At 36.6% G+C, this 72,089-nt stretch overlaps 6 protein-coding genes across 9 annotated transcripts in view; 4 read left to right on the top strand and 2 right to left on the bottom strand.

The window, feature by feature from the left end:
- Window positions 1-28,009, top strand: part of slc20a2 (solute carrier family 20 member 2) — a 36,190-nt gene extending 8,181 nt beyond the window's left edge. The window contains exons 1-11 of one of the 3 annotated variants that reach the window (XM_065247200.2): window positions 3,050-3,294; window positions 7,475-8,021; window positions 10,245-10,385; window positions 10,745-10,830; window positions 11,462-11,558; window positions 11,807-11,926; window positions 12,806-13,015; window positions 13,139-13,748; window positions 15,547-15,732; window positions 17,880-17,964; window positions 24,532-28,009. In XM_065247200.2, coding sequence (XP_065103272.1) covers window positions 7,727-8,021; window positions 10,245-10,385; window positions 10,745-10,830; window positions 11,462-11,558; window positions 11,807-11,926; window positions 12,806-13,015; window positions 13,139-13,748; window positions 15,547-15,732; window positions 17,880-17,964; window positions 24,532-24,696 — 1,995 coding nt within the window. In that variant the 5' untranslated portion in view covers window positions 3,050-3,294; window positions 7,475-7,726 and the 3' untranslated portion in view covers window positions 24,697-28,009. Of the gene's footprint in view, window positions 1-3,049; window positions 3,295-7,474; window positions 8,022-10,244; window positions 10,386-10,744; window positions 10,831-11,461; window positions 11,559-11,806; window positions 11,927-12,805; window positions 13,016-13,138; window positions 13,749-15,546; window positions 15,733-17,879; window positions 17,965-20,210; window positions 20,296-24,531 lie in introns of those variants that run through there. The other 2 variants (XM_065247201.2, XM_065247199.2) reach the window with 2 other exon arrangements.
- Window positions 28,010-31,084: 3,075 nt separating this feature from the next.
- mapk4 (mitogen-activated protein kinase 4) lies at window positions 31,085-48,323 on the bottom strand. Its single transcript, XM_065247198.1, has 7 exons — window positions 48,091-48,323; window positions 46,119-46,198; window positions 44,875-45,464; window positions 38,177-38,321; window positions 37,618-37,779; window positions 37,072-37,273; window positions 31,085-33,104 (listed from the first exon to the last, which is right to left on the bottom strand). Exons 3-7 carry the CDS (start codon window positions 45,415-45,417, stop codon window positions 32,138-32,140), a joined length of 2,019 nt encoding a protein of 672 aa, XP_065103270.1. The 5' UTR covers window positions 45,418-45,464; window positions 46,119-46,198; window positions 48,091-48,323; the 3' UTR covers window positions 31,085-32,137.
- A 4,102-nt stretch (window positions 48,324-52,425) lies between these two features.
- tspan36 (tetraspanin 36) lies at window positions 52,426-55,572 on the bottom strand. The gene is made up of 7 exons (XM_065247197.1): window positions 55,415-55,572; window positions 54,241-54,432; window positions 53,950-54,024; window positions 53,771-53,866; window positions 53,336-53,485; window positions 53,165-53,248; window positions 52,426-53,080 (listed from the first exon to the last, which is right to left on the bottom strand). The coding sequence occupies exons 1-7, from the start codon at window positions 55,472-55,474 to the stop codon at window positions 53,006-53,008; spliced, it is 732 nt and encodes a 243-aa protein (XP_065103269.1). The 5' UTR covers window positions 55,475-55,572; the 3' UTR covers window positions 52,426-53,005.
- Window positions 55,573-57,053: 1,481 nt separating this feature from the next.
- On the top strand, window positions 57,054-57,819 carry LOC135730049 (histone H1.5). Its single transcript, XM_065247938.2, has one exon. The coding sequence runs from the start codon at window positions 57,091-57,093 to the stop codon at window positions 57,601-57,603; it is 513 nt and encodes a 170-aa protein (XP_065104010.1). The 5' UTR covers window positions 57,054-57,090; the 3' UTR covers window positions 57,604-57,819.
- Window positions 57,820-59,441: 1,622 nt separating this feature from the next.
- Window positions 59,442-62,424, top strand: LOC135729497 (macrophage-expressed gene 1 protein). The gene is made up of 2 exons (XM_065247196.2): window positions 59,442-59,962; window positions 60,144-62,424. The coding sequence occupies exons 1-2, from the start codon at window positions 59,480-59,482 to the stop codon at window positions 61,857-61,859; spliced, it is 2,199 nt and encodes a 732-aa protein (XP_065103268.1). The 5' UTR covers window positions 59,442-59,479; the 3' UTR covers window positions 61,860-62,424.
- A 2,364-nt stretch (window positions 62,425-64,788) lies between these two features.
- Window positions 64,789-68,251, top strand: prf1.5 (perforin 1.5). 2 transcript variants are annotated; one of them, XM_065247194.2, is made up of 3 exons: window positions 64,789-65,530; window positions 65,752-66,280; window positions 66,618-68,251. In XM_065247194.2, exons 1-3 carry the CDS (start codon window positions 65,527-65,529, stop codon window positions 67,639-67,641), a joined length of 1,557 nt encoding a protein of 518 aa, XP_065103266.1. In that variant the 5' UTR covers window positions 64,789-65,526; the 3' UTR covers window positions 67,642-68,251. The 2 variants fall into 2 exon arrangements, with proteins under 2 accessions (XP_065103266.1, XP_065103267.1); XM_065247195.2 differs by having other exon boundaries at window positions 64,790-65,477; window positions 66,618-68,250.
- Window positions 68,252-72,089: the final 3,838 nt, after the last annotated feature.

Genomic DNA, 72,089 nt, shown 5'->3' with positions numbered 1-72,089 from the left:
CTAAATTGATTACTGACAAATGTAGTTGCATATTCATTTTTTAATGGATGTATCAAGGCAACAAATCGTTACATCCCCAGGCATTTTCAGGCTGCCCTTTTGTCTTAAAATCCCTTGAGATGCTGTAAACAAACCGATAATAGAGACAGACAAAACTGTAAAAACACACCTATGATGCGATGTACTCTGTGGTTTTTCAGTTTGTGTGCTACACTGTCTCAACAAAAGAGTCAATGTTAAATTACATGCTGTGCGCATCCTTTGTTTGTTTACAGATTTACCTTCACAAACCGCCCATATATTATCTCCCACGATTCCCGATTCATGAACAGACTTGTTTTTATGACCACCACGGTGCCACAGGACAAGTTAATAAAATTGTTGTAACAACGCATGACGTTCTGCCGGTACCGCGCTCGGTCTGAGTCAAGGCTGTGTACATGTGAGAGAAATGAGTCTCAGAATTGCTTATGACAGTCTGACGGGCTGTCACCCCCTTTTGTCGACTCTCATCATTGGAGATAGAGTTTCCAAAACTGCAGTTTTCACCTATAGCTACAGCTTCAGCAGACGATGACTGATTGGTTCTTGGCTATTTTGAGCTGAAGTGATGCACGACCTGAGGCTGGTTTGATCGGTTTGGGGACTACAGATGTCCCTCAAGTGTCAGTGGCGTGGGACGCTCTGTGATGTGCTAGAGGGGCTTCTTCGCTCTTCGTGTTCTGGCTGTTGTGTTTTGTTTGAAACTGGAGAGGTGGGTTGTGAAATAGGGGCACATGATAATGATATCATCACGCTGAAAGCACTTATTGTTCCAATGAAAGAAAGAAAGGCTATAAGAAAGAAAATGTTTATTACTGTAATGGGATTTTGAAATCAAATGTTATTCCATTGTTCTCTGATCAGGATATTAGCATATTGCTGTCAACATATTTATTCTTTATTACTGATATGGCAAAGTTTTAGTATTTGTACACTATAAACAAATCTGTAGCTTTTCTGTAAAAAATAAGGGAAACATGTAAACAACTTTGCTGGTGAAATTGCAAACAATACAGTGGCATTTTCTTTTTTATTACAGCAAAGTTTTGTACATTTCACATTTTTACCATAAAATATATATGGTAATTCATACATTTTACTTTCAAAAACCGTACTTTTTTATTTTTTACCGTAAAATTAAATGTAATATTTTGTAAAATCTATTACAGTTTCTAACCATAAATGTCAGTTTTTAAAAAAAAAAAAAAAAGTTTTTTAGCGCCACGGGTTTTACCATAGCATTTTCTACAGTGTAATGGGTAGGGCTGTCATGGTTATAAAATTTGTCTGACAGTTAATTGTCTACTAAATTGTGGCGATTATGACGATTGTTTCTTTTATTGCTTTGACATTTAATTCTCATACATTTTTTGGTTTGTTCATGAAATAATTTTTTCACACATTGGTGTGATTATTTAAAGTAAATATTTTGCAAAGTTTAAATTTTGTCATTTACATTTACATTTTGTCATTTAGCAGACGCTTTTCTCCAAAGTTTACCTGGCAGTAAATATTAATACACATAACACATATTTACAAGTAATTCTTTAACTCTTTCCCCGCCAGCATTTTTCATGATTTTCACAAAAGTTTAATGCCTTCCAGAAAATGTTCTTCTTTAAATATATAAACAAACAAGAAAGAACAGAACCTCTGCGTTCAAAAAAAAAAACAAAAAAAAAACACGTTTCATCTTACCTTCATTAGTTCTCTTGTAATCACCTCTCAAACATGGGTAGGTTTCTTCAAAAACACCCAATTTTGAGCAAAAAGCTGAGATAATTCCATATTTGCAAAGGACTTTTGATAGAGATCAAATCCAGAGCGATCTTTAAAACATACACAGAGTTCTTTCTCTTTCACCATCTCGTCAATGGCGGTGAAAGAGTTAATGAATATATCTTTCAAAAACTGAATATTCTTCATAAGAAATAAACATAATAAAGTGTCTAACTGAAAAAAAGCAAATCGAAATAAACTGACTAATACCAGAACAGGCCTTAAATAGTAGCCAATCCTACTAAGGTCAAATTAGTACTGGACCACATGTCTGTAGTGGCTGCAAAAAAATAAATTATTTACAGATTCTTAAGAATAGCATCCTTCACTTCCCTAAATTTGGAATTCCTGTTTTGGAAATTGATGTTTTTCCTGGCGGTTCATACTGCTTATCAAAGTTTTGCAGCATTTTTTTAAATGCGTTTTTTTCCACTGTATTAAAAGGCTTTGCAATGTATCGCATTACACTGTCAGTTAATACGGTCTCGTTAATACAGGCTCTACAGCTCCCCCTTGTGTTTTTAGAGAGATGTGCAATAATTGCGGTGATCTGAAATCATCTTGATGAGGTCAAACAGTCACGGTGAGATGATTATTTAATCATTGTGACGGCCCGAGTAATGGGTAGTATATTGTGATTTTTTTTTTTATAACAGGTGCTCAAGTGATACAAGGATAAAACAAGTTACAAAGGGAAAACACCCATAAATAATTTTTCTTAAATATTAAATACAGTTTGTTTTACTCAATTCATTGCCATTCATTGTCAGGTTTGTTTTGGACCTTCTGTTATCTGTTGTTTAAAAAAATATATTATATTTTCCTCTCCCACACTGAATTTGTTTTTTTCTTTCAAAGGTGCTTTCATGTTAAAATTATATTACTCTCTTGTTTTTGCTTTTATCTTGTACTAAATGCCTTTAGTGAGACATAATGCAGATATAATGGTGCCAGCCCTGTTGTGTATACAATGTTGAATGTCCTTGGTCTGACTCAATGCCTTTTCCTGGCTGTCAGAATGAAATCACCCTCCTCCTAGCCATGTTCTTTCCTCTCATTGGCTCAATCGCATTCGTCACTCCTTCCCCATGCCGTATCAGCCAATCAGACCTTTTGCTGCCATTTAGACTGTGCTTGATTGGCCGACTCTCCTGTGATGCTGCTGGCTCTCCTTAAGAGAGCAGTCTAGACTGCAGTAACAGCTTTTTCAATGAGAATCACGCTGCTGTTATTCTGCAACCCATTTGACTTTCCACCTGACAATCCTTTATGATTTTTTCCCACTATGTTCTTTCTCTGCATTCATTGGCCAGTTTTATCATCTCTCTCACCGTCATAAGTCAACAGATCAGTGCATTTTAACATCATTTATTCATGATCCTTCATGTTTAATCTGTCCATCTCTCATTTTTAATCCATTTCCTTCCCCACCATCCAAAAATTGGATAAATCTAAATGCTGCGTAGCCTGAAGGTGAGTACACTTGATTAGTGTTTAGGATGCTGCATTCAGCATCGTTGCTGTTTATCAACACCCTGAGGTTTTTTCTCGTGTCGTGTCTCTAATGCAACAGGTTGTGTATGTACCTCATATGTAGGACAGGGCATGCCGGTGTCAAGGGGAATACGTTGTAAAAACTAGCAGGTTTTTATGACCGTTTAAATAAAAATACATGCCTTTCTTGCAGCCCTTAACAAACTAAATTGCTAGCTGAATGCTTGTAATTTTCTAGTTGGTTATTATTGTGATCTTTTTCTTCCAAATGCTTGTTGCTTTCTGTAATGTTACACTATAGGAACATCAACATCCCACAGTCTCGTAAACTGAAATTGATGGTATTTTTATAAAAGCTTTGGTGGGTGGTTGTTTGAATGGTCTGCTGTCCTGATTTGTGGAGATGTATGAATGTATATATGTGTTACCTATACTGTAACAAGATAAATAGAAAACTATGACTATTATTAGTGCTTAATTTGTTGGTTTATATAAATACGCAATTAAATGCTAGTACGGCAAGATTTTTGTAACTGATTTGGACATTGACAATAACCTTGGTTGTCTCATGTTATTAGCAGTCTAACCATATTACCTATATGCAGATCTGTAAATGATAATGTTTAACCCTTTGTTAAACTCTCTGAATAGGCAAAGGAGGATTTTGGAATCATTTTGAAAATTGTAGTATGATAAAATGCTTTGACAAGAGCTGTCAGCAAAATAATCATCAACTCAGATTGCAAAAGAGCTAAAGGCCAAAAACTAATAGACCTCAAATTTCAAAGTAGCAGATGCATCTAATTTCATCCAACTTGTGTGACTTATCACCTTGTCCTGATGTCACATGGCGGTATCACTATTTCAGCTTTGCACGGGTTTTTGGAAATATGTTGTAAAGGTTATATTGGTCTGTGCTGTGCATTTCATAAGACAGGGTTCCCACGGGTCCTTGAAATCCTTGAAAGTTTGTGAATCTGGGGGAAATAATTCAAGGCCCTGGGAAGTTTTTGAAAATATACATACATAGATACAGGTCATTGAAAGTGCTTGAATCTATTTTATGAAATGAAAAAATTCATAATCCCTGTGTAATATCATAAAATTCCTAGCCTTTTAAGCTTGTGCTAAACTGTTTCCTTTAAATGCTTATATCTTCTGTATGCGAATGTTGATTCATACCAAAATGCTTTTTTGCATAGTTGTGTTTGACACATAAAAACGTCTCGGGTTACGTATGTAACTGTTGTTCCCTGAGAAGGGAACTCGCGCTGCGTCTCCCTTGACATACTTCCTGTGTCCCTGTAATGCCGTCTTTGGCAATATTTCAGGTAGCGATATACTTCCTGGCTCCCCCGTCACCCTGTCTTTGTCGTTAAGCCTCACCTTTGGTTGAATTTTATATATACATTCGGACGCACTTACCCTTGAAGGCATCCCCAAAGTGTCACCACAGTGACGCAGCGCAAGTTCCCTCGAAAGAGAACTGTAACAATGTATCTTAAAAGGTAATACAATAACCCCATTCACACAGACCTCTGGTCCCAGAAAATACCCGTAAAATTGCCAGACAAGCGTCTGTGTGAACAAAAAATTGTTCCGTTAATCTTCTGGGATCGTTGCCGGAAAGAGGACCTAGTAAGATACGCGGGTAACCCTCTGTGTGAACAAGAAGCCGCAAGAATGCCGTAATGGGCGTGTCGAAGTGAGGACGCGCGCGTCATCATCATCACAACACAAGTTATGGTTCAGCTCGTTACAACGAGAGATAACATGCATATAAACATTCACCACGAGAAATGTTGCAAACTAGATTGAAGCAGTTATCAGGAAATTATATATGAGACGCATAAACAATGACGCACGTGCTGTAGTGAGGACACGCGTGTCATGGCAACATGAAGTTGGTTCAACTCTTTAAAATGAGGGATTTACAACATTCACAACGAGAAATGTCAACAAACTGGACTGAAGCAGATATCAGGTAAGTTAGCTCGTTACTTACTGCGTTGAAACGGAGATCATTCAGCAGCATAAAAGAATATCGCGTCACGTGCTCATTTGAGCTATAATAAACGAAAATACCCGCACGTCATCCCAACAAGATATATCGTTCAGCTCCTCAAAATGCGGGTTTTAAATGCATATAAACAATCACGATAAGAAATGTCTGAAAACTGTATCAAAGCAGAAATCAGGGAGCTTGTCAAATATCCACTCTGAAGCTGAGATCATTCACCAGCATAGAACTGTGCGTTCACGCGCTCCTTTGTAGTCTTATCATAAACAAAAATGCACGCGAGTTGTTTCTGGAGAGAGAAATAATAAATAATATGCAAACTTCAGATGCTGCGTAGAAGAGAGGGCGGGACTTTCAATAGGTCGCGTGTCTTTCCGGGACCGTCACATGCCGGGTAAACTTGGCAGTGTGAATGAAAAAAAATCTAACTATTCCGGAAAATTCCAGGATGCATATCCCGTGTATTTTACGGAATTTCTGTGTGAAAAGGGCTAATGTAACCTTGCTCTCACTTGAAATGTGTCCCCACATTTAGTCTTTGAAATTGATGGTATTGGACCTGGAAAGTCCTTGAAAGGTCCTTGAATTTAAAGTTAACTAAGGTGTGGGAACCCTGATAAGAACATGATCATTATAAAACAGTGTTTCCCAACCAGGGGGCCGGGGCCTACAGGGGGACCTCAAGATGCCTTAAAATTATAAAAAAAATTGGACAAAACAAGCATTAAAATAAGCTTTTGGGGCATTTTAGCAGCGAATATACATCTACTAGTCATTCCAAGCTCCAGTTAATGTTATTTGGGGAAAAAAATTGGGGTGCATTTAAATATTGTTGTGGGCAACGATGCGGCCTTGAAGTGAAAAAGGTTTGGAACGACTGCTGTTTAGTATGCATGATACGTTTATATGTCAAGAACACTACATCTCTGTGATGCTACTGTGAGATCTCTTTTGTGCTCTAATATATTGTTGTCAAACAGGTTTCCAACCTCTTTGCTATTGGTTACACAGTCAATCCTGCCCCACAACGTATGCCACTGGTTCATCCAATGATCTTGATAACATCACAAGGCCACAGTGTTTATGCTGTTAGTACATAATAATCTAAAAGAGTTTCTAATAGAATAAACTAATTTACACCTTTCTGTGACATTTCTCACTTTTCTTTGTTGACACACCTTTAGCTGACTAAGTCTTACAGTACCATTAATTTTTTGTGACAAAGTCAACAACCATGTGATGTTGATACATGAAGTGTTGTTGCTCACATGACACCTGCACAAAGTCAGTAAATACCCGGAGAATGTATTAGTCTGGTTGTTTACATTTAATTCCCTTAAAACAAAAGGGTTAGTGAAGTTGAGGAATGTGCAGTTTCTCCCCTCCGAATGTACTTATACCTTATGCTACTGTATTCTGTGGAGACATAGTTTTGCGGTTGATGCTTTTGACAACGCTTTGGAGGTTGGATGTATATACTTTATCTAGTGCCTACTTCAGTCCATAATTGATTTAAATCCATGCGGTTCTCAGCATTCAACTGATGCTCTAAATACCACACTGTCCTCCCTGCGGTACGAGATCAGTCATTCTGATAAACAGCACTGTTATCAGATTTCACAAAGCATGTAGTGGCCCATTTACAGACTGATTTTCAGTGAATTTGACCCAGTAAGAATCTTAGACTGGGCAAAGCAGGAAGGTATTTAATACTGCGGCTCTGCAGTGTTTCACAGTGAAGCTAGAGCGCGGCTCGGTGGGAGACTCGAACCTGAAACGCAGCCAAGAAGCCGAGAGGAGGTGTGAAGCAGGAACGATTGTTTTCCGATGCTGACCGCACTGCTACAATCTGCTGTGGATGAACACTCTGTTAGTCACATTGTGTCCTTTTCACACCTGTACATGCTGCTTTTGCAGTCGTAGGGTGGTCTGTGTCCGTGTTGTGGTTTATGTAATGCTGTTTGTCTTTTTTAAAGTTATTTTAGAGTTATTGTTCTTATCAATAGTTTTATCTTTCAATTAAATTTTATATTTTAAGTGTCCTCTCACCACCACCTGTCTGTCTTTTTGGCTGCATTATGTAATGTATAAAATAAAATGCGTATGCTGTGTAATCATTCCCTTCTCTCTCTTGTTTAGACAGCTGAAGGCTTCTCGCTGGACAGGACACTAAGAGGGCTAAACAATGGAATGCTCTCTCCTGCCTACACTGCTCAGCACTCCACAAACTGAGGTTAAACGGCTTAGTTAGCAGTGCGCCTCTCCCCCAATAACTCTTTATACCTGGGGAAGTCGAAAGAAAAGCGTGAAAAGGAAAGTTGCTCCTTAATCCAGTTCTTTGTAGTTGTTTGCTTGGGATTCTTTTGGAAGCTTCGGACAAAAAAAGCCAAAATGGATTTGGAGATGGAAGGGTACCTGTGGATGGTCGTGATTGGTTTCATTATCGCTTTCATCCTGGCCTTTTCGGTGGGGGCCAATGACGTCGCGAACTCGTTTGGCACGGCGGTCGGGTCAGGGGTGGTTACGTTGCGTCAGGCCTGCATCCTGGCTTCCATATTTGAGACGCTGGGCTCCATTCTCCTCGGTGCCAAGGTCGGGGAAACCATACGGAAGGGAATTATAGATGTCAGTTTGTACAATGACACTGCGCCAGTTCTGATGGCGGGAGAGGTCAGCGCCATGGTCGGTGAGTAATGAATCATTTAAGGAGAAACCTCAACATATCATTTTAAAGATTAATGATGGTGAAGCTTTCCAAAGGATTTGTTTATCCACTGTGAGGTGGCCAGATTCTGGAAATCATGTTGGCTATGGAGCAAGTTGTAATGAGTGTAAGGTTAAACCTTCTGAATTCAGGCTTTAGTCACTGTTAGGATGTAAAGTTATAATGTAGAAGAGAAGTTGGTAACACTTTGCAATAAGGTTGTATTTGTTAACAATTTGTCAATATGTTAGCTAACATGAACAATGAATAACAATACTTCTACAGCATTTATTAATCTTATTTCATGTTAATTTCATTATTTACTAATACATTTATAAAATCAAGCATTGTAACTGTTAACATGAAATAATGCACCTTGAATTAACATGAATAACTGTATTGACATTAACTAATATTAACAACACTAATACATGCTAAAAGCTTTATTGTCCTTTGTCTGTTTATGTTAGTAAGCATTTACTTATGTTTACTAATAAAACCTTATTGTAAAGTGTTACTGAGAAGTTAAAGGGAAACTTCACCCATTTGCATTAATATTTGTATAGTTAGAACCCCAGTCATGTTTTTGAATGGTTGTGCATCATTTTCTCAGTCGCCACTGAGACAGGAGAAATACAGATTTCAGTGTTGCACTTCCTTCTTTCAATGATGTAAAAAGCATCATTTTGCATCATTGAAAGAAGGAAGTGCTATTATCTTTGTTGAGGGAGTGAGACTACAAACACCTCTTTTCTCGATCAAATAGGCACCAAATTCTAAATGTATGTTACATTTCGACCACAAATATGAAGCACTTTCAATAAAGATTAATGTTTCTACGGGTGAAATGCTCCTTTAAATGATTAGACAAAACCTTACTGAATATGAATTCTAATGATTAATGACAGCAAAAAATGTAAAATTAATCAATGGTCATGTCAGTCAAAAACCAAAAAAAGGTTTCATTAAACTCAAATTGTATTAAAATTTTTTTTATCGTTTACATAACCTTCAAAAAAAAAAAATGGATATGTTATAGGATATGTCTAAATATCGTCTGGTCGACATTATCACAAAGTGAACTCCTTCAGGATTCGGATGTGCAAAATTACTTTAAAGGGGGTGCTACTAGGTGTGGCTTTGGATGGCTAGTTAAAGGAATATTCAATTTTCATAAAAAAGAAAATCCTGATAATTTACTCACCTCTATGTCATCCAAAGTGTATGTCTTTTTTGTTTAGTCGAGAAGAAATTACTTGAGGAAAACTTTCCAGGTTTTTTCTTAATTTAATTAACTTTTTTGGACCTCAACAGTCCAATTCCCCCCAATGATCCCAAAAAAGACATAAGGGTCTTATCTAGCCAAACGATCAGTATTTTCATCAATAAAAATAAGCACTTTTAATCCACAACTTTTCGTCTTGCATTAGCCGTGTGGCATACCAGCGCGACCCTACGTATTGCGTAAGAATGTGAAACGTACATATATGAAAAGCACACTTGCGGACCATTTTAAACAATAAACTGATACAAAGACATTAATTAGTACGTCATGGGTGACCTTTTGACGTGCTTACCAAATATGTAATGTGTCGCAATGGGGCTTCACATGGCTAATGCAAGACGAGAAGTTGTGGTTTAGTGCATTTTTTTTTCTTGCCGAAAATTACAATCGTTTTGCTAGATAAAAACCTTTATGCCTCGTTTGGGATCGTTTAAAGCCCTTTGAAGCTTTGTTGAAACTGCAATTTTAAACTGCATACTTGGAAACTGTAAACCTGGAATGTTTTAAAAAAAGAACATTTAAAATTCTCGACTGAACAAAGTAAGACATTGACATTTTAGATGCATGGGGTAAGTTATCAGGATTTGTTTTTTATGAAAGTAGATGTCTTAACAAATCCCTGATTAAACATTTCTTAAAAGTATGTTGTTTCCAAAAACAATGCGAGATGTCCAAAAAGTACAGCATACTATTTAAAAAAAAAAAAATGCATAACAAATCTACCCAAATTAGTTAACTTCATTTATTAAAAACACAGCGTTTAGCTTATCATTGTGACTCTTACATAAATGCAGATGGGATCTACAGTGTTATACTGTTTGATTAACATTTAGACTAGAGAATATAATGAGGACAAAAGGAAAGAAAACATATGGTTGTTTTTTGCTCCACTTCCCACTCATACTGATTTTTTCTTTCAGGGTCTGCGGTTTGGCAGCTCATTGCCTCTTTTTTAAGGTTGCCCATTTCTGGAACTCATTGCATTGTGGGATCTACTATTGGCTTCTCAATGGTTGCTATTGGCACTAAGGGAGTGCAGTGGATGCAGCTGATTAAAATCGGTAAAGTCTGTTTCACTATTTATTATCATAATTTATGAGATTTCATGCACACCGGAGAACATGAAGTCTTCCCAGGCAAGTTTAAATGCTTAATTTTAGGCTCAACCTTGTATTGGCTGTTTTTTAGTGGTTTGATTAATGTTCTTGTTCATAGCTTTTTATGCCTTGTGTGTTTTGTAATTGTGTAAGATTATATGCTGTCACAATGGAAAGTCATTATCTAATTTTTGTAAATGGTCTTGCAACCGAGGTATATCATTTGTTTAATGTCACCGATTGGCCCTTTTCCCTCTAGCTACAGAAATGCGTCATTACGTTGGCACCCTATTGATTTGGTAATTGCTGTTTATTTCATGTAGTTGCATCGTGGTTCATCTCCCCTCTGCTGTCTGGAATTATGTCTGGCTTGCTCTTCTTCGTCATCAGATATTTAATTCTTTACAAGGTGAGTTTTAAAGCCATTGGTCTTACATCACTTTCATAAAATAAAAAATTACTAATCATTTAATTTTTTTAACTGATTTTGACTTAAGACAGAAAAGAAAGATCAAAGTGTTCAGACCGGTCTAAATGCTTTGCTCTATGCCTCAGACCCCAATATAAACCTATTAAAAGTGCATTAGAGGCCTTTAGCCGGTCTATAATGTTATATGGAGCAGTCCATCACCAGTGCATTTAGGATCTCACGTTTTCATTATATTTACCTTTTAACACGCATTAAGTTATTTAGACATAACCATGCCAGAGGCTATTTGAATGGCTTTAATACAGCATCTGTGATGGTACTGTGACTGTTTTACAGTAAACCTATCAGACGTCTCTCTGGTGTAGGTATTTCTGCTGTATAAACTTAACTGTTTGAAGGGATAGTTCACCCAAAAATGAAAATATTGTCTTATTTACTCGCCCTCATGTCTGAGATTATTTATGTCTGAGAACATATTTTTACAAATGATGGTAAGCACACAGTTGACATTACCTATTGACTTCCATAGTAGGAAGAACAAATACTATGGAAGTCGATGGGTGCCATCAACACGTTAAAAACTCATTGTTTATGCCTCTTTCTGTTACAGGAAGACCCTGTTCCCAATGGTCTCCGTGCTTTGCCCCTCTTCTATGCCTCCACCATTGGAATCAACACCTTCTCAATTATGTACACTGGAGCTCCTTGTAAGCTACTTCTATCGTAAAGTGAAATCTTTGATCTGAGTTTGTTTGTTGTCATTGAATAAGTGGCATTGAATCCCAGTATAAGCAGGCCAAATCCAGAACATTGTTTTTGAAATGGGTTTCCACATCAAATAACATTTCTTTTCAAGATAAATCCACATGATTTCTTTTAACTCTTATTTAAAAGTGTGCTTCTGTCTTTGACTGTCTCACACACTCCTTTATTTGTTTTTTTTTGTGTTGTGCAGTACTGGGCTTGTCGATGCTCCCCGTCTGGGCTATTGCCCTCATTACGTTGGCTGGAGCGCTGGTATGTGCCGGTCTGGTCTGGATTTTTGTTTGCCCCTGGTTGAAAAGAAAAATAGCAAGTACGTACTGTCCCGTTACCTCCTGCGGACTCATGGCTTGATGTTTGTGTGTTTTTTTTTACTATTTGTCCTCAAGTTTCTTTTTCTTTAATATTCTGCACAGTTAGAAATCTATTGTTATCATTTTCCTATTCACCTGAATGTGCAAAGATTGTGTGATTTTGGTCACCGTGACATCTGGCTATTAAGTCAGCTGGTATTTCTAATCTAGCTTTGACTCTGTATGAGGTATCAGCACTAGCACAGGAGAGAAAGGATTTGCCTAACATCTGCTTGCTCCGCTGGGGTGTTCTGTGACGTAAAGACCATTTTTTACCGGCTCTGGTTTTCGGGCCCACATTGAGAGCAATGAAAAACAAATAAACTATAGCTGTTTATTTGAGAACATCACAGTGTTGAAACTAGTCACACAGACCATGTAGTTATCAGTACAAGGGTACACAGCGTGCAAGTTAGACAGGTGTTTTGATTTAGTGGAAATGTCTCAATGAAATTAATTTACAAGCTGATTTACATTCACAAATCATCACACTTTTAGTTTTATGCACAACCGTGCTGCAGCCTTTTATTTAATTTGTTTTCAGATTAAGTGCTTATTTCATAGTAATAGCAAGATTTGTGAGACATCACGGTTTCTGTTAATGATGATATGTGCTTCATTTTCTGTTGGTAATAATGTAAATCGTTTCACATTTTTAACATTTTATGCATCTGGCAGATGCCTTTATCCAAAGTGACTTGCAGTGCATTAAAACTATACATTTTATCAATGTGTATATGTACCCTGGGATGGAACCAGTGACCTTTGCGGTGAACGCTGATATCTGTAATATGTCATCCATGATTTTTCAATATCGTTCTGCTTATTTGCCCAAACAGGTCAGCTGAAGAAAGAGCATGCACTGTCTCGCATCTCTGATGAGAGTTTAGATAAAATCCCAGAGGAAGAAGAGGAAGCTCCTGTTTTTAAAGAGCTTCCAGGTGCCAAAAGCAGCAACGATGCTGTTCTGTCCCTGACAGAAGAGTCGACAGGGGAGCTCAACAGCCTTGCTAATGGAGGAACTGTTCTGCCCAACGGCAGGGTGTATGGTAAGTTAAACACGTTTATCTTTTTGATGGTTAACTTTGTTGCAGTTCTGAAAATTAAACTTCAAGTTGGTGTCTTGTCATTTTAAGTATATTTCATTTATTACTTTAAACCAAATTTTCTAGGTCGGACTAACTCCATGACCAACGGCTGCCTCAAGTCGCCCATGGCCAATGGGAGTTTCACCTTCGACGGTCACATGCGCAGTGATGGTCAGGTCTACCACACTGTCCACAAAGACTCTGGTCTCTACAAAGACCTCCTACACAAGATCCACTTGGGCCGCCTAGAGGACGAACGCAGCAGTTCGCGTACCGACAACAGCTACCGTCACCTCCGTCGCAACAACAGCTACACGTGCTACACGGCCGCCATCTGTGGCATGCCAGTGCAGCCCCTGTTGCGGTCGGAGTCCAACGCCCCTCCACCAGAGGACAGCGAGAAGCTGGTGGGCGACACTGTGTTCTATTCGAAGAAGCGCCTGCGTTATGACAGCTACTCCAGCTACTGTAACGCAGTTGCGGAGGCTGAGATTGAAGCTGAGGAGGGCGATGTGGATGTCAATTTGGCAGCGGAAAAAAGGGAGCCCCGGGTGCCTGCTGATATGCCACTGGAGGATTGCGTTGATGAGGATAAGGATGAGAAGGACAAGCCTCAGGTCTTCCTGCTCTTTCACTTCCTGCAGATCCTCACAGCGTGTTTCGGATCGTTTGCGCATGGTGGGAATGATGTCAGGTATGCCACTTCACAAAATATTGACCAAATATTGACATAGGGATGGAGTATTTAATTTGCTCAGATGATAAAAGCCAATGGAAGCTCAAGCCAAGAGAGCACCATCAAACTGATTCTTCTCTTTTTTCAAAAGTAATAGAATTAGAGTCTGTTTGCCACGCTTGTAGACAGTATGCCTTTGGAAAAAAAGTTTTATGATTAGCTAGTTTAGAATAAAACCCTAAATGTCTTTGCGGGATGGTTGAAGAATTTCACTTGCATTCCACAGCATTAATATCTTTTGAGAACAAGCCTTCATTTCTGTTCTGTGCCACAGATCTACGTCACTTCTCGGCTCATGATTTAGCACACTATTAAAGCCTTTTGGCTGCAATTGCTTATGTCTAAATGGATAAAATTGTTCTAAAATTATATGTATGGGGGACATTTAATTGAGAATATTTCCATTTGTACTGTTACTATAAAGTATTAAGACATAAATCCGTAATTGTGATTATTTATCTGAGCAGTGGCTTTCACCCTTGTACCATCACAGAAGTCTTTAAACACAAGCAAATCATTTTGTATTAAAGGTGCAATGTGTAACTTTTAGAAGGATCTCTTGACAGAAATGCAATATAAAATACATTCTGTATATTCAGTGGTGTATTAAAACCTTACATAATGAACTGTATTGTTTTTATTACCTTAGAATGAGCTTTTTTTAATCTACATACACCGCGGGTCCCCTTACATTGAAGTCACCATTTTGCGCCGCCATGTTTCTACAGTAGCCCTGAAGGGACAAACTGTGATATTGTTTTGTCACTACTTTGTCTGAGACAATGACATTTTTTTCCTGTGGCGGCAACCATAGGTTCACTATGTGTTTCGAAATGGAGGGGACTGAGCCATTGGTTGCAATTCACAGTTTCGCCACTAGAAACCCGTTCAAATCTACACAGTGGACCTTTAAAATACATTATGTTATCTTCCGTCCCTCCAGAAAACCGTGATTTTGCGATCGCATGATTGAACGCATAATCAGCCAAAGTCAGCCTATTTATGCGGGGGACACATTTTTTCAAATACGCGGCGCACTTTTGCAGCATAAACTGCAGATTACCATGTGCAAAATATGCGGGGCTTGCATGATTTCATAATCCCCGCATTTTTGTAGCAAAAATCACATATATCTTAGCAGAAAGTAAAAAAATGTTGCATTTACTTCACACAAGCGCAGCCATGTCCCCTGTTGACATGGGAATGTTATAAAGTGACATAATTATGTGACGTAAAGATCATTGAAAAGCTGCAAACAGTTTTTCATTGCATAAAATTGCATAAATATCTCGCATCTTCTATCGCATTTTTCAAGAAAACGTGCTGCAAGATCAAGAATTTTTGACAGCAAAAATCACAAAAAAACTCCAAGTTTTTCTGGAAGGACTGTACCTTACATGGGAGTCAACATGCCTTTAAAAAGACACCCAAAAACACCAAATTTTTGCTCACACCTACAAAGTGGCAATTTTTACATGCTATAATAAATTATCTATATGGTATTTTAAGCTAAAACTTCACATAAGTATTCTGTGGACACCAAAGATTTATTTTACATCTTAAAAAAGTCTTGTGAAATTTCCCCTTTTAAAGAGTTATAAAGAGAGATAAAGTTCAGGATCTGATTGATTTTAACTAGTGGGTTAATAAATGTTTTCTGAAGCAAATGATTGGTAAATAATAAGAGAGCTTTCATGTTCAGTAGTCTCTGTAGTTACGTCTGTGAATGATTGTAATGCATTTGTCTGTTTTGCAGTAATGCCATTGGTCCTTTGGTGGCCCTGTGGATGATCTACTCTCAGGGTGGAGTGATGCAGGAAGCAGCCACACCTGTCTGGCTGCTGTTGTACGGTGGCATAGGAATCTGCGCTGGACTGTGGGTTTGGGGTCGACGTGTCATTCAAACAATGGGCAAAGACCTCACGCCCATTACTCCCTCAAGGTGAGATCAGCATGTGGACGGAAAGCATGACTAATCTTTGCATGGGGAGAGAGGGCTTTGTTCTGCTGTTGCATGCAGATGTGGTGATTCATAAATCACTATTATGATTCTGAGATGAGTGGCCCCCTATGGTAAACCCATGTCCAAAACTCACCATTTACATGTATTATTTATATTGTTTGACACTATGAACATCTTTAAAGTGTAGCAACCAAATAGAAAAATTAGGGTTAGGTTGTGGCCATTAATAGTATACACTTGGGTCCAAATGTCTGAGAACATGTAAAGGTTTAATTGAAAAATTAAACATGCATTTCTAAATGTATTAATATTTTGCGTTTGGTTTAATGGCTTGCTTTCATGAAGGCAAGAAAAGCTGGCCTTTTGTAAACTTAACATGGTCCAAGTCTACCTATAAATGGTGCAAGATAAATTACATTTCTAAGTTTTATTTAGTGTATCAAATAAATTAAACTTTAAACTTAACCCAGATATTTAGTGTTGCATAAAACGTCGACTGAACTGAAATTGTTACGCTTGGTCCTAAACAAGTCTGCCCTTGAGGTGTAATAGTAGACTGTAGAGTTGGAGCATGTGCTTCGCCAGCAGGGTCAAAACAGTTTATCTGATATTGAAATCTTTCTAGATTAGTTCAGTATTCAATCGGCTTTTCTCTTTTGGGTACTTGCCCTAAATCCCTCTTTGTGTTGGCACCGCAAATCATGTTAAGCATCACAGCAAAACGACCGCAATTTCAACTTTTAAGACACTTTCGTGTAAAGGTGATTTAAAGAGACCGGTCACTATTTTCACCCTCTACCCACAACTGCTAAATTTAGCAAGACACTTGTGCACATGGCCTTTGCAACCTTGCGTTCTCTTAGTAACGGGACAAACTGTCAAAAACAAATGAGCTTGAGGTAATCGTCAGAACAAAAGCCTTTTATGTGACCCCCAGAGAGAAACCTCAGCGGCAATGCCCAAGCATGCAAGCGACTACTAGAAACACCTTAGCAAATAGATTGCAACAGTTTGGCTCTGTAAATTTGGTCAATTCTCAAAACATGTGTGGTTTACCATTGGAGTTCACTCATCAATCCTGCATGTTTTGACTATCCAGTCCAAATGAAGGTAGTGAAGCGACTGTGGATCAGGTGGCAATGTTCCCAGGCCCATGATGAATTCACATACTTCACAAAAATAACAATCAACATGACCTCAGCATGTCTGGTTGGTCATTGGGTTTGATGTTTGTTGACAGGAAGAGTTTTTTTTAACCCAGGAATATTCACCTCCATGCACTCACCTTATTGCAAGACTGCTGTTTAGTGATACAACATCAGATGGGTTTATACGAGTGGATAGTTTGTGCTTGTCTTGCTCAGATATTTCTGTGTGTGTTGGTTTATTTAGCCAAACTTCAGAAAAAAAACAGTTAAACCACTTCAAGATAACTGTGAGGCACTTTTGAGCTGGTCTGGTTAGTAGACCCGCTTGAAAAGCAGCTATCAGAAGATTTGGCCAGGTTGGGAGACCACTTTAAACCAACTTAGTCTAGCAACCGATTTTGGATAATTGATGAATTGAAGTGTTGACAAAATTTAAATGTGAAACCTAAATACGTTATCTTACTATGTGAATGTTTGTCTAAGGATGACTCGATACATTTATACTAATGTTTTTATTTAGAGATAAGGATTTTAGGTCTTAGATTGTAATTATATTCCTTGGTACAATATGTTCTCTGTTTGTGCGTGCATGTGCCTGTTGCGTGTGTTGACACCACATGATGACGCCTATTAGTTTAAGACTTTCAGTACAACCATATTCACCTGCTGTTTCCCATCTGCATGCATGTACATGTTTCTTCCCTGTGATGCTTTGTCACTTTCTCACTCTTGCACATTTAATAGGAAAGAATTCACAGTATAAACCTGTCAACCTTGTCTTCCTGTTATTGCATCACCTTGATCTCCCTACGGAGTTTTCCCACCTTGTTTGCATGTTTGGAGTTTTTGCATGCATTGCCTCCGCCCCACCCGCACGCTTTACGAGTCTGGCGGCCTCTCTCGGCGGCATGCATTGTCATTACAGGTGCAATTTCAGGTGTGACTGTATAAAGTTGTGTTTTGTTGCCCTCCCCGCAGTGGATTCACTATCGAGCTGGCCTCAGCACTCACTGTTGTTTTGGCGTCTAATATCGGACTTCCAATCAGTACTACACACTGCAAGGTAAAGCTCGGGTCAGACGTCATCTGGCCCCCTCAGGTTACTGTGTGCACAACAGGGAAGAGGAGGGAACGGTATGTTCTTATGGAGACTAAGAAGTGCTGTCAAATTTAACTCTCTCCATTTGATGTAATTGCATTTGACAAAGAACACCATGAATGAAGAACAACACTTGGCACTTTCCACAAATAAGGTACAGATTGGTACCCCTAGGGCTTGTTTTTGCCGTGTCTATTTTGTCCAGTCCAGTGCAGAGATCTGTGCAATGCATAGAAAGCATTTTGGGTGTGTTATTATCACTGGCAAAATAAACAAATCAGAAATTTGTATATATTGTGTGAAGTGGTCGCTGCATTTGTTTTTAGTCACAGAAAGCAAAAGCAACAATGATCCAGTACTTAGATTTCATATTCACTTTTTTTTTTAATTCAAATTTTTATAGGTTTGAAATTGGAAATTGCAAAAATATAATTTGCATTACCTAATTATTATTTTTACTTTACCCTTGGACATTTTGGCATGTCACAACCTGCACATCTGTGCACTAGTGCCTTTAAAATATTAGATATAATAAATAAAATAAAAAATAGCTAAAAATGTTTAACCATAGAACTAGTCCCATTAAGTTAAGGTAATTATTGTTTATTTATATATTGATAATATTTTAAAATATAATTTACTCTAGAATTGTTCTTCTGTGTTTACTTATTGTTTTTTAAGTAAGGGATATTGTACAGGCAGCAGGTTGTTATTGCAGAAATGAGTGTTTTGTATCACACTGAAGAGGCTTATTTTGCGATTACTACCTGCTACCTGTACATTATCCCACTTTTTTCGAGGCTATTTATTTATGATTTGAAATATTTTATTTGCTAAATTTTAATGAATGCAGACCTACCGCGAGTAAAACATGTTAACTTTCAGTTTTAAGAGAAGACAAGACATTCAAATGTCATGAAAACACTATTTGGCTTAAATATAATGTCATATGTTATTAAAAGACATATTTATATTACATTTTTGTCTAATATTCAACTGTACCTGATTTGTAGTATCCGGGTTGCCATGTGTTATTAGTTTTAGGTGGTTGTTATCTGTGAATAACATACCTTGGAATGTTGCAACTGGCCAATCAGAATCAAGCATTTTACAGTGCTGTGTAATAAATATTTATATGACCCTTGTTGTATGTATTTATTTTAGGGATTCACCGAATCCAGATTTTTTGGGTTCGGCCGAATGCCGAATCCACTGTTTAAGATTCGGTCGAAACCGAATACCGAATCCTATGCTTATCCTTATGCCAGGATAACAAGTGGGAAAAACTATTTTGACAATTACCATAAGCCTATGCATAATGAAAGCGATGCGGTGCGACACCGACACGCTTGCGTCCGCGAAATGTGAACCGCCCCTAAGGCTCACCGCATGGCCGCGTGACGTCGACCAGCGTAGTGCAAGCCTAGGGTTCGGTGAAAAAAAATCTAGGATTCGGCCGAACCCCGTCAAAAAGCCCAGTATTCGACCGAATCCGAATCCTGGATTCGGTGCATCACTAATTTATTTATAATTATTTTAAATCAATAAGGGCCATACAATATTTACATTGCTTTTGCATTTTTGCGACTGGTTATTATCCAAAGCGACTTAAAGTGCATTCACGATATCAGTATGTGTATTTCCTGGGAATCAAACCCATGCCCCGCTAGTTGAGCTACAAAAACAAAATTTGATTTTGAGTTCCTAGTACTGTTTGTGGAAAGTGTCTCTTTTTATTTAATGTATTGCTGATAGAATGACATTTCGGTAAATAAAAAACAAAAGTTTTGCATGTATTTATATGCTCCCTTGATTCTCTGATCTCAGCCATCCAGCTGATGTCATTGGCCCAAGCACTGTTTCCACTGATAATAAATCAGCCTTATTGCACGCTGATGTCAATGCCGGGACAATGAAACCACTCATTAAGGCAAACACAGCACACTCAACCCCCTTTAGAAATGAAGACAAGTGTTCCCTCCTCTTCTCCATGACTTAGTGCATGCATAATAAACACAATCTTCTCTCCACAGATTTGTGTATAAGTGGTTCTTCACTACATCATCTCTTTGAACCTCTCCTCATCCTCTCATAGCGTGTTTGCTGTGTACTTGTCCGTGCATCGGCTCGGGTCACTGGTGTCTTGCTCCGTGTGTGTATGTGTCTCACATGTTTATCACGTGTTTGTCTCTGTCGTTGTCTTTTCACAGTGGATTTTGTATTGAAGTAATGAGTGCTCTATCAGTGCTTATTGCCTCAAATTTGGGCATTCCTATAAGCTCCACCCACTGCAAGGTATTGGTATAGATATTTGGTAGTGCTTAGCTCCGCCCCCATGGCTTCACTAGAATCGCAGAACATTCAATCAGTGCTCACCTCTGCAAACATGTAACTCTGATTTAATTCATTATAATTCATAATTTAATTCTTGTTTTGGTGATTAGTGATTTTAAATCAAAAGCCGTTTACTGGAGGAAATTCTTTAGTTTAAACATGCGCTAACCATACCATGTAACAAACAACAAGCATCAGGATATTTCATACACTGAAAAAGAGTCCGTTCAACTTAAAAAAAGTAAGTTACCTGCCGTCGGCTGCCTTAAAATTTTGGGTTCATGCCCTCTAAAAATATAAGTTGACACAACAATTTTTAAGTTGAATGGACTCAAATTTTTTAAGGCAACTGGGTGATTCTCACAAAATCTAGATTTAGAAGGTGTCCAGCATCAGAGTTTTTAAAAAGACCTTGAAGCCAATTACTTTTGCACATATAAGATTAAGGTCTGAACTTACTATAACCATTATTTTTAGAGGATTTAAAAAATATTTCCTATAGAATTATTTACATTTTTAAGATGATCATTATCAAAAATGATCATTACCGCAACATTATATTACATTAAATATATGCATTTACAAACTCATGGTTTGTAATGAGAACTAAGAAGTTGTCTTGGTACTATAACAAACAAAATTTCAACTTTTATCTGGAGAGAAAAAATAAGAACTGCTTACCTGGTAGCCATCTTAAATATCACAGTCAATTACATCCCTTCCAACAAATTTTTTTTTTGAAAATGTTAGTACTTGAGGGCTTAAACAATGATTGAAAATTGTTGCGGAGGATGAGAAAATTGGTCTTGGACAGATTTATATTCCTTATTATTGTCTCTACATTTACCAATGATCACCAAATACCACATGTTTCTTTACTGTAAATGTTTATGGTATAACATGCACTGAAGCTTTTTATTTTTTAGATTTTTAATTATAAATATTTCCATGTCAAAGAAACCAAATCCAGTCATGGACACGTTGTGGTAATGAAAATTTTCCCCTTAAATGTCAAAAAACCCCAACAAAATTGGTTTGAATGATGTCATTTGAAATCATGTGCAAAATAGTACATGAAGAGATGTTTGTAACTGCTTCTTATTTCGACACTCTTTGCATTTACTTTTTTTATCAAAATGTTTCATGACACCTCATAAGTCTAATTAAGTGAGAATCACCCAACTAGGTAACTTATTTTTTAAGTTGAACCAACAAATTGTTGTTCCCTATTTTGGTTTTGGTTATGCATATTATTATTTTTTCTCAAACTTTCTAGTTTAATATAACGTTTATACCTTGTACCTTGCTTGTCCCTAAAAACGTACCACGTGACATTGTGTTGGGCTAATATTCGGCTATTCTTCCAAAAGCTATTATAAACCAATCTCAAAATGGACGATTCCAGCATCCACACATATAGTTAGTATTTTTTAAAGCAACACCAAAGAGTTTTTTTACCTTAAAATAACCTTTCCAAAAAAGTTTCAGTGGTTCATCCACTCAAAACAGGGTGAACGGCACTTTCACATTCGCTTTGCAGCCCTCTATCGGCCAAAACCGCACTAAAGAAGTTTCCAACCGTCGGGTTGCAGTCCTGTAGTTCGAGTAAAAACTACAAAAACTTGCTTTACGGCAGACTTATAATCCGATCAGAGCCAGCTTTGCTGCAGTAGGCTAAATTATTTACCACCGTGGTAATGGAAAATTCTGCTTCCAACCTGTAGGGGGAGCAAAGAGCAAAAACTCTTTAGTGTTGCTTTAAATCCCTGTAGTGGAAGTGAGCTAACTTCTGTTGTCTTGGTTTGAATAAGGATGTCTGGTCACTTTGTGATAAAAGGTCAATCAGGGGCATCTGCTCTTTAGACTGACACCTCATCCTAAATTCAGATTTATGAAGGCTTCATTTTATTTCCAAATCTGAATTGAGATTTTAAGTAAAGGATATGGGCTTCAGTTCAGATGCTTAAAATGTTAGGAATGCTATCGCCAGCATGCATCATGGCAAAATAGTATCCATTCAGATGTCATTGATGGATATTTAACATGTAGATTAGTATCAACCAGATATGCAGCCCATATTGCGTTATTATTGAACAAAGATATTACAGCAGTGGAGTCACATTTTCATACTGATCTCAGATTCAGCCGATATCTGATACTAATCTAATTGCTGATACTAATAAAAGTTTGTGATGTTTTTCTTGGAATACATCGATTGGGCCCGTGGCCTACAGATCAACTATCCTACTTAATGTCTGTGTAGATGAAGGGGTTTTAATCTTCAAGAAGATCATCAAGTCTTTTATAGAGGAATTGTCCTCTCTGTTGTTGACTTTGGGCTGACTTTTACTCCAGATTTAGCCCCCTGTGACGGGGTCTTCAGTTACACTGACGTTATAAGAACAGCCAGATCGCTCTTGTATCTAGCACAACACCTGTCACCAGCACCCCTGAGTCACACAGCATGTATGGAAATGTTACTCCACCCGCTGCCCTCTTAGGCAGGACATGACTTTGCCTTCAAGCTGAAGTAGAAAATGATTAATGCAGTGGATGATAATGGCTTTGTTAAAACATTGGACAGTAAGACAGTGTTAAGAAACACTTTTCCTCTTTATTTCTGATTTCAGACCTTATGATACTCTACGCCCCTTGACTGTTTATTACCCACGAATACTAATCAAATCCATGTATACAATTTGTTATTCCAAAGTGTTCGGAACAGCTATTACAGTAAAGATCCCATGAAATCAAAGTTGCAGTCTATTTGGCCTTTGTGTCCGGTAACTCTGAGGCCATTTATATGCTAGGTATTTTCTAACCCTGTGCTTTTTGGATGTCTCCTGAAACTAAAGCACCTGGCTTAGCTTATTAGATTAGCTCCAAGATCTGAGTTGGGCGTGTCAAATAATAAAGTCATCCAAATATTTTGGGAGTGCTTCCTTGAAAAGGGTTAGACAACACTGTGCTAACTTACATAGTTGGCTAATGGCACGTTCACACACTAGACTTTTAACATGCAAAATTATGTATATGTATATTATGTATATATAATTGTTTATTCACACTGTAAATGCACTGTTATTGTTGCTTTTGTGATTATTGTACAATAGGATACTGTTATTTTTCAGCTTTTTTACCTGAAAACGTCACACTGTGATGTAAAGATCATTTGAAGAGTTCAGATGCAAAACCCACTAAGTGCGTCTGCCATGATTTCTTGTTAATTAGCACTTTTAGCATAGCTTAGCATAATCCATTGAATCTGATTAGACCATTAGCATCACGCTAAAAAATAACCAAAGAGTTTTAATATTTTTTCTATTTAAAACTTGAATCTTTCGTAGTTACATCGTGTACTAAGACTGACGAAAAACTAAAAGTTACGATTTTCTAGGCAGATATGGCTAGGAACTATACACTCATTCTGGCGTAATAATCAAGAACTTTGTTGTCGTACCATGGCTGCAGCATGCACAATGATATTACGCAGCACCTGAAAATAATCCCCTTGGTTACTTTCAATAGCACGGGACTATTTAAAGGTGCTGCGTAATATCATTACGCCTCCTGCAGCCATGTTATGGCAGCAAAGTCCTTGATTATTACGCCAGAATGAGAGTATAGTTCCTAGACATATCGGCCTTATTTTTAGCATGATGCTAATGGTCTAATCAGATTTAATGGATTGTGCTAAGCTATGCCAAAAGTGGTACCGCCAGACCCGGAGATCAGCTGAATGGATTTTAAAACAATAAAAATCAAATGTTTAACTCTAGGGGAGCTGGAAAATGAGCCTATTCTCATAGTACAGGTGGCGTTTATTGGCTTTTGCATCTGAACTCTTCATTTATTGGTCACTGTCTTCATGTCTTTCAAAAAGTCTAGTGTGACCGTGACATAAGCTTTAAGTAATTTACTTTTAATAATCCTCCTCCTCAGAAAAGATGGGGTCTAAAAATTTGATGACTCATCTTGGGATGTCCATATTTTTGTCCAGTTGGAAAATTAAATACATACATAAATTATTAAATACAGAAAATATCTCTTAACATCTTTAGCCATTTCATGTGGTCTTTACTAACATGTTCACGGAATAGCAAAATGCAATAAAATTAGAATCCTGAGCAATGCAATTTGTTATATGATAGTTACGTATCATGCTGCTTCTGATTTTGCACTTTGTGGCCGATGCAGGTGGGCTCAGTGGTGGCGGTGGGCTGGATCCGCTCCAAGAAGGCTGTGGATTGGAGGCTCTTCCGGAACATCTTCCTGGCCTGGTTCGTCACGGTTCCTGTAGCCGGCCTCTTCAGCGCTGCTGTTATGGCTCTGTTCGTGTATGGCATACTGCCTTACGTTTGAGATTAAGATGGGTGAAGAGAGGGAAGTGTAGGAAGGTAAATGAAAGATGGAAAATATTAAATTTCAAGATATAAGGGGACAGCTAGAGGGTGGGGAGAGTCTTCAAATGCTGCCTGGAAAAGCATCCAGAATCCTTTTGACTTAAATATCCTTAATCTTGTCAAGAGTATTTATTTCCGTTTCATTTGTTTCTGTTGTTTTGTTGAAACGTTGACAAATTAAGATCATTTGTCCAGTGGTATGAAATGTTACATTTCAAATTTCCAAAAATGGTTCTCATGTTTGTGGTTCTAAGGTTACACATCTATCTTCTTCAAGGGTGCGGGCTGGTACATCAGATCTGCACATACAAATACACTACAATGCAGTTTTAACTGTTACACGTGCTGGTCTCATACTAAATACATGGAGAATGAGACTGGAGAATCGGTTTTAAGGCACAATTGATATTGGCACAAAGAATATTATCACTTGCTCCTGGATTTGCTCACTTTAAATGTTTTTATTTTGAAATATGCTACGTGTGGCGTCTAATATATGGCTGCACCTCTACTCCTAGTTGCTAAACCATTTAACAAGCAAGTAAAAGAGTAAATGTTACAATAGTAATGACACCGAAAAGCCTTCTGCTGTTAAAACATCATTGCTTAAATCAATGGTGCTGGTTATGTACCTCAGCCAACCCTTTATGCCACATATAAGACAAGCTCAGTAACACAGCTGTGCTCATGATACAAATACTATAATATGAATCATTTTTGTAGGTGTTAATGTGTAAAACTTCCCAATTCTTGTCATATTTATTTTTAGATGCGTTACTATTCAGACAATATAAAGACAAGATCATGTTTTAAAGTAAGACAAAATATTTTGAATTATGTATGCTATTATCATTTCTAATGTGTATATATATATTCGGCATTTTGAGGTCTTGTTTTGTTACATTTTTAGATCAGATTTAGCGGTTGCGTATAGAAAAACGATCAAATATTTTAAAATGATTTAACTTTGACAGAACACTACATTATTATATTCTTATGATATCAAACATGATTACAATAACAAACTAGCCATTCGCTTCTGTCCTAAACAATATAAATACCTGACACAAGACCTAACAGTAACCAATCATATATCAGTCAGAGGTATTGAATTTTAAAACCATATTCGGTAACCAAGTATCTTTTGTATCTTCACATATCAATAGGAAACCATTTGGGGTGTTTATTTAATACTTTATTCCCCTCCTGAAAATTATATAGCCAAAGATTCTTGTAGTTTAATTGCCATGTTTTTTGACAGTATTCACTAACTAAATTTAAAGAATAGCCGAACAAAACTGTATTTTGGTGAGCATATCAAGTACCTTGTATAACAGGATGCTCAATAGAGCCCTACAGATAATGCCAATTCAATGCATACTGTACTGTATGTGCCGGAACAGCCAAAATCCCCTAAAGGAAATTTAGGGTGAATCTCGCACACACACACACACATATCTACCTATTACGGCCACATACATGATTTTTAGAGGTGCAGTGTTAAAAGTCTAGAGCCTGGCTATTGGTGAAACATATCTGGATTCGGCCTCGCTGATAAACGCATCTCAGGTTTATCAGAAGAGGAATTTGTATTGAAATATCAGGTTAACGTATGATTCGATTACAGATATGTGTCATATAGGTTGATGTGCTTGGCTCTGAGACACCACAAAGCCAAAAAGTTTTACTGAAATATGGCCAAGCTTACGTAGAACAAATTGCATTTGATATCAAGTGAGTTGGTCTTTGATGTAATATATAAGCGTTTTGACAGACACCATTGCCTCGAGTTAGTCACCAGATCTGGAAACTGTACAAATGTGTGGCTTTAAACCAATGCAAAGTGTTTTTTGTGTATTTCATGATATTTTTCATCAAAAAAACAAACAAATCTATGCTTAAATGGCCATTTGCCTTGTAATGTTGTGCTTTACTGTTTGTTGAATACAGTAACTTTAGTACTGTGGTGTTTACATCGTAATCATATTGTAGAATAACTCATTGCAGTTGCCTAAACGCCAATCAAAGACTAACTATTAATCACAAATTAAATATGAAATAACCAGGCGTAGGTGTTTCATGTCTTTTTGTGTTTTGGGCGGCGTGAACCATGATGCTACTTCACACTGCTATGTAGTTCACAACTTTACATGGTGGATATGATTAAAAGAATAAGAAAATGAATAGATATATAAATTTCATTAAGCTATATTTTTCTACATATATTTGAGTTATACCTGGGTGGTGACTTTTCACGTGTCTGGGCTCAGAAAGGTCACGATTGCTGATGTTTAGAAGTAACAGCGATTACATTTACATTACGGGAACGTTCAGCGCCGAATACCGCTGAGTGTTTCGCAAAGGCTCCGATTTGATCGTAAAAGCAGGGGTTCAGTAATTCATATCCATTTGTTTTTCTTGCCCAGAAAAGTCTCACCCCGTGTGTGAGAGCGTGGTTGCGAGTTGTTAAAATTCAACGATTTTTCATGATTATTTTTGAAACGTAAGGCTAAATAACTTTGTAATTTTGTTTCCCTTAAATGCAATATTGAGCTGACAGACATGCGGTCAATCCGCCCGACACCAGCAGTGGCGATTACCAATGTTTATTATAAAGAAGGGGGGCACGGCGAAATCCAGTAAAGGATCTTTTACTAACATGCATCTAAAATATGATCTGCCTTCCTGCTATGATGGTTTGTTTTAAAGCAGCTCATTACACAGCGCATAGCAAAATTCTTCACATGGCAGTTTTAACATGGCTACATAGTTAGTTAGCTTTGAGCTAATTTAAACAACATATTCAAATGAGGGCATGCGTTATATTGAAAAAAGTGGTTCATGTGCCAAAATTTGACATTTAAATAAAAAATAATACTTTATAGTGCATAAAATTTGATTTGATAAGCATTCAAGTGCTTTTTAGAGGTTTCATAACTCTTATTGGCAACCTTGTTCTCCCTGAGTGTATTAATATAATTTTTAGTTTTCCATGTTCTTATCTGCATTTAAAAATAGAATGTTGCCCAATCCTCTGCTGGCCCGCTGATTGCCTGCTGTGTGCCGCCTTTATTGCCATGATGTGAATGCTATGCTGTTAGTTAACTGTCTGGTACCATCTGAAGAGACGGTGCTTTAGATCTAACAAACTCCTCCCCCTTATCTGCATATGTACTGTAATGCTGTTTTCTTTCTTTTTGGAACTTTTTTGTGAAAGTTGTCTGCATTTTAACTAATTAAATTATGGGAATTAAAATTACAAAGAATAACAACCTGCCTACTTGTGTTTTATTTATTGATTGATTAAGGTGAAGTGTGTAATTTCCCTCTAATCACGCCATTCATAGGTTAATTCTCTTAAAGGAAAACATCACCCTTTTTTATATTTTACTATGTTCTCACCTCAACTTGGATGAATTAATACATACCGGTACCTATCTTTTTTCAATGCGTGCACTTTTAATCTTTGTACAGCACTACTTGAATGTGTTAGCATTTAGCCTAGCCCCATTCATTCCTATGGCTCCAAACAAAAGTTTTGTTTTGTGCCACCATACTTACTCGTGTAACTACTCGTGTAACAGTCTTTAAATAGGGAAAACATGGAAGTGTTTGGTGGCTTCTAAATTCATCCCTGTTTGGATCCTAAGGATTGAATGGGGCTAGGCTAAATGCTAACACATTCATGACACGCTGTGCAAAGATTAAAAGTGCACGCATTGAAAAAAGATAGGGATGTATAAACTTGTCCAAGTTGAGGTAAGAACATCAAATATTGAAAAACGGTGTTGTTTTCCTTTAAACGCTGTTTATCATATCTAACCAAAAATGTCGTTCTGTAATCTGTAAATCAAATCTGTATATCACTATTACAGTGCTGCCCTACAAAATTGCAAACGACCCCTTACTGTGGAACTGAAAAAAAATTACTTTTTTAGGTTAAACTTAATAGTGACTTGTAGTTGTCAGTTATTTTCTTGAAATAAAAAACATCAAATTGACTCTTATCCACATGATAAAGGAGGTCTGAATGTGCTATAAATATCAATAACTCATTTTCGACCAAAAAATAAGTTACTGATTTTTGCCTTTGTAGGGCAGAGTGTAATAATGCATCCAAGTACTGAGTAATTATAAATAACAACATGTACTTACTATAGGGCAGGGGTGTCAAACTCATTTTAGGCTGTGGGCCGGATGGTAAATAACGCCATGAAGTGCGGGCCGGATAATTTTTTTAAACCTTAGTGTGCTGATAATTGTGTTAAAATTAACTTAACAAACCAATTAATTAGTTTGTTTAGCAAGAAAACCAGAGAAACACACAGCTCTGTGAAAACTACATTTCATAAGGTCACACTCATACTGTACATACTATACACACAAATTTACATCTGTACAAAATCCACTGGCCTTAGGTTGAAAAGCTTTAATTTAACTTCTTTTGCCTCAATGCCAAAATTATTTATAAACCATTCACTTTTCTTTGGAATATATTTGTAATGAGAACAGTCATTTAGAAAATGCTAGATGGGGCAGTGGCCCAAACCAAAAATGGCACTATGGGGGGTGGTACTATTATTATGGTTTTAATAAAGTATTATAAATATTATGTGTTATATTACTAGCATCAACTTAGACAATTGATTATAATGGGAAATATAATAAGAATTAAAGTGTGACAACCTGCTAAATATTCAATATGATTTACCTGCTGGCTTGATGGAGCTTTGAATCCATGTTTGCAATGTTGAACTGCTAAAAGCCTCTCTTTCCGTTCTCTGTCGTTATTTTGTGAAGGCATTGGTGTTTTTTGTATTTTTTGTCTACAAAGTGTGCCAACAACAGCAAATTTAGTGTTTATATTAACTTAGATCTGATCGGGAAGATTAAATCGATTAGACAAGCATTGTAACGTAAATAAGAATGTGGATATTTTGTTTTTGTTAGCTTGCTAAGTTTTTAGCACTTTTAGAACACTGACAGCAAATCATTACCGAAAGAAATACATAAACATACTTACAAATTACTAATTCTGCGGTTTAACAACTGATATAATGTAATGAATCCACCTGTTAATGCAACGAACTTCGGAAACTGTCGTCTTCGCTATCCAGGCAGAGAGTGGACACAGAGATGCTGCGGAGCGGGCGAGAAAACACGAAGTGGATCACCGGAATCAGTGGATCTTTAGCGGAGCGGTAACAATAAAACAGCAAGATTTTTGGGCACCGTGTTTACTCTATGTTCCGCGTTTTGCTGCTTTCCGCAAGTCTCTCATATTAAAAACGAACTAGACACCCGCCTAAAAGGGTTTTTAAAATATGTATTTAATATTTAATAATACTGTATAAATCATCACGCGGGCCGGATTGGACACCTTTGCTATAGGGTTAAAGGTAAGCTGCATGTAATTATGCATAGTTTACTGTCATTATTTTACAGTGCTATTGTTAAACAAGTAATTATAGTGAAGGGTTACCAATTTGTTTTGTCACACAGAAATTGAACACTGCAGTTTTTAAGATGCACTTAGTATTTTAGATGCATCCCAGATCATATGCACTATTCTACTCCATTATGTAGTGTTCACATTTGAAATCCCAAAAAAGAAATCCCCTTTAAGTAGCCTACCCGATGATGAACTTATTTAACCTAATAAATGAACTGTGTAATGCTTGGCAGTGTTGCTTACATGTCAGTAAAGAGGCGGGGCTATCAGATGCCGTGAAAGAGACGATTACACTTCATTCTGACGATGACTGAGGTTATGTGGGGCAAAACCTGTTAACAATGACATTGAGAGAAGAATTTACTAAATGATTCTCATAGACTTGCATTGTACTCTCTGTTTAACGTCATATGGGACACTGGGACATTTTTAGGTAGTCTTACAGTAGATGCTTGATTACAAAGTTGCATAATTTAAGTGCATAGTGCGTAGCAGGGGTTCTCAACAACCCTTGTGTATGGTGCAAAAAATCTCAGACTTTAAATTAAACAAAACATTAAGGGGCGTTTTTTCCGACAGGGTTTAGATTAATCCAGAATTAGGTCTTGGTTATATTAGGGCATTTATGTAGTTTTTACAAGCAAAACAGTACTGGTGTGCATCCTGAACAATAGCACTGATATATATGATATGTCAGTACAAGGTGTTTTGAATTTAAGGCAGTTCAAACTTGAATTTTAGTCGGACTAGGATAAGCCCTGTCTGGGAAAACTGAAAAATTATTCAATTTACTAATTTTTTTTAAGGTACATTTAAACATTTACAAGTTTTTTGTAACTTAAATAAATTGATTGCAACCACTTACCTTAAAAAAATTAGTAAATTAAATGAATAATTGTGAAATTGCCCCTTTATGATAAAACTTGATGCTTTTGGTAAGTAGCCATATTTTTCTAAGGTTTAATTACACAGAATGTAAATAATAAATTATTGTATTTTATAAAATGTCTGGGACCATCTCACACTCCCCTCCCAGTTTAACTCATTCTCCGCCATTGACGAGTTATCTCGTCAATTAAGAGAAAACTTTTGCATGAAAAAAAACAGGTCTCTGATGAGGTTTTATGTTCATTTGTAATCCCGTGTAATATTATCCACTAGATGGCGCACTTACCCAATTTATAAAAAACTGAAGCAAAAAATTATTTACTAATTTTAAACTCTGTGTATGTTTTGATAATCGTTCAGAATCTGATCTTTGACAAAAATTCCTTCACAAAAATGCAATTACTTAAAACATTTTTTTAAAGAAAAGTACCCATATTTAAGACTTTATAAGCAGAGAAAAAGTATAGATAGGATGAAACGTATTTGTATGTTTATATATGTTTAAGAAAATTTTCCTGGGAGGCATTTTGTGAAAATTACAAAAAATGCTGGCGGGGAATGAGTTAAGAACCGCTGGTGTATAATACCATTTGGGACACAGCTTTGGGTTTATTATGCAATTAAAAATCATCTGAAATTATCTCCTGAATATGCAGATGTGCTATTCACAAAAAAATACCTCTTTCACACCTCAAGCATCTTTCTGTTAATTAAACCTCTTCATTGAAAAATCAAACTGATTTGTGTTAAATAGAATAAATTTTATTACAAAACAGTGAATGAATGAAACGATTACCAAACAAAGCCTTCTCTCTGGTGTTGCACAAAGATTTCATTTCATAAAAGGCTTTTAGTAACAAATACATTTGATCAGAAATCTCAAGATGTTTTTTCAAAAGATCCTCGTTTTAGAGGTCCGTACCTCAGAAATAAGGTTTTGATGCAGACTTCTGATGCAATACAGAATCTCAGTGCCATTTAAGAAATGTTTTTAAAAATTTGCCTCTTTTGTTATTACATTCATTTATGCCGCCTCAAAGATACACAATCATTCAAACGTCTATGCATTCTTCCACCAATGCTCTTTATAACACCCTGGAGCATCGACCATCTCAGGGGTTGGAGTTCGTGTTCTGGAAGGTCTGTGGTCTGAAATGTTGTGGCCATCTTTGGAAGCATCCAAGTTCTCCTCCAATACTTCGTTCTGACCACACAGCCTTGTAGCTTGAGATATAAACACATCCAGGTCAAAATGTTCCCCTCTTGAAGTCCTCATCTGTGAAGGCTCTTCGTCATTTTCGCAACAAATGGAGGAAGATGGATAATCGGGATGAGGCGAGGAAGGGGAGGAAGGCAGCAGGGATGGAGGAGTGGAGAAGAAAGGCATGGGGCTCCTTCTGATTTCCGTTTGTAGTTGTTCAGGGGTGGGCAGCAGTGAAGCTGCTTGGATTTGCATTTGAAAATGAGGCAGCATTGTAGGCGACAGGGGTTGAGGAGGGGAGCACGGTGGGGTTAGCGGCTCATGAGGAGAACCAGGAGAGTAAAGCCCCGACTGAGTGCTCTCCACCCAACGTGAGATCTCCTGGAATAAATCTCCTGGTTCATTAACAAGCTTTTCCATGCTGCTCCCCTTTGTAGTGGACATGTTGTGACGTCTCCAGTTAGACAGGTCCATTATTAGTTTAGGTTCGGAGTAATGCTGCGGTTTTCCCTCTCTCCACGTGATCTTATCCAGATAGGAGGGAGAGCCCACTTTGTAGTCGCACGAGCGCCCGCAATCCAGCTCCGTGAATTGACCACAGACCCGGTCAAGAGACGAGTGAGAGTTCTCCAGGAATCGCTCGGCCGAGCTGCTGTGGGAGTATTTGCGAGGATCTACCTGTGCTTCCTCTGGGAGGGCTGCAGAACTTGCTCGTGGATCTCTTTGAACTTCTTCTTCTGCCTCTCCGAGCTCAGAGACGCTTTGCATGCATCCGCACTGCTCCTGCCGCTGCCAGCAAATCTCGGATGAGAGACTCCCATCATACCTGTAAGAAGTGTATAGAGATGTGAAATCATGCTTGTACAGACAAATTTTATACCTGTGCATATTATAAATAGAGAAAAACCCACCTACAGAAGTACACTGATAAAGTAGATCCCACCAACACATTATTTCTTTAAAAGTATATTTAGGTTACACTTCATTTTAAGGTGTTCATTTTGAGCAACATATACTTACTATAGGGTAAGGATTAGTTACATGTATTTATGCATAATTTTATATTACTACCATAGTAAATATATCTAAAAAAACACTGTAAAATAAAGTGTTGCCAATATTTATTATTAACCTCTTCAAAAAAAATCCAAGCTTTACATTTTTTATTTAAACGTTATGTAATGCTATGCCCTAGACTTTCATTGTAAGTACAATATTTTAATGTTTTTTTATTTATTTGTGAAAATAAGCAAGCTAAAGCTTTTGTCGATAGTGATGATTCACCTGCAGTAAAAACCTACAGAAACTTAAAATAGTTCAAACGCTTCCACTAGGACGGAACCCATTATTAAGGTACAGATATGTATACATTAATATGTACTAATATGCTCTCTTGAAGTACCAGGGTGTACTGTTGAAAGGGTACACCCACGTTGACAGCTTTTTACCTAATTTCTAGGTGTGTATGATAATGTTTGATGGTTTGGAAGACTGGATCAGTTTTCTTTCATTTTGACCTTTGCTTTAAGCTCACAGGTTTTATTCACTTCACGTTGGCATCTGTGATCAGTGATGAAAGGTATTCGGGTCTTCCCATATGGAGCCACAGAGGACTACAATGATATTTCTATTCAGTTGTCACTGAGTCAGCTGTGAGATTTAATTATGCTGGGATTTGACATGTTGCTATATTTAAACAGCGCTCTCCTACGTCACTAGCAGCCCTTCTGGAAACTTCAGTCTCTGTCTGTGTAAATTGCCTTTTATTGTGACTCTTCATTTCCCCAGTCTTAAAGTTTTTCGTGATCTAGCTTTCAGTGGCAGAAACATCAATTGCAACTTTTATTTGATCTTCTTAGTTTTTTAAATGTTTAGCAGTCCAGAAATGGGATGCATGCTGTTATTTTTTTTTATTGGCTAAAAAGATTTGTTGGTTCAACTTAAAAATATTAGTCAACCAGTGGCGGTTCTACACGGAGGCCAAGGGTGGCCCGTGCCTCTGTAGACATGTCCCTGGCCACCCCTGTGGCCACCCCGTGCTGACCAAATAAAAAAGTATAAATGTATTTTGATTTTACACGCGAGCGCCAAAAGCGGAACTAATGCGACGCAACGTTCTACACGGGCAAATTAGAGCGGCGCACCCAGTCACTGTAGCCGCCTGCGTTTGCTGCGAGTGCTGCTCGGCGAGTGTCTCAATTCATTCCCTAGCTCACTTGACATTGGGACACTGTTCACTTGTTCTCCTGTGACGTAGCTGCTTAAGCGCGTTGTGATCATTCACAGCTGTTATTCATCAACAACCGGCAAAACCAACATCTCGCTAAACTTTTTAAAGTTTACACATTGTAAAAAGCGCTGTAATTATGCTCTTACTTATACGTGCATAAAATTGTAGGAATATAATTAAATGTTACATATAAAAATGTTTACAATTTAATATTATTAAATATTATTTAATATTAATATTATTAATATTATTTTAAATACTGATTAGATTGTGGTCCCTAAATGTCTAGCAATGTATATTTATATGTAAACTAAAACAAACGTTTGTCTTTATAAAAGTTTGCATTTTATAAAGTTTATTGAGTAGGCTTGCATGATTTTCGGTTGAGGGGCTTTAGAAAAGAGCCAAGCTTCCCTTTTGCACCTGTACTCACTCTTGTATTAAATAAATATTTATATAATTGCAAAGTAAAATAAAGTTTACGGGGCAGTTTCCCGGAAAGGGGTTAGACTAGTCCTAGACTAAAATTAATGTAAGAGCTGTCCAAACTGAAAACAACTTGCACTGACATATCTTACACCAGTGCCCTTTGTTTTGCTTCAAAATGCACACAAGTAATGTTTTTAGTAAGGCATGTTTGTTAAAACTAGTTATATTTCCTAATTAAACTAAGGCCTAGTCCTGTCTTAAACTAATTCGTGTAACCAGCCCTATAGGGGTGGTTTCCCGGACCAGGATTATCTTAATCCAGGACTAGGCCTTAGTTTAATTAAGAAATATAACTAGTTTTAACAAATATGCCTTACTAAAAGCATTACATGCATGTGCATTTTGAGAAACAAAGGGCACTGATGTATTTTAAGATATGTCAGTGCAAGTTGTTTTCAGTTTGGAGAGCTCTTAAAAGTGTTTTAAGTCTAGGACCAGTCTAATCCCTGTCCGGGAAACCGCCCCATAATCTTTAAATATAATTTCTTGTCATTTTTTTATGTGCCCCTCTGGTAAAACACTGGCCCCTCCTTGGCCCCCCTAGTGAAATTTGTCTAGAACCGCCACTGTAGTCAACTCAAAAAAAAAAAAAAAAAGGTACAATGTTAGTGTCAACTAATATTTTTTAGATATAGTAACCCTCAATTTTAAGGCATGCAGGTAACTTACTTTAAGTTGAACCAACTAAAAAAATTCTAAAGTGAAATATATAATCAAGTGTAATTGATGCAAATATATGTACTGTATATAAACAAACTACAATATACACTCCAAATAAACTGGTTGGTTTCAACACATGGTTGAGTAAAATATGGACTTTTTAAATTTAAACCAATGGTTGAGTCTGTATTTTTACCCAACCATGGGTTAAAACACATTTTTTTGGGTTACATTGATGCCTAATATAGGTCCTGAAGAAAAACCAATTGAGAACCACTGCTCTACTACTATAAATCATAAATAAAGCATTTTATTGGGTCTGCAACATCATTGTAAACTGCCTTTGATTTGCACATAAAAATATTCATTTTCCAAGACTTAAGCCAGTTATTAAAAATGAAGGAATGTGCTTAGCATTGTTTTACACTTTATTTGACATTCATTTAGGAACTAAAAACTCTTCTTAGCCATATACACTGTCTGAAAAAAAATATACAGAACATAATACAATTTTGTAAATATTTGGATACATTACTGTACCTTAGGGATCTATTATGTATTTTTAAAGATACAGTTAAATGTTTTATACCCCTAAGGGCACACTCACATTAGGCCTAACCCAACCAAACCGTGCCCCAGCGTGATCGTCCCCCCTCCCTAAGCCTGCACTCACACTGTACTCTGAGCGATCCGAGCCTGGGCACGCTTTTGTCTTTAGGAATGCGATTGTTTTGAAGATAACAAAAAGAGCCCACCTCTGCAAGCCGATTAACCAAACCACACCCCAACACAGTACAGAGCGATCACATGTGTCAAAAGAAACCAGGCTTTGGGGGTTAAACATGCCTGGGCGTGGTTTGGATAATGTGAGTGCGCCCTAACTTTTTCAAGTAGTACAGAATAAGTCCTTAGGGTATAAAAAGGTACAATGTGTTCAATGTGCAGTTTACCCATGAAGGTACAAAATTTTTTTTTTTTTGAGGTGAAGAACAAGACCCCAGTCACAGAAAAGGTACAGTTTTGTACTTTTTTCTGACAGTGTAGTTTTAAAGTCGCCAAATTTTTTTATCAAAAATGCAAATCTGGTATGGCAGGTGGGCGGGGTCTGGGAAAATATTGCAGCTATTAGCAACATGACCCAACTTCAAACAGTTTTTGATTCAAGTCCAGCTCAGCCTTATTTAATTTTTAGAAGCCGGTTTCACTCGGATATACGTCACCATGTGTAAAATAAGGCAATCGCTACTTCTGTTTCATGGTGACTTTAACAAAGTTTCGTTTGAAAGCAAAGCTATTTTTAAAGTTGTTGTTGCACTGTGTCAGAAGACCTAAAACTGTGAGTAACATTCAAACAGTCTCATGCTCCTTCATCAGTTTCAGCATCAATATTAGACATGTGAGTGTTGTGCAGTACCTGTCCCACTGGGAGCTGAGCGCATGACTGTGCTCAGTTACTGTACTGTCCTCTAATTCGTCCTCTATGCGAAAAGGTTGCAGGGAGATGGGCTCGTCCTGAGGACAGGAGTATCTCTTCAGGTATGGATGAGACAAAGCCGCTTCGGCTGTCAGACGGTCCATGGGATTAAAGGTGAGGATGCACTCCAGGAAATGAATGGCTGAAATGGAGATTAAATGGAAAAAACAATTGATAGATGGCAGTATTGTACGGTTTATATTACATTTTATGTGTATTTATTTTACAATACAGCTACACATTTGATCAATATGTGTGTTGCCCCTGGGATTAAACCCACAACCTTTAATTTGCTCATAACACAAACCAAGCTACAGTATTTTACAAATTTCCTCTTAATATGCATTTCAATACACAGTTTAATAAGCTGAGTTGCAAGTTGCAGTACACCGTATATAACTGTTCACGACATGCACTGAACTAGACTGAAAGGAGCCGTTTTAAATTGTAACTAGTCCAGATTTAGTTTAGGGTCTGTCGTCTGACCTTTCTCCTCCACATCTGACAGCAGATCCCGAAGTGACCTCCTGACCTCCCAGCCATGGCTGACCAAAGATGGCATGACCTTCAGTAGTTCCTGTCGGTCCTCTTCTCTGATCACAGGCACAGTATCCAAAATCAGCTGCATCTGCTCCAGCTCATGCGCCCCTTACAAACACAGACGTGAAGAGTTAAATTATATTATGAAAAAGTGAAAATACTGAACTGAAAATGAAAGGCTAATGCTGGGATGCAACAGTCACTCTATATATTGAGTCCTTTGTTACAAGTAAACATGCAAGAATTTCATGGTTTATCAGCACAACTGAATGCCAAAGCAAGTAAAATTTTTACAAAAAAGCACAAGAAAGCTTATTTGAACAAAACGATAAGTCTAACACAAAAGGAGCATTGATTGATATGTTACATAAACCTCTTGTTTTTTTTCTCTGCCAAATGTAGCCACAAGAGGACACTATAAGACTGAATGTTAGATTCTTATTCCTCAACTGTCTGTGAGATCTATAGAAAGCAAGAGCAAGAGAAATGTTATTGGGAGATTTACCTGCAAACAGCATGCGTCCTGACAGCATCTCAGCTAGAATGCAGCCTGCGGCCCACATGTCGATAGCTTTTGTGTAGTTGTTTGGAGAGAGCAGCAGTCGTGGTGAACGATACCATTTAGTTACCATTCCCTCTGACAGGTACCCCTGCATACAGACACATAACAGCTCTGTTACATGCATTTGTATATGATACTATTGCAGAATATAATGGGGGGGAGAGCTGATGTTTAGTCAAATTCTGTTTTTTTTCTGAGAAAAAGGACATTGGGTGATTCACTTGGGGAACTTTTAGAAAATCTTATAGAAACTTTTTTTTGAGACATTTACATTTTGATTTCTGATACATCTATTTCATTTGTTAATTAAAATGTATAAAAAAATGTGTAAACACTGTCACAGCGGATTTCGCATAGGCTATGAGGCTGGCAAATCTGTATTATGATATGAAACAAACAAAAAAACAGTATGCTTGTTTGAAAATATCTAAAATATAGAAGAAATAGTGTGTAAAATATATATTTAAATTAGGGCCGGGGATTAATCTCATACAAAAGTATTTTTTTGCATAATATATGAGTTTGTGAAGTGTGTAAATATTATGTATATTTAAACATACACACACACACACATAAATATATATATATATATATATATATATATATATATATATATATATATATATATATATATATATATATATATATATATATATATATATATACACACACACACATTTAAGAAATGTTTTATTTAAATATCGTTTTTATTTATATATAATTTAGAATATATAAAAATATAAATAAATAAATATACACATGTAAATGTTTCTTAAATACATACATGAATGTGTGTGTATTTATATATACATAATAATTACACACAGCACAAACTCATATGTTATGCAAAAAATTACTTTAATTTTGTATGAGATTAATCTAGATTAATCTATGCCCAGCTCTAATTTAAATCCACAAGATTATTGTAATAAAAATATCAAAAAAAAAAAAAAACTATATTTCATGCAGTTTGTCCCAAATATTCCAAAGGATTTTTAACTCATTCCCCGCCAGCCTTTTTTGAAAAGTTGCCCGCAAGCATTTTTGTGATTTTCACAAAACGCCTTCCAGGAAAATTCTCTTCTAAAAATATATAAACATACAAATAAATCAAATGAAAGAACAGACCCCCTGCTTTCAAACAAACAATAAACAAACAAACAATACGGGGAAAAAGAAAACGTTTTATCTTATCTATATTTTTTCTCTGCTTATAAACTCTAAAATTTGGGTATTTTTCTTAAAAAATAAAAATGTTATCAAAACACTGAAATAATTGCATTTTTGTTAAGGAATTGTGTTAGAGATCAGATTCAGAACGATTATCAAAACATACACAGTGTAAAATTTGTACAAAAAAGATTTTGCTTCAGTTTTTTATAAATTGGGTAAGTGCCATCTAGTGGATAATCGCGGTATTACAGATAAACATGAAAACTCACCAGGTACACGTTTTTTCATGCAAATGTTTTCTTTTAATAGACAAGATAACTCGTCAATGAGGCGGAAAGAGTTGAATAATAGCTCATCCCTTGTCAGTGTGGCCTATCAATAAAGTTATATCCACGCTTTCATCAGGTATCAGCTTTTAAAACCTATGGCAACACGACTGGACAAATGCGAAAGTGGTGGTTATACAGCATCTACACTCTAAAAATGTCTGGGTTATTTTTTAAACCCATAATGGGTAAATATTAGACAGAACACGTGCTTTGGGTCATTTTTTATTTAACCCAGCACGTGTTCTGTCCAATATTTACCCATTTTGGGTTCAAAATAACCCAGCCATTTTTAGAGTGTTGTGCCTTGCAGCTATTTCATTATGATGACATAAAATAATATGATCAGGTAATAAAACATTCATTTATAACTGGATCTGTGAACATGATTAGCAGATTCCATTCATCTCTGGATGGTGAAAATCTCCCATTCTTACAATTTCCTTCATAATGTCATTAAGCTTCGCCTCTGTTATTGTTTTGAAAATGACCTCTATTGGTGAAATCCTACATATTGTGCCTTTAAGTAAAAATGTTTATAGGGATAGTTCACCCCAAAATTTAAATCATTTGTCATAATTTACTCACTCTCTTGTTGTTACAAACCCATATAAATGTCTTTATTCTCATGACCACAAAGGAAGCCCCATTCACTTTCACAAAATTCTTTTGTCCTGCTATTTGGGCTCATGGTAGGTTTGTTTTCAAACATTCCTCAAAATATCTTTCTTTGTGGTCATCGGAACCAATATATTTATACAGGTTTGTAACAACATGAGAGTAAATAAATAATGACAGAATTGTAATTTTTGGGAGAACTATCCCTTTAAGCTTCAGATGTTCCTATGGCTCAATTGATAGACCATTGTGTTAGCAGCACACAGGTTGTAGGTTTAAATCCCAGGGAACACACATTAAATAAAAAGCTTCAAAGCACTGTAAGACTCTTTGAAAAAGTGTCTGAAAATGAATAAATGTGGATCATTCTTGTAGGCCTCACACATTATTCTACGTCAGAATTAGGGCTATATTGAAAGTTAAAACTAATATTTAAATATATTGTACCACAAGAGAATAAACACAGATTTTTACATTTATGCTTTTGCCAGATTATTTCTTTCAAAGCGACTTACAGTGCATTCAATGTATATCTGTATTGTTTTCATCTGTATATTTTCCCTGGGTATTGATATGAACAACCCATTCCTCTCTACAGAAAACAAGTGACCCAGCATCTGTATAATGTTAAATGAGAAACAGCTGACACCCTATGATTTCCAATACCCCCTCATGCAATCTCCTTCAGTTCATCCTTCCTGCCTCTCTTCATCCTTTCCTCTTCTTCTCACCTCCCACTTTCCCCCTGAGGTCAGCTGCTGAATTATTTGTGAGGTTTGAGCAGACTGCCTCGGGAGGCCGGATCTGAAGAGTGATGGTGACACAGACAAAAGCGATATTTACGTGCAGTCTCCTGCTTGCACACAGCGCCTTTGTGTTCGGCTGGAGCTGCTTCACTCGCAACTTTATAATTGTTTACGGGTAAGTGGGACCGATAATAACAACAGAGAATGAGTCAAACAAATAAGACAAAGACGATGGCATGAATCACACACGTTGACCAAAGAATGTTTGTGAATGTAAAGCCCCTTAAGGGAAGTCACCCCACTAGGCGGCCATGTCTGCATCACATCTGGGCAGTTATTTCAGTCATGCAAGACTAAAGTCCTATCTTCTTAAATGGGAAAAGACGGATTTTCCAAAATCACGTGCTACAATCACAATTAAACAGCATTTTTCTGACCAACAAATAAACCTGAACATAACTTTAGTTTTGCATGTATTTTTAAGTTTCGGGGTTGTTTCCGCTGCTGCACATGCGCACAGGTTTGCAAGTACCTCGCACGACTCTGAGAATCATCAGTTTTTATCAGTTGATGGTGGTTTTTTTAACTGGAAGGCAGGACTTCTGTTTTGTACCCTATTTATAGTAACAGTAATACTCACTCTTATCTATCTTCAAAGAACTTGACAACCCCTCACTGTAAAAAATTATTTGATGTTTTATCTTAAAAAGTAAGTGTTCATGCTACCTTTAAATTTTAATTAAAGTACAAAAAAGTTAAATTAGTAAAATGTTGAGTCGACTAATATTTTTAAGTTTAATTAACTCAAAATTTGAATGCAGCAATAACACTTTCATTTTTAAGTTGAAACAATTTATTTTTTACAGTGCTGCTGGTCTTCATTAAAAAACAGCTAATCAACCTGGTATTCAATGGTAAATAAGCAGTGGCGGCTCGTGACTGCTCTTCCGAGGGGCGCAAATTCAAATTATGTGTTCAAAGTGTCACGTGTTTTCAAAATATGTGTTTGTTGCGTCGTGTGAACCATATGCATCACGTGTTTTGTCAAAATAAGTGTCTGCTGCACACGCGTCAAAACCGTTTATTATAAAAGAGACGCTCACGTTCACAAACTACACGCAAGACACTCCATTAACAGTAAACTCTGATTACGCATGAGATTATGCGAGTATCTGGCAAACGCGAGCGTCTCTTTTATCATAAACCCTTTAGACGCGTCTGCAGCCGGCACTTATTTTGACAAGACACGTGATGCACACAGGATCACTCGACGCGCAGAACACATATTTTGCGAACCGCACACATGACAAAGCAAGACAATGACGACGTCTATGCGACACACCGATTGGCTATGAGCTACGTACAAACGCATTTGATAGACATTCGTAGCGCCCAATAAACGGCTCTGAGCATTCGTAAACCATGCCCAAACTACTTACTGGGTAAATGTAAATAGCATTTTCATTTTACTATCTCTTTAAAAAACTTTATAAAGGAATTTATTAGAGCTTAGAGTATAATGAGGGTCTCCTTATAAAATAAAATTCATTATCTATAATAAACTTTGCCTTATAACAGCTGAATTAGCACAAGGCCTCCTTATTTAAATTATAGATGAAGCTCAATATCCACGTCATCATTACTGAAGAGTTGTTTACCCTCGCAGCCTTCTGCCTGCATAGTAAGCATATGTGGATCCAGATGCTGTTGTGAATCCATAGTCCATTTGGCTATCTATGGTCATCTACATTTGGGAACTGAATGTTCTCTTCATGCTGAGAGGGTAACAGACGCTCCCAGCACTGCTAGTCAGAGATGCGGCCACTTAGTTAATGGGTAAAATGAGCTAGCGCTCCAACGCACTGATGCAAATGTACCACAGCACTGATACATACACAAAATTACAGCCAGAGTATATGCGAGAACACAAACAGTATGTGATCATGTTTTTCCCTATATTAATGGATTTGTCAGACATGTTTATCCAAAGTGACTACAAAGTATATCTTTTATAAATTTGTGTGTTTCTGGGAATCGCGCCCACCATCATTAAACCGAAATGGTTCTTATGCAATTCCTTGAGTAAAGCTGTTTATGATTCTAGCGTCTCCCTAATAAACTCTGCATCTATCCTTCTTCCTGATTATCCACTCCACCTTGTCCTGTCTCACACAAAGCTCTCCATTCAGGTTATCTTCCCAGTCTGCTTGTGTTACACAGTGTGCTCCGCAAAATAATACACAAGCACAATGACACACCAAAGTACCACATTCATCTTTCAGATCTTATAACATTCAGGTCATTGTTCATAATTATTGTAGCTAAAAAGTAACTATAGACAGAGATTAACAAGATTATAGTTATAATATTAGTAGGGTTAGTTTAGGGTAACCTGGATCAAACAAGAAATAATTAAAGTTTGTCTAGATAAACTTTTTTAACCCCAAATTATTAGCGTATATAATAGGTTGAAGTGCAGCATTTGATGGAAAAACAGACTTGCAGATTATCTGGAATTGCAAGCATAGCTGATTTTGTGCAGAAAATGCAGATAAAAACAACATTAAAGAGCCCACAAGGTATTAAAATTACCTATTAGGATTAGGCCGTCTTAAAATTACTACCCCTGCGTGTGCAATAACAGAACAACTTTGACAAAACAATTTAAAATATCACTTAATATTGCAGTTGAAGTACTATTTTGCATGATTTCCTTCACAGCTTAATGACAGGAGTGAAAAACTATTCACTGTTATGTTAATGATGCAATCGTACACTGATTAATTTAACAATGTCAATAACCTAACAGCCTGCAGCACATGATAACTGATAGATAATGCTTTTCTACTCATTAAGGCCAGAATGAAACTGCAGGGTGAACCACAATGAACGCTCGTAATTACATTAAAGCAGCCCAGAGTAACATCTAATAGTTTCTAAAAATGAACAAACATGCCCTTTATTCCCCATTTACATGGGTTATACATGGCACTTATGTACATTTATGCATTTTGCAGATGCGTTTATCCAAAGCCAAAAGTGATACAGATAAGTGATACAGGTACTGTAGTACATTTACCTTTTTTTTTTTGTTATTCTATGCATTTCTTGTATATTTGAATTAACACAGATTTCCTAATACGCTATCGTTTGCTTTTGGCAGGCAAATTATTTTGTCCACTAAATGGGTCACTGAAAAAACGGTTTTGCAAGATGAGAAATTCAAAAATCGTTTTAAAAACTTGTTTTAAAAGCACGCATCAGGTTTATTTCAATGCACATAGTGTATTTATGTTAATTTTGGGCAATAAAAAATTACATTTGCACCATTTTTATGAAAGTTAAGACTGCATGGAACTGAAAATGTCAAATGGTGTAACCGCCAATTGCGCCAAAGAATGAGAAATATTAAATATTTTATCCACCTTGATGGCATGTAAGCATAATCATCAAAAATATATATAATAATTTTATTTGTTATTTCTAAATGTAAATTTTAATGCGTTTTTGTAATATTTATCCTGACATATGCTGAAAACAGCTCTGTTTTATAAATAATCTTTGACAAAATGTAAAAATGTATACAGGTATACAAACAATACAGGTTTGCATCTTGAGACAAAACAATGGCACTGATATATATGATGAGATATGTCAGTACAAGGTGTTTTTAAATGAAGGCAGCACAAACATGCATTTTATTCTGGGACTAGGATTTGCCCTGTCCGGGAAACTGCCCCGAAGTGTATTAGTTAAACCCTTCTGCAATGCATCTTACCTTGTGCGAGTAATGCGGGTCGACGATGCGGGCAAGGCCAAAGTCGCCGATCTTAAGCAGCAGTTGCTCAGTGTTGATAAAGATGTTCGCTGGTTTCAGGTCACGGTGCAGCACGTTGGCCGAATGGATGAACTTGAGCCCGCGAAGAAGCTGATAAAAGAGCAGGGTGGCGTGTTCTGCTGGCAACGGCCCTTGCTCCAGTAACCGAGCCAGATCGGTTTCCATGCACTCTTGCACGATGTACATCACAGGCATGCGAGACAGGTCACATTGCAAGGGGTTTCCGGACGGCCCCAAAACATCGTACACCCTGACCACGTTCTCATGCTGAAGGCGCCGGGTGATCTTCACCTCTCTAAGAGCGTGCTTTACGCTTACTGCATCCTGCATTACCAGCTTTTTTACCGCCACGCGCAAGCCGCTGCGCTTGTCCAAAGCTGAGAGAACCAAACCTGATCCTCCAGTGCCCAGAGGACGCATATCCTGGTAATGTCCACCCAGGTCAAAGCCATATCTGAATGGGGATGTGCTATGCCAGGCCATTGCTTAGAGAGTGGCAGTCGGGCATTGCCTGTGAGAGGCTGCAAAGACTGTGGAAAGTGACAGATTGCATTGATCATTAATTAAAAATACACATATGCTGGAAAAAACAACAGATATTTTTTAAAAGTTTACTGTTTGGTGAACAAAACACTATCAGTCAGAAAATGTAGTTAAAGACAAGCAAGCAGTGTGCAGCAATACAAACAGTAACTCAGTGAAAAGGTCATATACTGTAGAAGTAGCTGTGCTTTACTGCGAATAAATAATGAATATTGACCAATCAGCATCTAGGACTAGACCACTCTCTTTTAGAAGTATTCATAAACAAACTAAACTAGTAGCACCTAACAGTGTGTATTATTTCTTTAAAGTAAGAACTTAAATTACTGTTGCGAACAGCCTGTAAAAGCAGCCTGTAAAAGCTGTAAAAGCAATGGGGGCACAGCACAGGGTGAAATACTCAACACCCTAGTACAGGGCAAGTGTTTCCATGGCAACATCCCACCGTCAGCCAGTGCCTGCCGCACAGATACAGAGAACGCACTAAAACAGTTTAGATACTCAGCTTCTACCTCTACCCCCAAAGAATACACCACCTTAAATTCAAAGTAAATTTCACGCCTATAAGTAGACCTGGAGATGTTTTTAATTTTAACATTAGCAATGTGTTATACTTCTATAATCTCAGAGCCATCACTTGCCGTCTATGGCTCCAGGTTGTCCTGAACCCTCCATGCTTTTCATGCAGTTATCTGTCATGCTGCTCATGCATTCCCTGGAGCTGAGAAAACAGAGAGAGAATATATAATTAGATACTGAGCACAGCTATACCAACAATAACTGAGAGATATTACATTCGGAAGTACAAGACAAATTGGCTTCAAATTAGTTTTAAATGGGACATATCATATAAGTCTGACTTTTTTATGTTTAAGTGCTATAATTGGGTCCCCGACGCTTGTATTAACCTAGAAAATGTGAAAAAGATCAACACAGTAACTTAGTTTTGGTAAACCATTCTCTGCAAGCATGTGAAAAAATAGGTCATTGATATTTGGCTCCCCTTGTGATGTCAGAAGGGGATAATACAGCCCCATAATCTGCGCTATCCAACCACGGCACTGCCATTAAGTGCAGAGATCAACTAATTTGCATTAAAAATGCCACATTTTTGCTCACACCTACAAAGTGGCAATTTTAACATGTTATAATAAATTATCTATAGCTAGAACTTGACATAAGTACACTGGGGACACCAAAGATTTATTTGACATCTTAAAAAAGTCTTGTGAAATGTCCCCTTTAAATAATATTCATGAATGTTATGCAAAATAGCATCTAGAGTTATTTTGTAAGATTTAAACGAATTTTAATTTAAAGATGCACCAGTGTAAAGATGCGACAGTTGATGCTTATTGGCTGACTTTTTATCAACTTCAATCCATATGCATATACTGTATAAACAACATGAAATGTGCTTATGTAAAAAAGATAGTTTTGTTGCAAGTTATCATGTTGTCTTATTTTTATTTATTTTTTGCTAACTTTGAGCTTCTCTTATGTTGACCTGTCCAATGCTATACAGATCTAGTCTAGCTTGATGAAAATGATTTTATAATGCAGCAATAAACTAGTTAGTATGCCTGTGTTTGTGAACACTGAAACAGGGATCTATTTTATGACAAAAGGTAAAAATGTGAGCCAAAGACCAATACCAGAATCAGTCAACCGTTGTTAAAATCAGTATTGATACTGGCCCAGAATATCCTATTGTGTCTCACTGTATTTTAGCTGTCTAATATGTTTGTAGAGATTGTCATACATTATGCCTATTGCTTTTTTATTATTTAAAGCCGTTTTGGTTTCCAGCACAGGTAGGCAATATCTTTTAGCTTTGTCATTAAAGTGAATCTTTAGAAAGTAAACTATCTACTCTGAAAACATGGACCAGCCTATTTGGGTGAACCAAACTTTATAAATAATGCATATGGCTATGGCGCTGACCGTGCAAGCTGATGCTATGTATTGTTAAACATTAAATGAAATGCATAGAACTAGAAAAATCACTGACGGTTTTTCATCGTTGTACCTTATGTTTATGTATAAACAAGTAAGGTAAAATAATTAAAAATACTAAAAACGGATAACTTGTAAAGCATGTACGTTAAAGCAAGCACTGCTGTGTGTCCAGCTGAACACACAAAAGACAGCGCTGCGATCATTCGCCTATCTGTGAACAACACAATAACGCCTGTGTATTTGACCGTCAAATTGAACGGATATTTACTTTATTACTCGCGAGCCATTTTCAAAAGTGACACAAGAGTTTTGGAAAGCTATGAAACGCCGTACAAAATCAGATTTGGTCAACACTATCTTCTTATCTTCCGGCCCATCCGCGGAGAAAACTACACAGGCAGCGATGCTCCTGGATCTCTTCCCGTCGCGTGCCTTTGTCAGCGGCTTTTCTCTCTTTGTTTAGGAATATAGAGTAAATAAACGATGAATGTAGTTTTTCTGTGGGAAAGTGAGGTTTTCCTAGTTCGGAGTTTGTTATTAATTCTTGGTACTGGTGCAGTCCGGTAGATGGAGGTTGTATTGTATCAGTTCACCGTCTCTGTTGCCATATAAAATATACCGGATAGCAAATCATGGAATAACGTAAGATCTTACCCGCCATGGTGTCACCGGGAGCCACCGTAGATATAGCGCTGATCTGATGTTATAGACTGCATTTGCTCTGCGTGTCCCAGTCTTTCACTATGGATCCACAAGCGTTTCTTTGGCAAAACTCGCTGGTGCCCCCTTTATGACGTCACGGAAGCACCAGTCAATCAAGCGGTTATCCGGACACCTGCGCGTCCCCGCAACCAAATCCCCGGGCTCGGATGAGTAGATCCTTGTGGGCTGGTGGTCGTGACTCGTGAGGGTAACTGTGTTTGACGTGAACATGAATTAAATTGATATATGACATTAAATAGCCAATGTCTTCCAAAAATACTTTTGTTAGTTAAATTACTAGTTATAGTAATGTGTTTTAACCTTACTATAGGCTAAATATTCAAGTATAAAAAAGCAAATGTCCGACATAACAGGGCTGAAACAAATACAGAATTAGCATTTTTCGCTCAAACGCCAATCAAATCAAATTTTATACTTTGATTTGAGTTTTATTCATTCTTTTTAACCCAATAGTAAATAGTTATGAATGGAAACATGCAGTGTCTCATATTTTAAAATTTTTATAATTTTGTTTAATGTTCTTTATTACACACTTAGTAAGTAATTTTCTTAATATATTATTATTAGTTAGTCATAATAAAATACTTTAGTTTCCTGAAATTGACCTATTATTTTATTTCTAGTTTTAGGCAAAGCCTGAAGGTGTTAAATTATGTAATGGTGTGTAACATAACTTTAATCCATTTGATCTAAATTCGATCTAAATGCTGATTGTCTAAATTCATCATATTCTGCAGTATGAGATGATCATACATGCGTTTGAGATTACAGTAGGTCTCCCAAAGCATTGCTTTCCTCCTACAATCAAATATGCTATCAATCCTCTTGCCCTCATTCTGTTAATGTGCTTTATCCTCTAGCAGATAAATGTCCAAAAACTACACCACTACAAACAGAAACTACAGCAGTTCCTGGAAATAAGATAAGCACCTGGTTCTGGCAATTCTTGGATGCAGAGATGCAGTGTTCCTCAACAGGAGAGGCACTGTGTTTGGCTGCCCTCCAAATGCTTCATCCACACTGGGGTCAGGTTACTGCTATGTGGAGTCAGTGGCAAAAGGAGAAAACTAGATAAATGATGAGCTCGTCTAAATGTCCTCTGTCAAAACTCCTGAGTCAGCTCTTAGAAGTGTCTTATACAGAGTTTAAATGATACGATTGTAAAAAGAGCCTATACGTGTTCTTGTTTTCTATACCACAACGCTCCCCCTTTATATTTATATAGTGTATACATTTCACAGTGTGATTTACAGATTACCAAAAAAGTGTGTCTGGTTTACGAGCTTAATAGATTACTAGAATGGTCTGATGTCGGACCCAATATCGGACTGACATCCAAACCCAACATCAAACTGACATCAGAGGCCAAAGTCGGACTGGTCTCAAAATCCCAACTTCGGTCTGACGTCACAACCCAACGTCTGACTGACTTCAAAACCCAACATCGGCCTCATGTTACAACCCAATGTCGGCCCTAACGTCGAGTAGATGTTCTGTTTTGGTTGGAAATGAAAATTAGGTTGACATCAAAATCCAATGTTTGGGTAGACATTAAAACTCAACATCAAACAGAAAAGTAAAAATTTAATTTCATTGTATGGATCAAAATTATAGATTTTTCTTTTATGCAGAAAATCATTATGATATTATGTAAAGATCATCCATGAAGATGTTAGTTGTAAGATGAAGTTGTAAATTTCCTATCGTAAATATATCAAAACTTTTAGTGGATGCAGTGCTAATGACTTCATTAGGACAACTTTAAAGGCGAAACCCAACGTCAGCCTGATATCACAACTAAACTTCAGACTGACGTCAAAACCCAACGTCTGACTGGTGTCAAAACCCAACACTGATTTGAACTCAAAACCCAAGTTGATCTGACGTCATAACCTAACGTCTGACTGATGTCACAACCCAACGTCGGACTGACGTCACAACCTAACGTTGATCTGACGTCACATCTTCGGACTGAAATCACAACACAATGGCAGACTGACGTCACAATCCAATGCCCAAACATCAGGTAGATGTTCCGTTTTGGTTGAAAATGAAAATTTGGCGTGATGTCAAAACATCGTCTGTCTGACGTCACAGCCCAATGGCGGACTGACGTCACAATCCAACTTCTGCCTCACGTCACAACAATACGTCAGCCTGAGATCACAACTAAACTTCAGACCGCATGATGTCACAACCCAATGTCGGACTGACATCACAACCCAATGTTGGACTGGCGTCAAAACCCAAGTCGGTCTGACGTCATAACCTAACGTCTGACTGACGTCACAACCCAATGTCGGACTGGCGTCAAAACCCAATGTCGGACTGATGTAACAACCTAATATTGATCTGACGTCACAACCCATCGTCGGACTGAAATCACAACTAAACATCGGACTAACATCACAACCCAATGCCCAAACATCAGGTAGATGTTCCGTTTTGGTTGGAAATGAAAATTTAGGGTGACGTCAAAACCCAACTTCGAACTGACATCACAACCCAACGTCTGTCTGATATCACAACCCAATGTCCGACAGGCGTCAAAACCCAATATCGTCAAAACTGATATCACAACCTAACATTGATCTGACGTCACAACCCATCGTCGGACTGATGTCACAACTCAACATCGGACTAACATCACAACCCAATGCCCAAACATCAGGTATATGTTCCGTTTTGGTTGGAAATGAAAATTTAGGGTGACGTCAAAACCCAACTTCGAGCTGACGTCACAACCCAACGTCGGACTGACGTCACAACCCAATGTCTGTCTGACATCACAACCCAATGTCGGACTGGCGTCAAAACCAAAGTCGATCTGACGTCATAACCGAACGTGTGACTGATGTCACAACCCACTGATGTCACACCCTAACATTGATCTGATGTCACAACCCAATATCGGACTGACGTCACAACCTAACATAGATCTGACGTTACAACCCAACGGCGGACTGACATCACAATCCAACTTCTGCCTCACATCACAACCCAACGTCAGCCTGATGTCACAACTAAACTTCAGACTGACGTCACAACCCAAATCAACAAGGAATACGGTCAGTACAAAACACGAACAAATAATCAGTTTATGGGCACATATAAACAGAATAAATATGCACATAAAATGCACAGTGTTGTTCATTTTTTTCTGGTTGGTCTATCACTAGTTTTCAAATTCAAAAATGTAATAGTAGTCAAATGTAAAATAACACTACATAGTCTTTACCATGTAAAAATACAAACGTTCATCAAATTTTATGCTGTTTGCATTAACACAGCCAAAATATAAAAAAAAAGGACAAAAATGTCCATGCAAATGCAAAAGGGTTAAGACATTAAATGGGGCATGTCTGTCCTGAGCCCTGGATGTTTGTGAAGTGGTAGATCCTCATGTACCATAATGATTGCTGAAGAGAAGAAATAGCGCCTTCTAGTGAATAAAAATAATTGTGACTGCCTGTGAAATCCCAAGTTTTTTTATTTATTTATTTACTGTTTTCTACATAAAATTGTCCTACATAATGTAAAAAAAAACATTCTGTGAAAATACAACCTTAATATATTTAATATTGACCGAGTAAGGTCATTTCAAAGATTTAAATCAATGCAAAATCAAACCGATGCTCCATCAATAATCTCATATTTAGATTAATTTATCTCAGATTTCACAGACAGTCACAATTAAACCAAACATAAAGTGATATACACAAAAATGGTAAGATTGAAAATCATATAAAGTCATAAAAAATATTTACATAGTTTATGAAATTAGAGTAGTCATACTGACTGTGTCAGGAATACAATCATTAATATTATTCTATATATTATTATTAAATATTTTTTTTAAATAACAAAACTTGTTTCGTCTTTTCTTATTACTATCAGAATCCTTTCTGTTCCTACGTACAAACGTATGTTCTAGCGTTTTAACACTACTAGTGTTAACAAAGTTTTTTGACTAAAGGTGTTTACTAACATCTTCATCAACTGCTCTTTAGAAACATCTCCATGTGAGGCAAAAGGGCATTTCTGATAATGCCAGTTCACAGCATACTTTCATAAGCGATATCTTCACAAATGTGTCAGCTAGAGACAGATAAAAACGAAAGTGAACGCCTAAAAATTATCTAAATTCCCATGTGTATTTCCTGAGAATGAGGTTTACCGAATTGGTATTGATAAACAACAGTCACTTGAGGATAATTACTAACATGCATTTTTAAATCTTCAAAAACTCATATCAAAGACATGGTACACCCTCATTGGAAAACATTTATTTCCATAATTTAATATCTTTAATTGGCATAACAAACATACATGATTACAGTACACTTACTATATGACAAGTTAACATTAACAGTAAATATGTTATGCTATGCAAGAAAAATGACCTAACATGGTGTACATACTACATCACAAAGAAACAACATAAAATTCTTAAAAGTGAAGCGCAGAAATTTGGAGCTAAAGTGAATTTTATAACACATTTGGCAAAGACCTGTGGTAGAAACTGTTCCTTAAACATGTGGGGTTGGTAGATACAGTATACAGTATTTGGCGAGTGCTATTATCAACCTACACGATATTAGAAACATAAGAGGCAATTAAAAATGTTAAATCCCTCGAAACGTCTCTGGTTTCCCGTTCCATTTTCCTTTATGCATTCAAAATGCACTTGACCAAATGCATTAAATGTGGAATATTTAGAATATTGTCACACCTTCAAAATATGCAAGCTTTGTTCTTTATGGTCCCAATGATATTGTGTTTAGCTGCAAAGTATAAAGGGTGTACCACAGTCCCAGTGAGGGAATGAGGAGACTTGATTTTACATTCATGCATAAAGAGGTTCGTAGTCATTCTTCTTGCTTCTACAGGCAATGACACAGATGCTGATCATCCCAATTAGCTGAGAAAGAGCAGAAAACTTGTTATTGACAATTGTAATTGACAAGAAAACACAAGATGAAGCGAAAACATAGAGATGATATACCTTAATGATAGCAAATCCAAGGATGACCAACATTGCATAACTAAGCACACCCTGTAGCGTCTGCTCCAGTTTAGACTCACAACCCTGTAGGAAAAACAGAACAAAATGAATCGCTTATGCTGATCCGAACACAGTTATGAGCAAAAACTGACAAATGACATATGGTCATACCTGTGTGTTCAAAAGCTCTGGTTGGTTGAAAAGCCCAGTACATTGTGTAGCATTGGTCTTACAGCAGGAGTGTGGTACAGAGTTGTTATGTTGGCCAAACCAAGGCACTGATGTCCAGTCTGTGTAGTTATTCACTCCACAGCATTCCAGCTGGAAATGTAAAGTATAAAGACATTCCTCAGTTCAAGTACTGGTGCCCCCGTCCCAATATGTTAGATGTCTCCCTACATAATAAAGCTGATTCATGTGGTGTTGCGCAGACCAACCAGCATGTGACACATCACACGCTGATCACTCTGCACAGTGCTGCATAATGTCAAACAAGCCTTTTATGAGAGTTGAACCAGCCTTTGTTTCCATATAGAAAGACATCTTAACATATTTGGAAGGCACGAGGACACAAAGTAAAAAATACCAATGCAATGCAACCCTCACCTGAGACTGCAGGTAATCCACTGCATGGCTTTCAGAGTTCTGACCATCATATTTTTGGAAGACATCACTCATTGACTTCTCTAAATCACCTTTGATCTGTAAAAAGTAATGAATATATATAAACGGATAAATAGACAAATATTTTAAGGTGAAACATAATACATAAAATATCAACTTACTCTGCCTCTGTAGATGACACCAAACACAAAAGCGGTCACTTCTGCAGCGAAGATGATCAAGATTATCAGAAGGAACTGTGTGCACATTCAGAGGAAATGCTGAATATAGGAAGCCTTCAAAATAGCACAACCAACCAAAACTACAGAATAATGAAACTAGTAATACTCAAGAGGCTTTTTAGACAAAAGACAAAGCACCACCACTTTCTGTTCACAATAAAATACATGAAATCAAATTATGTTGCTGTATAGGTAGGTATAAAGGTTTCTTCATTAAAGCTCCACACTTACAAAGCTTAAACCAACTTTGGACTCCTTCAGAGTTGCACAACAGCCGACAAGTCCGATGATAAACATGAGCACGGCCACCCCGATTATAATGATAGCCGGGATGAGAGTGTATTTATCAGCCACAAAGTCTTCAAAGTTGTTGTAACTTTTAATCACATAAGAACCAACATAGGCAAGGGCTGCTCCAGCAACCTAGAAAAAAGGCAAACAATGTGTGACTATTTTTTATTTAATTGATTACATGTAGGTTTCTTAGTCCTGTTGCACAATAAAAGCATTATTATCTTAAACATGATGACATAACATGACATTCCATAAGTGGTGTTATGATTATGTGTAAGTCTCTAATAGCACATGATCTGACTGTTCAGCAGTTAGTCACGAGACCATGAGTAGACTTTTTTTGCCCTTAATCCTTCCTGGAACTCTGGTCTTGTGCCACAGCTTGAACAAAAGCATTAAAGCAAAAGAGAAACCCTGAAGGGAGTGAAGAGTCACATGACAACTGCAATCAATCACTTTCAAGACGCATTTGAGAAAGTTCAAAGAAAATTTGCTTTCATTTTCTCAAAAAAATCCCCTCACAACCACCAAAGGTGCATCACGTGACCTCACAGGTGATTTTTTTCACAGAACTTCCTTTTGTGTTCACTGAACCTAGTAATAATAAGGGTACGCATTAAGCCAAGTCAGGTGGTGATGACCACAGTAGGCCTGTATGATGACACAGACATGTTGGAATCAGAAACCTTTATTTCTAATAATATGAAAAAAAAATATGAATACTGTGCTATTAAGCCTTGTGGAAGTGGTCATTGAAGGCCTTTTATATGTACCTCTCAAATGTATAAACATAAACCCCAAAACAAAAACGAGGCATCGCATATTAAATTACATTTTAGAGAAGAGCTAAGTTAGCTGCCAAATCGAACTCTGAACGGGGAGGAAAAACCTTTAGATGAGAACAAACTGTTATTGTTTACTAAACCTCACATCTACCTATCATACAACGACGTCAACATTCACATTAAAAGACGTATAACAGGATAGGTTAGTTACGTGATTTGATTCAAGTTCTATTACATTCATGTCTAGTTCCTGTGATCTTCATAAACGCAACAACAAAAACAAATGACTGTAATTACAGTCTGATATGCTGAAAAAACAAACTCACCCAAAATATTAAGCTGATAAATAAGAGGACTGTTTTTGATGTTATAATTCCACAATCCATGTCTGCGGTTAAGAGTATGAGAGTTTACCCCTTCGATGTTTCCAATGCTTTGTGAGTGTGACGTTCCTCGTGTTGTTCAAGTGAAGCAGCAGATCAGAGAGTCACATGCTCGCGCCAGAGGAACCCAGACACCACCGGGTCCTAACGCCGCCTGGTATGTAGCTACATCTGACCTTCATTGAGAAACTGTGGCGTTATCGGAAAAAAATGTGTACATTCCTAAGTGCTAGAAAATATCACAAATACACAAGAACCCACGTAAAAATGTTAATGTATAATTTAGTATTTATTATAGTAGGCTAAATTGTAGTATTTTCTTTTTAGTATTACTAGTCTTTGTTAGTATATATCATATATGATTTTGTAGGATTAACAATATTTTGAAGAAATAACTGTAGTACACTAATAGTATAATATTTACTATGGTAAGATACAAAAGCACCATAATAGCCTATATCTAGGAATTTTCCTACAGTTTAAAGTAAATACTAAAGTGCATTACATAGCTCACTATTTTACAGTATTAAAGTATATTACAGTATTTTTTCATTGGGTCTCATAAAAACATTATGCTGAATTATGTGCTATAAATTTGGATGATTAAGTTTATGTGCTACAGTAGTCTACTTTTTCAGGATCTTCATTCTTTAGCTAAAGAGTCAACAGCCAAACATGAAAATAGTAAAGTAAGCATGTTTGATCCAAAAGTAGTAATATAAATGAATAAACACATATGGAAACCTCTTAAAAATAACAAACAAAGCAGATGGGGTCATATGAGGGCCTTTATCAGTTAACTGACATGGCACTATGTCAGACTGACAGTCACTGTTAAAGTGTATGAACTTCAGTAGTTAAAACTGTAAAAAGTTATCTCTTAATGAGTTAAACAATGGTGATTTAAGATGATTTTAAGTTTTATGTATTGCATTAATGCAGTGAATAAGTAAAGAATACTCTAATAAACTAACCAGACAGCTTTAAAATTGTTCTGAAAACTAAATAATAATAAAAAATACATAAAAAAATAAATTGTGTGTTATTAGGGATTTTATTACATTTTGTAATTTATGGCATGTGTCAATGTTACTTGCAGGGGATTTGTTTAATGCAAATAATAACATGTGCTTGACTAGACTGAAAATGTCTTTATTTGTTTAAAATTTTGCTTAATAATAAATTTTTTTGTTCATGATAATATTAAATATAGTCGTGTCCCACTGAGCAAAGGCAGGAAAATATCCAATTTAAGGTTTTAGGACATATTGTTATACAAAATCCTGAAATTAGAAGTGCACAGCACATATATTATTAACTTTTTTAAATAGAAAATAAATAATATGTTTACTAATGAAATGTTTAAATACACCTGTGTAACTTTCTACATTTTTTGATCGATAACATTAGTGCTTATGTGATTTTAAAAAAACAAAATTATGCTCCGAAGTTTGGTCAAAAAACACAAATGACCCTGTCTCGTGAAAAAGTGCTGAAATCATAACTGTAGAGTCTATACGGTTCTCATCGTGACTATTTTAATTGCACGTGTTTACGCCCTTACCAAGACTTAAGACTTACCCAGCTCGTCTTATTACGTAAACACCACACCGTCAGTCATGTCTACAGACATCACATCAGTTCAGTCTGCAACTAAAACTCCAAGGCGAAGGTCAAAGACCAAAAAGTCAGGAGGACCAACTCTCTCTGATCGGATCCTCAAGATCTTGTCATCCTCCAAGGAGCGCGCTGGCGTCTCTATGGTTGCTTTGAAGAAAGCACTTGCTGCCAATGGTTATGATGTTGCAAGAAACAACGCTCACATCAATCTGGCAGTTAAGCGCCTGGTGGCCAACGGTAAACTGAAACAGACCAAAGGTACGGGCGCATCAGGATCATTTAAAATGGGCACCAAGTCTGTAACAAAGTCAAAGAAGCCAAAGGCAAAGAAAATAAGGAGAAAAAAGGCTAAGAAACCTGCTGGAGCAAAGAAAACGCCAAAGAAGAGCAGAAGAAAGAGTTTAAAGAGTCCTGGAGAAGCCAGTGAGACAGCTGCGTTCAACACCAAAAAGCCAAGGAGACCCAAGCGAAGAGCATCCAAATCAGCCAAAGCAAAAAATGCCAAGAAATAAAGGAGGAGATTATGACTGTCGATTGCACTCTGGAGGGATGTTTGCGTCCCTTGAATGTTATTAAAATTTTCATTTACGCATTTGGCAGATGCAATTTGCTTTTATCAAATGCAATTTGTGAATGCAGGCTATTTCTATCAGTATGTGTTCCTTGGGGGATCAAACAATACGTTTCTAACGCAATTGTTCTACCGGAGCACAATAAAGTTAATGAACCTTTCTGTAGTCTTGTTGTTTTAATTCAGGTTTTTATTAATTTATATAAAAACATATGATGATGAAATTAAGGTGATAATGATTATTATAATAATACCCTTTTAACTCTTTTAACCAAAACGACCGCAATGCGCCCTTAAAAGCTGAGCATTGGACAAATAAGGACAAATTATATACATATTTCTAAATAATATTGGGTCAATCGTTTCAGACACTTGGTTAAACACTTGGTTTATTTAAAGCAGTGCAAAATTTATACTTTGACCCGCATTGGCTGTATAAAAACGCCATTTATAAGTTTGTATTTATACAATAAATATCGGAGGCATTTCTGAAATATATTGCAGTTTCTCTGTAACACCTCCTAGTGGTAACGTGTATAAAAACTGATGTTTTGTTGTGCGTATTAACAGTAGGCTTGCACGTCACTCAGCCAGGAAAACGAGTTGTCACGAGGTGTTTAACTAGGTTCAGAGTCAATAGTCTAAATACACAGAATCGTTTTTTCTTAAGGAGATATTTGTTTAAACAGCTTTTTTACAAAAAAAAGTTTTACATCAATAGCCTATTTTTGAGATGGAATTTTACTTAAAATGTATTACCACATTTTTGTGGTAACTAGCAGGTGCAGGCAACAATTTTAACCAGGTTTATTTCTTTGTTTTAGGTTGGGGCAAGCTAACACAATTTATTAAAGTTAAATAAACATTGCAGATAAACACACTGGTTGTTGCGTTGACCAATTTTTTTCTAACCTTTTTGTGAGCAAGGGCTACCACAATGAATAAAACAATCTGGAGGGCTACTTTTTGATATAGTCTACTCAAAAACGTTTTTGTTTTACTTGTTGATTTCTTTTTAAATTACTTGCTGATATGTTTTAGTATTGTTTAAACTGTTAACACACGTAAACAAAGTCAAGCTAATGGAAAAAAATATGTAATAAATAAATATTACATTTCACAGACTCTGTGGGGGCTACCACATTGGAGACCCCTGCCCTATACAGTGTGAGAACACGCCACAGCATTGTTGTCAAAAAGGATCAACGAGTGTTACAAACTCCACTAGAGGTTTGTGTCCAAAAATATGACACTGAATATAAGGTTGTGGGCAAGCCTTTAACTCAAATAAATGTGAAATGTCACCAACATGTGGTATAAAAAGTGACAACCTAAAAGAGTTTCATGATGTATACCAAATAGTTCAGATGTATTTTTCGAAGAGGATTTGAAAAGGCCAAATAAGAAATCAAGCACACCTAAAACAAGAAGCAGCAACAATCTTAGTTCCTCTTTCTAGAAAAGAATGGGAAAAACACCTACATGTACTATCATCAAAAAGTAAAATAAATTGTAAAACGCAAGAAGAAACTGAGGGAACCACATATAGTCAACAAGGAACAAGGCACAATGAAAAAAAAAAATATTATAACAAATTGTCTATTTAATTTGTTTATGCCAATTATATTTTAATACACAAGTTAAGGTAATTGTCAATTTTCAATGTAGCTAAACATAAAGCGGAACATGTTGATGGTCTCATGACTTCAATTATTTGCTGATGGATGTGAAACTGAGAAGTGGCTTTTAATGAGGAACTAAAATCTTAAAGTTTCCAGATGTACTTCAATGACTAAAGCAGATAGATGATCTGTTGAATGCTGCATGAAGCATTCATTCATCTGGCAAACATGAAGTCAAAGGTTTTCTGTCTGCTGTCGCTCTGTTTCTTAATTAATCCCTCTGATCTTCATCCACTCATCCGCCCAAGAAATGGACTTCGTGAATGTCGCAAAAACTCAACTTTGACAGCATTGGAGGTTCTACCAGGTGGCGGTTGGGATAACCTGCGTAACATAGACATGGGACGAGTGATGAATCTGAGCTATTCCCAGTGCCAGACCACTGAAGATGGTATTTATTTCATTCCTGATGAAGTCTTCGTCATTCCACAGAAAATAAGCGGAGTGGAAACAAACTCTGAGATCATCACGTCATGGCTGGACCAGAAAAGCTCAACTTCGAGCTCTATAAATGCAGACATTTCTTACCTTCCGGTGGTCAATGCAAAATTCTCTACAGAAAACCAGCGTATGAAAACCCATCAAGTGAAAGGCAATTCAGTAACCGCTCGGGTTCAAGTAAGTGAAAAGTAATGAACTAAAGTAAAAGTTAAAAAAGAATTATTTGATCAACATTTGTAAAACACAAAATAAGCATTGCAAAATAATAAGTACAGTACTTATTCAAAAACTCTGTTTTTATTAATTAAGCAACTTTATACATTTCTGTTACAGTATTTCAATAATATGTTTTTTTCAGGTGCGTAACCATCTGTATACAGTAAAAGCGTATCCTGATTTCACACTGGACTCTCGATTTGCTCATCAGGCAGAGGAAATTGCAGACGCTGTTGAGAACAACCAAACACGTCAAGCAACTTACCTGTCAGAGAAACTTATTCTTGACTATGGTACTCATGTTATCACAAGTGTTGATGCCGGTGCCACTTTAGTGCAGGAGGACTATCTAAAAATGTCCTATGTCTCTAACAGTCAGTCAGACACATCTTCTATCTCTGCATCAGCAGGCTTTAACTTCTTTGACAAAGTAAAATTTGATATTGGTGGCAAGGATACTCAAGGAAGCTCTGAAACAAGCGGTTATCAGGGTAACATCACATATTCTTTAATTCAGAGTCATGGAGGGGCTTTATTTTACCCAGGCATCACTCTACAGAAGTGGCAGGAGAGTACGCTCAATAATCTGGTGGCTATTGATCGCTCTGGAGTGCCACTGCACTATTTTCTCAATCCATCAACATTTCCAGACCTTCCAGTGCCGACAGTAAACAAAATTGCTTTATCAGTCAAAAAGGCTGCAGAACGCTACTATAAGGTCAACACAATTCCAGGGTGTGTAAATCCAGATTCTAAAAATTTCAACTTTCAGGCAAATGTGGATGATGCTTCTTGTGAGGGTCCGGTCACTAATCTTAGCTTTGGTGGTGTTTACCAAGCATGCACTTCGTTAAGCCAAGATGGAAATGTCATCTGTGATGAGTTAGCACAGAAGAATCCAGCCACTGGTGATTTTTCATGTCCTCAGCTGTATACTGCCACCCTATTACGGTCGGAGACAATAGAAAGAGGTTATAATAAGTATGAGTGCCACGGGTACTGTCATTCATGTGGTTTCTTATGGCTGTCTACTTGTTGTGGCCAAACGTGTGGTGATTCTTACTATGTCCGTCGTGCAAAAATGGACACATATTGGTGTTCCACAACTCAGAAAACTCCTCAGTACTCTGGGTATCTTTTCGGAGGTCTGTTTGGATCATCTTTACAAAACCCAATTACTAAATCTCATGGTTGTCCACCGAATTTCTTTGCCCAGAGATTTTTGTCTAATGGCATGATGGTTTGTCTGAGCAACGATTACGAGATGGGAACCAGATTTTCTGTACCTTTTGGTGGTTTCTTTAGCTGTCAGTCTGGCAATGCTCTTGCACAGGGACAGTCTCGCTGTCCACCTCAGTTCAGCCAACATTTAGCTGCTATTAGTGATGGCTGTCAGGTGTTGTTTTGCGTCCAGTCAGGTGTGTTCACTGGTGGTCAGTTAAAGCCTGTTCGCCTGCCACCGTTCTCAAGACCACCACTGATCAGCATGATTGCTACAAACACTGTAGCTGTAATGACAGAAGGCGATCGGTCCTGGGTGAGAGTTGAAGGAACTAAGATGTGGCGACTGGCAAAGGCCAATGAAATTCATCAAATGGCACCAATGTTTGAAAAATCTCACATGTCTGGAGGAGAAAAGGCTGGTGTAGCTATTGGTGCGATTGTTTTAATTGCTCTTGTGGTGGTAGGGACAGTGTTTGTTGTGAAAAGGAGAAGGAGATTTTCTGGTCTCAGTGTAGGCAGAGGATATGAAGAGCTTCATGGTGAGGGTCAAAGTGAGAGTGTTGTAGAGATCCAAAGAGAGCCACAGAATGAGAATGTCAATGAAAACCCCACTCAACCTCTATTGGCACAATGATCTCTTTAAAATAGCAGCAAAGCAAGCTTGGCATTTGTTGGCATTAGCAGTGTACTATAAACATAATTTTGCACATTTCTTTTACAACTGACAAATTATATAACGTCCTATCAATGTAAATAAAAAAATGAAATTGAGAATTCTTAAAGGGACACTTCACCCATTTGCTTTAAGCTTTTTATAGTTAGAACCCCAGTCATGTTTTTGAATGGTCGTGCATCATTTCCTCAGTTGCCAGTGAGACAGGAGAAATACAGATTTCAGTGTTGCACTTCCTTCTTTCAATGATGTAAAAATCATCATTTTGACTTCAAATATGACACACTTTCAATAAAGATGAATGTTTCTACGGGTAAAATGCTCCTTTAAGGAAGTTTTAAAGTAAAGGTGTCAAATCTTTTAATTATTTTAGTTAATCTATTTTATTAACATACTGTTGAAATAATGCTATTTAATATAAGTAGCTTTCAAGGGGGAAAGGAAAAAACTGAAATGCAGAATTAACTTCTGTATACAAAATGCTTTAAATGTATTTACTGTTAAATAAATGTCTTATCTGTCTCAATTTGTGATTAATAAAGTCTTCTTAAAATTAAAATGCAACTGCATAGCAAAGTTACGACATTTTTATATCTTGCCATTTAACTTCATATCACATAAATGTTGTGTATCAAATATATACATTCCTTTTAGGCCACGTAATTAAAATACACATTTCTTAAAATATTATGCCTACATATATGTAAAAAATTCAGGTAACACTTTGCTTAAAGGGGTGTTCATAAGACTGACATGACACCTTCATAATCATGACATGACCAGCCACACGAAATGATGTACCTATAGTCAAGTATTTTTTTTACAATTCTTTTTCATGATGCTGTCACGAATTTCCGTGTTTTTGTCGTGATCGTATCACGAATTTTTCTTTATGTGTCATTGTCACATATTGGTTACTCAACTGTTTTGTCCTAATTTCTTACCATTTTTGTTTCAGTTTAGGGTTAAATTTACATAAAATGACATCCTTACCCAAACCCAACTCTAACCCAAAACGCCAGGCAACAATATTTTAAAATTTAAAAATAAAAAAATCTGAAAAAATAGTATAACCCAATACTTTAAGTGACATCCTAATGCAAGCACCAAAACTAACCCTAAGCCGAAGCGAAAATGGTTTGAAAATAGGAAAAAGCAGTTGAGTAACCAATGACAATGACACATAAACAGAAATTTGTGATAGAATCACGAAAAACCGCGGAAAATCGTGACAGTATCAAAAAATAATAAAAAAATTACAGTACATAATTTTGTGAGACTGGTTAGCACATGACACGTGTCATGAACATGAAGGAGATTTTATGCACATTTATGACCACTGTCATTAAGTGTCATTCGCAAAATTACGTCATTTTTAATGCAAAGATGATCGTTTGAGATGTCTTTGTTATGACAACTTGACATTACCAAGACAACAAACTTGTCATTAATCTTTTAGGCATCATAATTTAAGCAGCGCCACTGAAAATGCTCGGTCAAGATGGGAACAAGATTGATGATCCCATCTTGAGCTCAATGATATAGCCTGAATATGGACATGTAACATGTAGTCATTTAGTGTTAATCTTAATTGTTAATAAACCAACATGTCACAAGATTATATTTAACTTTATGTATGTGCACAATACACAAAAAATTGACAACTAACAGAACTTGTTCTATACCTCATATAGAGGGTTCTGAAATGTTCTGACCTAGAAGAAAAAAATAACAAAAAATTTAATTAATTTAAATTAATTAACATTAAATTCATGTTTTTGCACCATTTTGGACTCATTTTATTTCTCTAACACCTTTTGAGGTAACAAAAAAAAAAAATACTATTCTTGATGCTGTTATAAAACTATTTTAAAGAGTATTAACACTTAATAACATTTTAATGACACATTTAATTTGTACCACTGTAGTTGAGGTCAAGAAAAATATTTATGAAGCTATTATAAAACTATTTGACAGAGTATTAACACTTAATGATATTTTAATGACAAATTCAATTTGTATCATGGAAAAAAGTGGTCAGACACAATTATAATGGCATCATGACAGCCAATGTCAAAACCAACCACATGACAGTTTAATGTAATGTTAACCCAAAAAGCACATGTTAATGAAGCTTTTTAAGGGCTTCATTGCCCTTTTTTTTCCAGGACTCTGATGAAGATGTAACTGTGCATCAAAACGTTAGTCATTGTTGTGCACCTATTATTTTTAAACAAATGTCTGTGCTACACCGGGGATTCCTTTCATCTAACCATGGTTTAAACTATGATTTTTGGTTTTCAAAATTATTTATTTTGTGGTAACCATAGTTTTACTACAGTAATCATGTTTTTTTATGTACGTAAGGGCAATGTTATCAATGACTACTTCCGCAGATTGTTCTCCCTGTGTGATGATTATTACAAATAGGGAAGTAAAGATACAAAGTCTTGTGACTGAAAGGACAAGGCTTGAAGGACAAAACAATAAATGTTATATGCATGCAAATGCTCAATGTATCAATGAGAATGAAATGTCAAGTAAAACAGATGACACAATAAAGATATTATTATAGAAATTATTCTTCCACGTTACTTATTAGATATCATTTATTTTACATACCGCTCTGGAATGCTTCATTTTGATTGGCCAGTGGCGACATTCAGAGGTTTGTATTTTACAGAACAACCACCTGAAACTGCGAAGACAAGCTCATTCATTCAAGCTGATTCATTTTGTTAATTACAGTTTAATATTCACATATAATTTCAATACTAATGTGCCTAATTAATGGCATAAGATATCTTATTTATAAATTATTAAACCAAATTGCATCATCAATGTTTGAAAATCAATTGTTATTTTGGACTACTGAAACCATCTCAACAAACTGCATAGAATAGTATGGCAACTGGATTGTATCTTATGTATGGTGAAATCTCAGAATTGTTTTCCCCATACTTATTATGACACAGTAATGTTTTTTAAGGTATTGTGAAAACTTAAACGTCCTAATATGACTAAGGCCAAGTCCTGGCTTAATCTAAACCCTTTACAGGAAATGGCCCATTATTATTTTATATACTCAACCCAGCATTGGGTCAAAAAGGGAAAATTTTTATATTTGACACAACATGGGTTAAATTACAACCCAGCGGGCTTTTTGAACCAGTGCTGGGTTAAAAATACCCCAGCATTTTTTAGAGTGTAGTTATGATATTACATTTTATTTACCTAAATATGGCACAAACTAATGTTGCTCAAGCGTCCTGCGTTCATCTGATTAATGTTGACCTTGCACTTCATCCTCATTCCCCAATGTAAGCGAAAGTTTCATGAAACCCTCCCCCGGGCCATTGCACAGCTGGTATTCACTAAAACATCAAAACAAAACCAATAAGCGGATGAAATCTGTCCGGTGCAGAAGAAAGGAAGACACTCCCTGTCGCAAATGCCAAAGGCTCCATTTTGCACACAGCCCTTTTCGACTTTCTTTTCGAGAAAGCCACGCTACAACAATAACAATTCACGAGGAAGCAGTATTTTAGGACAAAGAAAGAGAAAAGGACTTTTACTGAAGTAGGTCACTATGGTGATTGTACACGGCTAAACTGGTGTGTGAAAGCTAATGAGTGGGTAAAACTGAACTTGTATGATATTATCTTTATAGCTAGTATCAGGGTTAAATCAATAATTAATTAAATCTTTAAGCATGTAATATGTAATATAAGGCTCTGCAGAAACATTAGCTTTTGTTATGCACGTATGTTATATTTCTGTCTGCAAAAAAACATGAATATTTTAAGGGTAGCAAAAATGAAATATTACATGTGAACCTGTAATTTCCCTTTAGGTATCATAATGAAGAAAGTTTCTTTCCACCTGTTTCTTTGTATTTTTCTGTATACCTTGACATACTGTGGAGGTTGTCATACAGGCACACAGGCAGAATGTGAGAAAGCTCCTTTTGTGCCCGGCTACAACCTGGCAGGGGAAGGTTTTGATGTGGTCCAAATGCGCCGTAAAGGTGCATTTTTAATCAATGTCAAGTCGCACTTGACAGACAATGGCACTTGCACAGTCTGCAAGAACCGTTTTCAGGGAGGGCAGATACAGAAACTGCCCACGGTCGTGCTGGACTGGCGTCCTTTTAGCCGCTGTAGTAAACAGCTTTCTAGTGCACTTCATCATTCTGTTGACTCCCTGATGAAGAGCTCCACTTCACTCGTCAATAACAACTGGGAAATGGACCTCAGTCTGGATGATGTGGGAAAGGCCATTTTAGGAGGGAGCCGGTCGGATATTGCTCAATTTGCCAAGTCTCAGAATTCAATGGATAAAGCAACATTTGCTCTTCATGAGATCAGCTGCACATATTACAGGTAAGCAAATGCGTGTACACAGTCTGTATGTCTGTTAAGTGTTGCAGCTTTAATAAAATAAAATAATAAAATAAAATATTTTTTTATATTTTTTTAACATAATTAATTTAGAACAAGTTTAATTCATGTGGTATTATGAATCAGATAGAACTAAGACCAATGTCAGCCAAATCAATGTCAATGTTAAGCAAAAAAAACAAATCTAGAGAACGCTTTGACAAGTACTTTATCCTCCCTTTGACCAAATAGTTTGGTCAGACAACAAAACATCATGCAAACCGTCCTTCTATGAAGAAACCATATCTGAATATGCTGACAATTTTTTGTTGATTTCCAGTTACAGACTTACAGACCACCCAGAACTCAGCACTGAATTCTCAAAACATCTGCAGCGACTTCCGACACAATATGACGACATAGCAAAACCCCTGTACATAAGGACTATAGATACATATGGCACTCATTACATACGTCAAGTCCATCTCGGAGGGCGAGTGAGGCGGGTCACAGCTTTTCGGACTTGTCTCGCGACACTAAAGGGCTTCTCTGAAACTGAAATCAAAAACTGTCTGAACATTGAGTTGAAGATGGCATTGGGATTCCTTCCAGCTAACGTTTCATTTTCCAACAAATGCTCTCAAATCTTTAAAGATGATATAAGTATGGGCTTCTACCGAGGGTTTATGACACACAAGATCGAAGTGCTGGGAGGTGAGAAATACTTTCCAGACCTTGTTTTACACCAAAGTCCAGCTGATGCCTACTTAAACTGGATGATGAGCTTGCATGACAACCCTGATGTTATATCATATGCAATTTTTCCTCTTCATCATCTGGTGACTGATCCTGAGGTCAGTGCTAATCTGAGAAGAGCAGTAACAGAGTACATTGAAGAAAACATGCTTTCTGAAGTTCAAGAAGAGAAACAAGAATGTTCAAAAGCACCAAATTTGGATCATAACTGCTGCCCTCTGCGGGCCGGCCGTGGTACTTTAGCAGTGTCTGTGCAGAGAGCTGCGGGCTTAAAGGCAGACCTCTTCACACGCACTGATGGTTTCGTGAAAATTTGGTACAATTTTATGTACGAGGAGACTGATGTGATAATGGACGATAATAACCCAGAATGGAATGTCACCTATGATTTTGGATCGATTGAGTTTGGTCATGAACTCATATTTGAGGTTTGGGACATTGATGTATTTTATAATGACATTGTGGGGAAGTGTGTGGTCACTCCTGAACGTGGGATTCACTCACATAGCTGTAAATTAAGACGAGGGATTCTTTATTTTACCTACAGCGCTTCTTGTGATACTCACCTGACAGGCCCCAGGTGTAGCAGATACTCACCACAAACATGACACTCTGATACTGTATAGGGGAGAGTGGGGACGGTTGCAACACTTTATACAATTCTTTTACTCTCTCAGAGACAGTTTGTACTGGAAAGTGTATCCATCTGCATCCTGTACCCTTTTCCCACCAGGGCTGGCTCCATGTTGGCAGACCTGCTCAGTAAGCGATACCAGATATTATAAAATAAATCCATGATGCATTATTGTATTAACATGAACAAACACAAAAGCTAATAGTTATTTAATAATAATATGCATTAAACCATTTCAATGAAACTGACAAATTTTGTGAGCTTTTCTTGAAGTAGGCGTTCAAATGTTGTGTATTGCGATTTGCTGTGGGTGTTCCTTGTATTGGGTTTCCTACAGGATGCAAACAGACCATTTTTTAGTACATTAAACTAACATACCCGGGTGATTCTCACGAAACCATTGAAACACCACGGCACTAATGATTTTAGCTATAAAATGTGTAATATAGTAATATTAAAAAGCATCAGAATAAACACAATACTGTGTTCTACCTTGCACAATGTGTGATTTCAACATAAGAATTTATAATTTGTCAATTTTATCTCATTTTCTGCTGAAATTCTCATTACCGCAATGTGTCCGGCTGTGTTTGAACATGCGTTATGTTGTAATTTAATCGAATTAACACAAAAATATTTAGAAAAAAAATAAATGGATGTTTTGCTAGACTACTTTAGATGACAGAAAAAATATTTACTGAATATTCATGTATAATAATAATGAAGAAAAATTAGGAAAATGATGTGTCCATGCCTGATGTTCTCATCCTCCGCAACACTTTTTGAGAACAGTTTAAGCACACATACAGAATTTTAATAAAGTTTGATTTTAAGTGACCAAGCACATGAACCAATTACTTCAAGATGGCTACCAGGTAAGATCATTTTTTTACAGTTAATTTGAAATATTGTCTTGTCAGAATGCTTACACGACATTTTGATTATCATTACCGCAACAGATGCTTATTAAATGTTAATTTAATTAATAGAAGCATAATACTTTGATTTTAAATGCATGTGCAGAATCTCCAAATTATGTTCTTTCAGGTTTGTCATGTCATTTTGAAAATATGTCAGTGTTGATGTTTTCTGACTGTTGCGGTAATGAGATTTTTTAGGAATAATTTTTTAAATTATGTTACAAAAAGTGTTAAATGATAAGTAAAAGTGTTTAAATTAATGTTCCCATTTACTCCAGACTTTGTTTTTCATTGTCTGGTGGGAAAAAAAATAAATTCAAGCAATTTTTACATTTCCATTCTTTGCACTTTTTTTTAAAGCAAGATTTCGTGAGAATCACCCACCCACCCATACGTATGATAATATATGTATACTTGAATAGAAAAGTCAAATGTTGCAATTGCCCCCATATTAGGAAACAGCATTCAATAAAAATTTAATTTATATATTTTTTATAAATTTAGAAAAAGGAAAATTATAATTTACCTGATAAACCATACAGTATGAAGACCAAATTTCCCTAAATATAGTAATACCAAACATTTTTTACCTTTTTTTGGATTTTTATTTGTTGGACCTTATAAAATAAACAGCGTATAAACCATATATATATATATATTTGTCCTGAAAAGCATTTCTTAAAAAAAAACGAAAATGGTGGTTATCTGTTTCAGAAACTTTATACTTTAAATACTATTCAATCGGAATAATGACATATTGGCATCATATTTACATCTGGAACGGCATGTTTTGTTTATTCACGTTTTGTTTAATTACTTGTTTAATTGTGTCAATGCATTTTGCACAACAACTGCATAATCCTATAAAATTAATGTAATTTTAAATTCATAAAGTTTATAAACAACGAAAATTACATAAGCTATAGCTACGTGATTGATTTTAATGTTCAATAATGATTCAAAAAATGTTTAGATAAAAATTATTAGAGAATGGATTTTTGCATTCAACTTTACCTCATGTGAACACGTGTGATATTCCGCGTCCCCGTGAACTTTGGAGAACTTTGGCGTTGTACCAAGAAGATGAATCTAGAAATCTCTACTTATATAACGTTCACGCTTTTCACACTTGACGGTCACATTTTAAACCATAACCATACACAGAATGGGTTAACTGCACATTACCGTACTGGGGTTTGTAAATGTTGTGAGCGTTTCTTCCACGTTTTAATTCCTGATAGCAAAATGCAGCAGCAACAGCAAAGAGATCGTGAACGCGCTCAGACGTTGATGACATCAGCGATTGCGCTGAATCCAGCGCCTGCCGCCAGCATAAAGTAATGTAACACGATCAAAACACTATCAAAACGGCGAAAATCTGCGAAAAGTGACAAGGATGCAGCACATAATTTATAATATTGTGCATATTAATCAGATTAAAAGACAAATAACAGATGAATGGACGCTTCTCTGATTTTGAGGCTCAAAAAACCAGCACTTGTTTGAATGGGCATGACGCCTCTGATTGCTGTGTTTGCAATGTTTGGGGCACAACTGATTGCTGTACTGACACTGATGGCCATACGGTGGCAGCAGTGTAGTAAGATCATACTGGGTGTCGCGGTTGATCCGCAAAATTTGTCTATTTTATGGGATCGTGGTAAAAAAATTATAGAATCGCGGGTTGCGTTTTTGGACTACTTACAAAGGGACCGCGGTCGCCAAAATATTTGTTTGTAAAAAATAAAATGCTGAAGATCTGTTTCCTATCTGTAGCTAATGTTTACTGAAATGAATATCTAATTGCTACATCAGCGCATTAGTAAAAACAGATTGTTACGAACATTACGAAAGTTATACAGGTTAGGAATGGCATAAAAGGATGAGGAAGTTATCATAAATTTAATAAATGGTTCTATATTATGAATCACAAACAATGTAATTTAATAACCACTTAAAAACAAAACATACTTTCGATTACATAATCGTTCATTTGTGCTGCAAAGGGTTATAAAAGTAATTTAACTTAACTCTGCAGACCTTGTAAAGGGTCCAAAATGGTTCAAAATGACTTTCAACAAAATATTCCTTACATTTTTTATAGTATGTCATGGACAAAAGAACCGATTATGACATACTGTTTGAAGGCTTAATGTCTATTTTCTGTTTTGCTGAAAATTTGCATTTAGCCTACATGTAAAGACAGAATTGCTTACTATTTTGTCTATCTGTTGTAGGTGAATCGTGAGTGAAGCTCTAAAAAGTTGGATAGCTGCAGGTTGGCCATTGGCTTGATAAAAGTGGTTTATGTGAATTCAGTGAAATCAATTTATGAATAAATCTTTCATCAAGCATTCACCAATTTACTGACAAAACAGGTAGCTTGAGCAGAATCATATTAAAACTTCTGTCAAATCAAGTTTTACATAAACAAACTCCAGGCTTATATGAACTTGTCTCCATGTTTTATTTTTTCACCCAGGACCAACAGACCCAAATCTTGTTTGGCCTAATGCTTAACCTTGCATAGTCCACCAAATGATGACCACAGCCAGGTCTGTGGTCATCACAGCATGTGTCTCAAGATCAATATAGAACGGATGTGCTAAAAACAACACATTAATGTTGATTCTGGGACAAAATGGGTTGTCCCAAAATCCACCCATCTCTGAGTTATTATTAAAACAACACATTTTGTGTTACCTTTAGAACATCTTGTGTTTTATTTTAACACAAAAAAATTAACACTTCCTTTTTAAGAGTGAATGTTCAGCATCCCTGCCACAAAACAAAAAAACATTGGATGGAGCATGTACAATGATCCAGCAAACAAAATAATATACTGTGGACTCTTTTTGGCTTCTACAAAGATTTACTTTTATTTTTACAGTTAGTAATGTATTATTAACATGCCATTAATTTGTATTCTATGCCATCTCTTTGTTTGTGCTTAAATGTATACATCTGAATGTAATGTCAATAATATGTTAATATTCAGTATTTATCATCATTTGCATGTTTTGATGTGGCATATGTCATGGTTTTAATTATTTAATGTTATTGTTGTCTATTTAGAATGATTGTCTTTGCCAAATTTTATTGTTAATTTATTTAATATTGAAGCAGTTATTTAACATCCATATCTTATTTGAGTAGTGATTTGCTATATTTGCATAATAATCCATGTATTTATTTTAATGTATATTTTTAACTTAAGAATGTGATTTTAATAGACATATTTATTATTGTATGACACCTCATGTAATGAAAAGGTACAAAATAAATATAATTTTCTGATGTCTTTTCTAGTTCTGTTTTTAAACGTTAAATGTTACAAAGTGTTATAAATAAAAAAGTAAATAAATAACAAAATTAACCCCTTCTGACATAAATTAATGGTTCTTTATAGCATCACTGAGGTTCTATATGGAACTTTTCAAGGCAAGGTTCTATGTAAAACCATCTTTAAAGGGTTTTATATAGCACCAAAAAGGGTTCTGTT

This window comes from Paramisgurnus dabryanus, chromosome 11, assembly GCF_030506205.2.
Source record: "Paramisgurnus dabryanus chromosome 11, PD_genome_1.1, whole genome shotgun sequence".
Lineage (NCBI taxonomy): Eukaryota > Metazoa > Chordata > Actinopteri > Cypriniformes > Cobitidae > Paramisgurnus > Paramisgurnus dabryanus.
The sequence above is the reverse complement of the archived record's forward strand: the minus strand, read 5'-3'. Positions and strand labels throughout refer to the sequence as shown.

Bases quoted from the DNA above. Each gene is read 5' to 3' on its own strand.
- prf1.5 (XM_065247194.2), top strand. The intron at 66,281-66,617 runs GTAAGCAAATGC...GTTGATTTCCAG, and splicing joins ATCAGCTGCACATATTACAG to TTACAGACTTACAGACCACC.
- tspan36 (XM_065247197.1), bottom strand. From the start codon at position 55,474: ATGGATTGTGGAATTATAACATCAAAAACAGTCCTCTTATTTATCAGC. The intron at 54,025-54,240 runs GTAAGTGTGGAG...ATGTGCACACAG, and splicing joins CCAAAGTTGGTTTAAGCTTT to TTCCTTCTGATAATCTTGAT. The intron at 53,081-53,164 runs GTATATCATCTC...GCTCTTTCTCAG, and splicing joins TTGGATTTGCTATCATTAAG to CTAATTGGGATGATCAGCAT.
- LOC135730049 (XM_065247938.2), top strand. From the start codon at position 57,091: ATGTCTACAGACATCACATCAGTTCAGTCTGCAACTAAAACTCCAAGG.
- mapk4 (XM_065247198.1), bottom strand. From the start codon at position 45,417: ATGGCCTGGCATAGCACATCCCCATTCAGATATGGCTTTGACCTGGGT. The intron at 38,322-44,874 runs GTAAGATGCATT...GTCTGTATGCAG, and splicing joins ACCCGCATTACTCGCACAAG to GGGTACCTGTCAGAGGGAAT. The intron at 33,105-37,071 runs GTACTGCACAAC...CACTTCTTACAG, and splicing joins CTCAGCTCCCAGTGGGACAG to GTATGATGGGAGTCTCTCAT.
- LOC135729497 (XM_065247196.2), top strand. From the start codon at position 59,480: ATGCTGCATGAAGCATTCATTCATCTGGCAAACATGAAGTCAAAGGTT. The intron at 59,963-60,143 runs GTAAGTGAAAAG...TGTTTTTTTCAG, and splicing joins CAGTAACCGCTCGGGTTCAA to GTGCGTAACCATCTGTATAC.